The 52,701-nt window shown below is 45.3% G+C and overlaps 5 protein-coding genes across 7 annotated transcripts; 2 read left to right on the top strand and 3 right to left on the bottom strand.

Moving 5' to 3' along the window:
• The first annotated feature begins 2,183 nt into the window (after positions 1-2,183).
• Positions 2,184-8,913, top strand: BTBD18 (BTB domain containing 18). Its single transcript, XM_074336422.2, has 2 exons — positions 2,184-2,628; positions 6,375-8,913. The coding sequence occupies exons 1-2, from the start codon at positions 2,505-2,507 to the stop codon at positions 8,387-8,389; spliced, it is 2,139 nt and encodes a 712-aa protein (XP_074192523.2). The 5' UTR covers positions 2,184-2,504; the 3' UTR covers positions 8,390-8,913.
• Positions 8,914-9,112: 199 nt separating this feature from the next.
• SELENOH (selenoprotein H) lies at positions 9,113-11,175 on the bottom strand. The gene is made up of 4 exons (XM_019715387.3): positions 10,586-11,175; positions 10,355-10,500; positions 10,117-10,247; positions 9,113-9,289 (listed from the first exon to the last, which is right to left on the bottom strand). The coding sequence occupies exons 1-3, from the start codon at positions 10,705-10,707 to the stop codon at positions 10,147-10,149; spliced, it is 369 nt and encodes a 122-aa protein (XP_019570946.3). The 5' UTR covers positions 10,708-11,175; the 3' UTR covers positions 9,113-9,289; positions 10,117-10,146.
• A 138-nt stretch (positions 11,176-11,313) lies between these two features.
• TMX2 (thioredoxin related transmembrane protein 2) lies at positions 11,314-19,586 on the bottom strand. Of its 2 annotated transcripts, XM_019715384.3 has the most exons (8): positions 19,305-19,586; positions 14,196-14,256; positions 13,878-13,991; positions 13,532-13,608; positions 13,182-13,288; positions 12,935-13,000; positions 12,714-12,843; positions 11,314-12,180 (listed from the first exon to the last, which is right to left on the bottom strand). In XM_019715384.3, the coding sequence occupies exons 1-8, from the start codon at positions 19,569-19,571 to the stop codon at positions 12,034-12,036; spliced, it is 969 nt and encodes a 322-aa protein (XP_019570943.3). In that variant the 5' UTR covers positions 19,572-19,586; the 3' UTR covers positions 11,314-12,033. The 2 variants fall into 2 exon arrangements, with proteins under 2 accessions (XP_019570943.3, XP_019570944.2); XM_019715385.3 differs by lacking the exon at positions 11,314-12,180 and having other exon boundaries at positions 12,719-12,843; positions 12,946-13,000; positions 19,305-19,530.
• A 274-nt stretch (positions 19,587-19,860) lies between these two features.
• Positions 19,861-26,474, top strand: MED19 (mediator complex subunit 19). The gene is made up of 5 exons (XM_019715386.3): positions 19,861-20,158; positions 23,862-24,118; positions 24,285-24,381; positions 24,693-24,787; positions 24,963-26,474. The coding sequence occupies exons 1-5, from the start codon at positions 19,891-19,893 to the stop codon at positions 25,029-25,031; spliced, it is 786 nt and encodes a 261-aa protein (XP_019570945.3). The 5' UTR covers positions 19,861-19,890; the 3' UTR covers positions 25,032-26,474.
• A 150-nt stretch (positions 26,475-26,624) lies between these two features.
• On the bottom strand, positions 26,625-48,657 carry ZDHHC5 (zDHHC palmitoyltransferase 5). 2 transcript variants are annotated; one of them, XM_019715382.3, is made up of 12 exons: positions 48,351-48,657; positions 43,996-45,189; positions 36,787-36,908; positions 33,434-33,591; positions 32,330-32,502; positions 32,071-32,173; positions 31,365-31,456; positions 30,802-30,934; positions 30,218-30,338; positions 29,700-29,812; positions 28,381-29,240; positions 26,625-27,940 (listed from the first exon to the last, which is right to left on the bottom strand). In XM_019715382.3, the coding sequence occupies exons 2-12, from the start codon at positions 44,097-44,099 to the stop codon at positions 27,775-27,777; spliced, it is 2,145 nt and encodes a 714-aa protein (XP_019570941.1). In that variant the 5' UTR covers positions 44,100-45,189; positions 48,351-48,657; the 3' UTR covers positions 26,625-27,774. The 2 variants fall into 2 exon arrangements, with proteins under 2 accessions (XP_019570941.1, XP_019570942.1); XM_019715383.3 differs by lacking the exon at positions 48,351-48,657 and adding an exon at positions 48,130-48,239.
• Positions 48,658-52,701: the final 4,044 nt, after the last annotated feature.

The following is a 52,701-nucleotide window of genomic DNA, read 5'->3' as shown; positions in this document are numbered from 1 at the left end:
TGGATTCAGCCACTTTCATCCAGAGCTGGACATCAGGCAACATCTAACCGAAGCCAGGACCCGGGGCCTAACGCACACAGGGGAAAGACCCGCTGTCCAGATTGATAACGTGGGTTCGCATTCTTACTAAATGTTTAATCTTGAGATCGTTTAATTTTTAATATCATCCCTGAAAACAGCTGTTTCCAGTCAGGAAGTGCGCTAAATAAACCATCTCTGGAAGTATAAGAGAGACCACTCTAGACGGGAAGTCCTGCAACCCCACCTCCCACCCTCAGTCACCAATTCTCCGAGGTTTGGGACTGGAGAGGAAGCTGAGAAAAACCTGAATTCAAAAACTAGCCCAATGACCTTGTTCCAGAACATCCCTGGCCTTAGGAGACATCTGGATTAGAGCTATGGGGGACAAGGTGCGAGGAGAGCCATGCTGGGGCCTTTTTCTCCATTAAGCCGGGAGCCCTCTTAGCAGGACCGAGGCCATTTGCAGGCCTCTTCAAAGAGAAGCTGAAGGTGTCCTTCAGCAGCCTTGGAGCCTGTCTGATTGGAGGATCCTGACCCTCTTTTCACAGTGTTTTCATCGAGTGCTGAGCGAGCAGTCGGCGGCCATCAGAATCCCTCCCTAGGAGGCCCTTCCCCCTACCTCTCGTGACCAGACCAACTTTCCTCAGCTCTCCAGTCCCCCGATTGTCAGCCTCCCGCCCAAAGCGCTCCTCTTCCTGTGATTGGCTCTTCCAGGAGCCTTCGGCCAATGGGTGTGACGTATTCCGGGAGACGTAAGCCCGAGAGCTGGGGAGGAGGAAGGACGTCGGCCCTGCGACGCACCGTGCGGGAGGGCCGCAGCGCGAGGTTTGTGGCGAGGGCCGCGTGCCCTCAGGCGGCTCTTGCTGTCATCATCTCCGGGTGCATGAGGGTGCCGGGGCCCACAGTAGGACGAGGGCCCTAGTGGGTGACTGCAACGTCCCTGTGGCTGGAGCTGGTGGTGAGGGTGAACTCTGAATTCCGGCCTCCGGAATCCCCACGCTCCATTCCCAGAAACCTTCGCGCCGAGGGGGGGGGGCTCTCTCTTCAAAAGGGTTGGGCCAGGGCCCCCGGAGCTTTGAGCTTTGGGGTGCCCAGCTTTGCAGGGCCTTCCCTGAAGCCCTGCTTTCTCCGCCAACCCCGATTCCTTTCCTCCTGCCAGGGAGACGACTCCTCAGGCGATTCACCCACCTGTGCTGCTTTCTTCGACAGTCCTCCCCGCGCGAGGCTGGACATCGGGAGGAAGCAAGGCAGTCTGGACAGAGGACCCGGGCACAGAGAGGACGGCAGGAGCAATTCCTATGGAAGAGCCAATTCAGGTTGGGTCTGGGGGCAAGGCCAGGTGCTGGTGGGTTGGGAACCTTCCCCAGGGCCTCGGGTTAGGCCCTTGCAACAGCTGCCAGCCTCAACCCCCATCGCTCTGGCTGGGATCGGAGTTGAATCTCTGCTTTCTTAATTTACCTTTTCACTCTTTTCTTTGCTGGTAGTTTGACGTGAACGCTTCAGATCCTCAGTGCCACCTGACAGAAAACTGCATGCCAGGAAAGGAACACCAGTTGTGCAGTGAGTGGCGGTTTCAGTGCAAAAGCTGGAAAAGTAGTCTGCCCTAAGTCAGAATATCCAGTTTGTTTTGAGAACGGGTAGGATGCTTCATTATCCTTGCTCCATTGTTAGCCAGGTCATCAACCAGATTGACAAACCCAAAGGCCAAAGTCTTCACCAATTTCCAGGGGAATCAGGCTTGCTTTGGTCAAGAACATCTGAACCAAGGGTGCCAATATCCTTATTTCTGTGCGAGACCTTCACACCAAGTCCAGCAGCTTCTTTCCTTTATTGTGCACCCTCTGCTGGTTAGTGTGGTAGAGTAGGCTCAGAGAAAAGGAGTGTATACTTACTAGAGAATTGTATATCAGTGTTTTTGCTTAAGTGTTAAATTGAGGATTATACCCATGGAACTCAGCAGTGTGATGCTTGGGAAGAATATGAGCAGTCAGCACTGTAGGAGTTGAGTCTCAGTGGTAATGTGAATGAGGAAGTTTTAAGAGTAATAACAGCTACTATTGGTGTTACAGGTGTTGGGGGGTGATAGTTATTTTGTACCAGGCATACACAGAGCTAAGCAATTTTACCTGCATTGACACTTTTAATTTTTAAAAACAGCCCTATGAAGTAACTACTGTTATTCCCATTTCATAAATGAGAAAAGTGAGACTCAGAGAAGTTGGGTCATTTACCTGAGATTCAAATCTAGGTTTATCTCTGAGCTTCTACGTGTAACCACTATGATATTTTTTCTTGAGATACTATTGGCATCATTTCTGGGCTTATGGCCCCCCAACTCATGCTACAATCTCTCACTTTTTAAAATTTCCCTGCGATTTCAAAGGCAAAAAAAAAAACAAAATAACCATGGTTCTGAAATGTATTATCTCTCACCCACAGGAATCTGATCCATGAAAACCTAGGAAGTTTGTTAACAGACCAACATGTTTTCTCCTGCTAGTTCAAAAATCCTATATAGGAATCCCCGATTCCTCCGGTTAGCTTTTCTGCAGCTTCATCACCAGCAGCAGAGTGGAGTGTTCTGTGATGTCCTTCTGCAGGCAGAAGGTAAGAGACTACGGGGGCGGCCAGTTAGCTCAGTTGGTTAGAGCACGATGCTCGTAACACCAGGGTTATCGGTTTGATCACCGCATGGGCCAGTGGGAGCTGCGCCCTCCACAACTAGATTGAAATAACTACTTGACTTGGAGCTGATGGGTCCTGGAAAAACACACTTAAATAAATAAAAGTTTAAAAAAAAGAAGAAGGTAAGATCCTTTCGTTCAAAAAATTGATTCCGGCTGGGGCCACTGTCTTTGTGGATTTTGCACTTTTTCCCCATAGCTACGCAGGTTTTCTCCAGGTGCTCCAGTTTCCTTCCACATCCCAAAGATGTGCATGTTAGGTGAATTGGCGAGTCTGAATTGTGCTAGTCTGAGTGTGTGTGGGGTGTGTGTGTGCGCCCTGTGATAGAAGGGCGTCCTCTCCAGGTAGGGTTGGTTTGACTTGAGCCCTGAGCTGCCACGATAGGCTTTGGCCACCTGTGACCCTGAACTAGAATAAGCTTATTAGAAAACAATTATCTGACTTGTTTTATTAATCTTTCTTAAATATATGCATAGCTCACATTTATTTCAGTGTTTAATATTAAAAGTGTTTTGGTTCTTTATTTAGAATTTTGGTGACACTTTTGTGACCAGAAATATGCTGTAGAAATTTAACCCTTCTTTATATCAATTAGCCTATGATAAAATTGGTTTCTTTATAGTCATTTCGCTTAAGGTTGCAGTTTCTAAGTACCTATCAGTAACATTGAGGACTTGCTGTAGTGGGGACTCCATTGAAAACTCACCATAGAATAAGATAAAATGAGTTTAGGACCATTTGTCCTCCACAGGACAAAACCAGAAAAAAACGTGTTATTAACCCTTTTGAGCACCGTAAACTATTTGATAAGGAGCTGTTTGTTTCTAGGACAGTTACTATTTTCAAGTGTGAAAATGAGACTGCTTTTTCTCTTTAAAAAATGAAACTAATTGCAAAGTTTTTTTAAGGTATAAATTCTATAAAATACGAATATAATGGGATGGTCTTGAAGACTGAGTTAACACATGTAAAGCACTTTGAACAGTGCTTTTAATGTACTAAGCACAATATGAGTATGTGTTACTTGTTGATGACACCATTATATGTTTCTTCATTTTCTTTTTTTCCCCCTTCCCTTTTTCCGCCTCTGCCCCCCACTCCGGTTCAAGCGGTTGTTTCTCAGTCTAGTTGTGTAGGACACAGCTCCCTGGCCCATGCTGGTGTTATGAGCCTTGCGCTCCCCCCACTGAGGCAGTCAGTCGTCGGCCGCTCACAGCAGCTCTCCCCAGCTGCTGGCCTCTCACAATGGCTGCCGGCCACTCTCGCTGGCTGCTGGCCGCTCCTGGCAGCACACAGTAGCCCACGGCTGCCCACAGCAGCCCAGCTCCAGGGAGAGCTGTTGTTCACAATCTTAGCTGTAGAGGGCGCAGCTCACTGTCCCATGTGGGAATCAAACCAGTGACCTCGCCATTAGGAGCACAATGCTCTGACCATCTGAGCCACTGGCCCGACCCTTCATTTTCTTGCTAAGCTATTGCTTGTCTTTTTCTTGTCTTCAAATTGATGGTTTTTGTTGATTGCTGTTAGACCTAAAAATGTGTTATTTCCACCTGTTCCTTTTACACTTGAAATGTTAAATCAGCATGAGGTAGAGCCTGGTATGGTATAAAAGCCTAAGACTAGGAGTCAGAGTTTAAGTCCTAGTTTTGTTGCTTAGTAACTAAGTGATAAATGAGCAAGTGCTCATTTTCTTCCTTTATAAAGAAATGAAGAAAATGCTACATTATTGTGTAGCGCTCTACAGAGTACATATGCTGTAGGGTCTTAACAGCCTTCTGATATGTTATATGGTTCAAGTTCTACAGGTGAGTGAATTGAGGTCTAGAGAGTTAAGTGACTTGCTTGTTAGTTCTCTTTGTAAGTGCAGAGTTGGGATTCATTCCTTAATTCAAAATAAAGTATCAATTACTGTTATATGCTAGTACACTATATTGGCATGGGCATACAGTATATATGAAGATAAAAATGCCTTCCTCATAAGGAATCATGTAAGGGGAAGACATTCAAATAACCAGTGTATTCAAGTAACTGTACAGTATGATAAATAACATATTGGGTAAGTATAGGCTGATATACAGCATCCTTTACAGACTTGAGGAGGTTGGGAGATTTTCTTGGAGGAAGTAACCCATAGGTGAGGTCTGAATGACAAATAGAAGTAGGAGGAAGTGGGGAAAGATTTTCCCACTCGGAGAGAAAAGCACATACAGAGAATTAGAGACATGACCAGGGATTTGAGAGTGGCTCATTATGACTAGAGTGCAGACAACAGGAAGTGTATTGACCAGATATTGCTAGAGAAATTAGCAGCAGTCACGTAAGGTCTGAAGTGTTATGCAAAGGAAGTAGGTCTTGTTCTCAGACCTTTGGAAATTATATTTAAAGGTTTTAAGGTCATGATCAGATACCTGTTAGAAATAGCATTCAGGCTGCATGACAAGAATTACTGGATTATTCTTGAGCCCAGATAGGAGGCTGTTTTGTAACCCAAAAGAGAAGGAATGGTGGCCTGAACTAAGGCATTGAGAGAATTTTCTGGCTTTTGAGCTGTTAAATTTACACTTGTTGCAGTTAACAGCATAGACTCTATAGCTAGACCCCCTGGGTTTAAATCTTGTGCTACTTACCACAAAATTGTGGGCACATAACTATGCCCACAATATGGGGCATATGTGGGCACAATTGACTCATCTGTAATAATAGCTACTTCACAGGGTTCCAGTAAAGATTAAATGAATACTGATAAAACCCTTAGAGCACCTGGCACATAATAAGGAATCAAGAAGTGTTTGCTTTTTTAAAATTAATGTTTGATTAGATGCAGTGGGTAAGAGAGAAAAATCAAAGATGAATTCTAGTGCTCAAGCTTGGGTAACTTGGTGAATGTGATACCTTATTTTGAAGAAATGGAAGGTTTTGGGGGGTGGGGAATGAGTTCATTTTCTAGAAATGTTGCATTGGAGGTACTTGTGGGACATCACTGTAGACATGCAGACTGTGGCATGTCTCAGGAAAGATACCTGGGCATAGGTCGGACACAGGAGTCATCAGTAAGCCTTTGGTAATTGAAGCCCTGCGAGAAACTGCGATTGCCCGTAAAGTGAGAAGATGGCTCAGGACAGACCGCTGGCTCTTAGGCAGTGGCTACAGCTCAGGAGAGAATTGAGCCTTGATTGTCCATGTCCAAAGCTCATGACCTTTCTGTTGGACCACAAGCAGCTTCTATAAAACTTTTAAAATTCTCCTGTCACAAAAACTTATTCAGCAAGTATTTGATCCCCTAGTCAAGCGCTGGCTATACCTGAGTAAGCAAGACAGGAACGGTTTCTGTCGTCACAGAGCTCAGTTTAGTCAAGGAGATGGACAATACAGATAGCTAAGTGCTGTGATAGAGTACCTCTCTGTACCCAGGAGGACCTAACCCAGATGCGGGGTAAAGTAGGGGGAGGCTTTGAAAGAAGTGATGTCTAAACTAGATTTTGAAAGATAAAAACTGAGTTAGCTAGATAATGGCAGCAGGTTCCAGGAAAGCAAAAGCAACAAATTCCTCCTACTTAAACTTCCATCGAGAAAAATTGAGACAAGGGGCAGCCTTTTTGGGTAGTCGTATCTGCTCAGCTCATGAACGTCAGTCTGCGTGAGGTAACAGTGTTTGGGTTTCCCTCCAGGTGAGGCAGTCCCAGCGCATTGCTGCATCCTGTCTGCCTGCAGCCCCTTCTTCACAGAGCGCCTGGAACGGGAGAGGCCAGCTCAGGGTCGTAAGGTGGTGCTGGAGCTGGGGGGCCTGAAGATCAGGACCCTTAGGAAGCTGGTAGATTTCTTGTATACCTCAGAGATGGAAGTATCTCGAGAAGAAGCCCAGGATGTGCTTTCTGCCGCCCGTCAGCTCCGAGTATCTGAGCTAGAATCCCTTCAGCTAGAGGGTGGGAAGTTGGTGAAGGCCCCTCAGGGCAGAAGACTGAACCGGGAGTGCTTACAACCTCCAAGTGCTGCACCCATCTCTGCCAGGGTGGTGGCATCCAGCCGCCACCCTCGAACTCCACTGCCTGTTACCCAGACTCCCTGTCCTCTTGGGGCAGTGAGGTTGAAGTCGCCGGGGGAGGAGGCGTCCCAGGACAGGTGCAACCGACAGAACGCAGAGAACTTGTCTGACACGCTTGTGCTCAAGAGGAAGGCCAGAGCCTGCCCACCTCCACAAGAAAAAAGCTCTTCACCGTCAAGCCACAGTCAGGGACCTAAAGAGAATAAGAGTGACCCTGTCCTTGGTCCTACAGGGCTTTCCCCCACCAACTTGTACCCCTCTGTGGATGAGCGACTGTTGCCCAGAAAGATCAGACTGAGTCGTTCAAAGCCATCTCCTGATGTCTGTACATCCAAGCCTTCCTGCATTTTAAGTGTACCCAGCTCAGTGCCCACAGCCCCTGGCCGGCGTCTTTGGCGACAAAAAAGTATAAATAAAGAAGCACCAGAGGACAAGCAGAAAGCAGGGAGAGTTAATCTTCTACAGAGCACCCCAACTCCATCTGGTCTTGGAAAGACGGGTGGGAGTAAGAAGCGCAGCCCTGAAGTCAGGGCATCTAACTCGGACTCTGCAGAGGAGGGGCAGGTTGGGAGAGTGAAACTTCGTAAGACTGTCAATGGGACCTGCTGGGAGGTGGTGCAAGAGCCTCCCCTCAAAAACTCTCAAGATAGTCCTCAGATCCCAGAACCTGGAGACTCAGAAAAGCCTCCAGGGATTCAGCCATCCTCAGTTAACCAGCAGGAAATGTCATCTGCTACAACAGACCTGTGTCAGGACTCCCCAGTGTGCTCTACACTACAAGACATTCTTTCTGCTAGCAGCTCCCCAGGCCCCCCAGTGGTGAAGTCTGAGTTTGGGTCCAGTCCAGAGCTGGTAGGGAAGGAACCTGGGTTCGATATTGACTACAGAGAGCCATATGCATTTGACACAGACCTGCTCGGGCAGCCCTGTGAAGCTGAGGAGTACCGAATCACAAGTGCTGCTGCCACCAGTGAGCTGGAGGAGATCCTGGACTTTATGTTGTGTGGCTCAGACATTGAGCCACACACAGCATCTCTGGAGAGTGCCGGAGCTGAGGGATGCAGGACCCCTAGTTACCACCTGACAGAAACAGGAAAGAACTGGATTGAAGGGGAAGAATGGTATATACCAGACATGGAACTCTGGCCCGGGGAGCTCACAGGATTGGAAAAGGGACCTGTCGGTGAGAACAAAGAGCCGGTCGAACCCCTTGGCCCTCTTGTCATGCCCTCTGAGATGAGTGAAGGGGAAGTGCTTTCAGTAGAAGGCTCTTGGACTCGAGACCTAGAAATTAGCAGCTCCGAGCCACTGGATGATCCGAGAGACAAACTTCTACACACTGACTCCCCTGACCCTCCCCAAAAGTCCTATGGAGACCTCTCACCTCCCTGTTCACACTGGGTGGAGACTGGGCTGGAAGAGTCCCTAACTATGGATGAGGTATTGTACCCTGCTCCAGAGGCAGGCAAGGAGGTACTTAGCAACTCTGAGCTGTTGGACCCGCTTCCTGCCAGCCCTGAAGAGGAAGAGATTGATGTGGTAGACTGGACATCAGAGGGAGAGCTGATGCCCACCGCTATCCCCTCCGTATGGCCTGACCCTTCCTCAGAGTCAGAAACAGAAGTAGACATACTAACGTAGTGGAGTGGGGAAGGCAGTTGAAGGGCACTGGGAGGATGGGAAATGTTGGCTAGCAGAAGGGGTATTATTGGCAGAGAGGCTAGCACATGTCCTGTCCTCCCCTCCCCAGGCTTTGGGAGTCAGGCCTAAGTCAAGTAGTACCATGAGTAGAAAATTATGAATTTGAACCATCTTATTTCCTTGCAATCTATTTTACAGTTAGTGACGAACAAGTGAAATGATAAACTGTGGTCCCCAACTCTAGTGGGTCATAGGTAACAGCCAAGGCCAGATCTCCCAGGTTATGAGGCACTGCTAATTCAGGAAAGAATAACACTCTCCGTGATAGGAGTTTTATGTATGAGAAAACGTTCCAGAAGGTGTGAAGCAGTGCTGGAGTGGGACACTGAGTGGGTGGGAGTGACAGGACGTGTCCAGCACCATCCGTGTGAGGCTTACTCTTGCCAGTATGGGGAATTAGCCAGAACCTCCAAAGGGGTCAGGAACAGGTACTTCCATCATCACTTCCAAGAAGTGAGTTGAAAAAATATATTTGCTTTTAAAAAAAATAAATTATTTACTTTTCCCCATCGTTTTTACAAGTATTTCACATGCTCTACCAGAGAACCTAGGAATTCCAGGTTAACTTGGTGACCTCAGGCTATGAAAAAAACAAGGGACCAATCCCTTAAGGCTGGCTTTGTTCACCCCCTACCATAAGATTAAGTTTTATTACTCAAATACTTTATTTCAACTTTTTATTAAACAAACCAAATCCAAGAACTTTTCAATGCCTTACTAGAGGGTTGCCTCACGTCTGAGCCATCATTTCTGGAGGGGTAGAGACCACAGCTTCAGGCACATGGCTGAAGTTTGGCCATGTCCCGTCATAAATGCTCCAACACCACCAGGGACAGAATGCTGTGAAAATGAGGGGGGGAAAGGTTAGAGCAGGGATCCAGACAAGTATATAGCCTGAGGAAGACGTGTCCCGCCTCCCACCCTTGAACCCACAGACGCAGGAGAGCTCAAGGATTGCCTCCTCCAGCCACATCTCAATCAACATATCAAGTGCCTGACCACATGCCGAAGCACTGTATGAAGCACTATGGATAAGACAAGGTCAAATCCATGTGACCAGGAGTGAGAGTACCGTGATGCATGCAGTGCTACTACATGGAGCTATTAACAGGCCATACTAGAAATGAAAAAACATGGTAGGGGTAAGCATACCCGAAGCTACACAAAGATTTTGCCCATAAAGGGAAAATCACCACCCATATAGATAAGCATGTGTCAATGATTTTGTTTAACGCCTAAATGAGGGAACCAGTGGTACTTAACCACTTCAAACAATCAAAACACATGCCCTCAGGAATGTGGAAAACGAATATTTTAACAAAAATATAAAATTGGTCCATACCCCGAGGGTAGTAATTAACTGCACCTTCAAAGAACATAAATTGCATTTCTATAAATCATTACATTACCATCAGGTCTACGACAGCTCAAAGACGATTAAATGAAACATGGAGTTAGCAAAGGGCACACTAGATAGGAAACTGATTTTTTACGATTTCCGTTTTTCCTACCACTAAAAGGGAAGAGTCCCAATAGAGAAAATGTTGAGGACAGTTAACGAGTTATGAAAAAATGTAGCTCCTGTGTGAAAAGCGGGTAGCAGGGCTGTTTGCCAAATAGCCACGAGACCAACGCAATCCCTCCCAACCCCAGGCCCCACTTCAAACCTCAGCATGAGGACTTCTGCCCAAACCGCCCTACGAAAGGTACTTCTTCAGCTCCTCTACCACCTCTGGCGGGTCGGGGAACTTGAGTTTGCGTGGGGGCCCCTTCTTAATCCCAGTCCAAAGCTCCGCACCTGGGAAAAGAACGAAGTGAAGTTACTGTATCTCCGCGGTTTCTGAGACTAGCCCTTCCTCCCCTCGGAATCACGCCTTCTCCCCCCAGACCCGGACCCCCACTCACTGCTGCCGTCCGGGCGCAGCAGCGTCACCTCGAAGCTGCCCCTCCGGGGCTTGGCCGGATTCACCTCCACTGGAAGCTCGGGGGCCTCCAGGCGCAGCGCCTGCCTCAGGGCCGCGGCGTTGCGCCCGTAGACGCGTCAGCTCGTGCTACGGGGAGACGGGGAGGGTCAGAAGGGGGCCCTGGGTCTGCGACGCCCTTGCCCCCATCTCCGTGATCCTCCAGGTCCCTCACCAATGCTCGATAACCACGGTCGCCTCCTCCACTCCTTTCTGGCCGCCAGCCCGCTTCTCCCGCTTGTCGGCCGCCGCGACCACCGCCGCCTCGGCCTTCCGCTTCCTCCCGCGGGAAGCCATGGCGCCTGGAGCCCGGCCCAGAACCGAGCCGACCTGGGGCGGGAATAGGGTGCAGACGTGGCCACTGAGCAGCCACGGAACAGTGCACAGCCCCGCTCCGAGGTCCAAACCGCAGGCCAGAAAACCGCTCGCACAACAAAACCTGCCAAGCCGCGGGAAGCCCGGCGCCCGCGAACACGTGGTCGGGAGGCGGGACCTCCCGGCACAGCCACTCTGCACGCAGGGTGGGGGGAGATACGGGGAGTAAGACCGAACCACCAGCACCTGGGAGGGGGGTGGCGAGCACAGCAAGGGCGAGATTTAGGTATCTCTGAAAACAAGACTGGCTGCAGGTTTTTCTGTAACAGCGCATCGTGAACTCAACCCCTAGCCCTCAAAACCTACTCCCTGGGACCCGCGGACCAGTCCTGATCCAAGTTTACAATCTAACTCGGTGCGGTCCGTACTCTGGTTTATGGAAACTGGCCTTCACCAACTCTCCCCAGTCCTGGGGACCAATGCCTGGCGTTTGGTGAAACTATTCAGAATGGTCTTGGACGTGAAAGAGGAAGTAAGCAATTCCTCTGCAATTGCCTGGTTTTGTAACACGCAAGGATAAAGAAGCAATCAAAAGGAAATCCCAGTCTCTTTATTATGGAAAACCATCAACTAACTGGGTGTGGGAGAATAGCTAGGAGGGTAAGTGAAACCCCAATCCTGTCCAGGGGCTTTCTTCTCCAGCTCCATCACAACAAAGGAAGGTCTCAAACCTCTATTCCCCCTCCTCCCAATCTCCATAAATACATTATTCAATGCTATATTCATGAGAAAACTCTGTGGTTAAAGGTTTCTCCTTGGGGCCAGTTACAAGATTAGGTTTGTATTTTCTAATGAAGGCCACAGACCAAGACAAAGGCCTACAGCAGTAAGGGTCCTTGGAAAAATCGTAGCGTTGACTGGGTACCCTGGCATCTTATATTAGGGTGTAAGTAGTCTGTGTATGTCCACTAAGGAATAATGAAACCACCCGTGGTGGAGATGTGAGTGTTGGGCAGCACTTGACACACTGATGCAAGCTTGGAGGGAAAGCATTTCCTACTCCATCACGTGAGCTATCTCCCTCCAGTGGAATAGCTGGCCACGGCAGTGGAGGCCTTCCTGGAGGGTACCTGTCAATTCCCTGGATGCTTCTGTTAAATCAGAAGCAGCACCCTGCCCCACCCAGGCACAGCCAAACAGGGAAAACATAAATAAAAGGTGGAGGCCTCAGGCAAGGCTTGTGGTTCCCGAAGGAGCGGGGCCTCAAAGGTGCCAGGAATTGACCAAGGCACTGACAAGGCAGGGAACCTATTTGTCCTTCTTGCTTTCCCCATCTGGCACTGCCGTGGGGGTTAGGGCCACAGGCTGCTCCTCAGGTATATTATCTCCAGCTTTGGATAGCTTCTTGGCCCGTTGGTACAGCTCATTCAAGCTGAATTCTCGGATTACGTTCTCCTGCACAAAAGAGATACATACATCAGGGTTCAGGTTAGAAGGGAGACTTCAGACCTGGGAAGTAGGAAGTATTTAGACGCAGTTTAGGAAAGGAAGAAGCAAAAGACAGAAATCTACTCTAACTAAATCTCTTTTTTGGGTACCTGGAAAAGTCAACTAATATTTAAGTACCTATTATGTGCAAGTCACTGTGAGCACACAATCTTATGTAACGTGCAAACCAACCCTGTGAGCCCAGTGTTACTGTCTCCAATTTATTGCCAAGGAACCTAAGGCCTACAGACTGTACGTACAAGGGCCTTTGAGACAGAATCTTAACTTGTAATTGTTTCCCAGTACTCGCAGGTCTAGCACATGGTAGAAGCATAATATCAATTTGCTGAGTGACTTCATGAAAGAGGTCTAATAACTAGTCCACACTCTCAAAGCTTGTGAGCAAATGGCAGAGCTAGGAATCAAACCCAGGGTGGGCTCCAAAGCCCACCCACTGTTCCACACCCTTCTCCAAACCACTTGCCCACTCTTTCCTGTACCTCAGAGAAAGTCCAAGAGACAGCTCGTCCTTTCTTGTCAATCTGTGGCCGCCGCATGACCTCCTTGCCACCTTGGAACAGGATCAGGGTAGGAAGCTGCTTGGTGAGAGGTGATGTGCTCACTTTGTACCTACAGGACCCAGAAAGTACCTGTATATGCATCTATATACACCATTCCAAGTGATTCCCTGCTTAGACCCTCTGCCTAGGCTCTTACATACCGTGTACTAACATCAGTGTAGCGTCCAACATCCACCTTCCCAAAATTTAGCCCTGTACAGTTGTACCTGAGAATATATGATTTAACACAGTGAAAGAAGAGAGAATGGATCAATGGAAGAGGAAGTACAGATATTGGATGGGGTGGGGGGCTGCCTTTGGTTGCAGTGTGCAAAAATCAAGGCCAAAAAACCGTAAGGAAAGGTATGACATCTCAATTTCCACCCTCCCTCCCTTTGCACTACTCACTTGAGGGAGAGGTCCGCATAGATTGGAGCAAATGATTGGCAGTCATTAGACCAATTGGCAAAGAACTCCACAATCCAAGTGACCCTCTTGTCCCGCTCCAGCTCTTCCTGCCACACACAAAGAAGAAACAATGAACTTCTTGGATCACACAGGCTCCTGGAAAGGTCCAGCCCTTAGCGTCTAACTCCTCATCCTGGCTTCCCCTCTCCACCTCTCCTAGCTCCCACAATGAACCACAGTGCCCTTGACTTCCATTCTGAAGCACTGTTGCTCCTCCCAGTGAGTAGGGAGCATAACTGTAAAATGACCCACACGGGACCCGCGAAACAGCAGGGCGGACGAGCACTCACATCGATGGTTTTATCATTGAAGTACTTGATGTACTCAGGGCCCATGTACAGAGGAGGTTTGCACGTCATCAGAAACACTAAACAGAAAAAAGATGTTGAAGGAAACATACAAGGCCTCAGGGAGGGGATTTATTTTCAAACCAATTCAAAGATTTCAAGCACCAAAGAACATACTTTTTGGACCTACACAGACCACAGACACATTCCCTTCCTGTTAGTTTCCGTAGATTCTTATCGTCTGAGCCACACATATAATTACTTAGGTACAAGTTATGGAAGAAGGGGATGGAGAAACTGGCTGGGGGTTAGGGTCTGGTCCCCACAACCCAGTCTCGTAGCACCTTACCTATGCAGAGTGTGATGTACAGCAGGCCCATGCGAATATCCAGGCGGAAGAAAAGAATTGCATTGGCCACCTTACTGAACATGAAGATGTTGCCTATATGCTGCTCCACGGTGACTGAAACACAAAGATGTCACAGGTCAGGCGCGGCTGCATGCTCCTAGGACCCATTTTTTGTCCCTTTTCCTGGAGTGCTTTGAAATGGGAGGCGGGGAGGGGGATAAAAGCCTAGGATGGAATTCAGCCTTGGCATGGAATGAGGGACGAATTCCAACATGAAGGGAAGGGCCTCGGGGCCGCCGCGCGGCGGGCTGAACTCACTGGATCTGCGGTTCTTCATCATCACGATGGCGCTGAGAAACATCAGGATCTCCACTTCTCTCTGCAAAAAACCAAAGGGACAGGGATGCCATCAAAGAGACGATCTGGGTGGGAAAGGGAGCCAAGTACGGACGGAAAAAACACCAAGAGATGCAAACCGGGAATGGTGAAAATCAAGATGTACCTGGAGTCAGCTAAGGCACGGTGGGGAAAACAGCAGGCAGAAGACCTAGGTTCAGGCTCTACCCGTCACAAGCTGGCTGGTGCCTTTCAGCAAATCACTTAACCACTGAGCTTTGGTTTCCTTTACTGAAGAATATCCATTTCAAAATGCTATTGTGAAGATTAAGTGATAATGAGCATGAAAGAATTATGTCAAGTATGATATGGTATAAAAATGTGAGATATTACAACCAACTCAGTCTGACCTTGGTAAGCTAAAACTTTTCCAAAGAAACTTTCTCAGTAAGATTCCATTAATACAATATATGGTTATTCCATTTGCTTGGTTTTGTTTAAATCACTCTTCTCCACCAAATATTCAGTGATAATCCACACATCTTTAATTTGAGAGGTTAAGGAGGCCTTTTCATAGCTCTCAAAGGCCTTTTTCAGTACCCTTGGCTCATGTTCTTTCTCACATTCTAGAATGTAAGCTCCATTGGCGCAAAGTGAGACAGACAATCAACATGACAAATAAACAAGATAATTTTTAAGACTGCAATGAGGAATAATAAGGGCCGTGTGTGAGAAAGTGTGGGAGGAGGGCAACTATGGATGGGATGGTCTGAGGCCTTCCACAGCTGTTTATAATACAGTGGCCCAAAGCATTACTTCAGACAGAACCAATCAACTCGGATTTACAGCTAGGAGTCAGCGACGTAGGTTTTCAGCCTCAATCTCCAACAAAAAGTTGATGGAATTTACAAATTGACATGTAAAGTGAGGATTAGAGAAGATGCAGACCTTTCTAAACATTACACCTGAGCAGAAATCAGGAAGAGTTTTCACAAATGAAATTGGTTTAGAATTGAGACTTAACAATTGTGGAAAGATGAATTTAAAAGGGGAACTGGTTAATCAGGAGACCAAAGATAGGACTAAAAGGAGTGTTCTCTCAAGACACAGAATGGGTCTTTGGTGAATACTGGCTGTGTATACTCCAAACCTTATTTCCTTTTCTTCCTAGGCATACTGCAGCTACACTCTCTGTCTCTTTGCATCTAGGGCGGACTGTGATTAGCACGCCTGAATGGAATGTGAGTGGAAGTGATGACACTTCTGCATCCAGACAGTAAGAAAGGGTGTCTCTCTGCATTCCAGCTTTCTTCCTTCATATTCTGGCTGGATGATACAGGGATGACCTAAGGCCATAGGTTGAAGACAGTATGAGACTGGGTTCCAGAATAACTGTATGAAGCAGAGCCCCTTTGGTTGTTCTGCTTGTTTGTTCGTTGTTTTAAAACTTTTTAAAAAGAAATTTCCAAACATACACTAGAGAGGATGCTGAAGGGTAGCAGAATATGCCACCCCAAAATATGCCACTTTAATAAAAGGATTATTTTGAGCCTGAAGACAATCGAAAAGTAGATACAAGAAAAGCTCCCTGTTCTTCCCCCTTTTTGTCTAAAAGCAGGGCATAAATTTTCAAAGGTGTCCCTCCAACGCTCTCTAGCAGAAAAAAGTTAGTCAAGAGAGATAACTTTAAACCCTATCAGCCAGAGATAGCATCCGAGGAATCTGTATAACAAGCTAGGCTTTATCTACCATTAGTTTACCTTCCCAGAGCTTGCTGCCCTTGGAAGCTTAAAACTGCGTTCCTTTGTCCAATCATTTCTCCAAATTTATTTTCCTTTGCTGAAGATGCTATACAAGCCAGAATAGTAAGCCACCTCTTTGAGTCATTTATTTCTTCCTGGGTATCTCACATGTGTATGAGGTGTGACAATTAAGTTTGTGAACTTGTTGCAACGATGTTGCTAACCTTTTGTGATATCAGAGGGATTATTCATTATGAATTTGTACCAACTGGACAAACAGTTAACCAAGTTTACTATTTGGAAGTGCTGCAAAGGCTGAGTGAAAAAGTTGTATGACCTGAACTTTTCGCCAACAATTCATAGCTTTTGCATCGCGACAATGCACCAGCTCACAGAGCACTGTCTGTGAGGGAGTTTTTAGCCAGTAAACAAATAACTGTATTGGAACACCCTCCCTACTCACCTGATCTGGCCCCCAATGACTTCTTTCTTTACCCGAAGATAAAAGAAATATTGAAAGGAACACATTTGGATGACATTCAGGACATCAAGGGTAATACGACAACAGCTCTGATGGCCATTCCAGAAAAAGTTCCAAAATTGCTTTGAAGGGTTGACTAGGTGCTGGCGTCGGTGCACAGCTTCCCAGGGGGAGTAGTTCGAAGGTGACCGTAGTGATATTTAGCAATGAGGTGTGTAGCACTTTTTCTAGGATGAGTTTGCGAACTTAATTGCCTGACCTTGTACATAAGACTTCTGTGTCTGTCTTTATTTGTCTTTTATTACAGCAGTCTCAGCCAAGACCTCAGAAGGATAAAGGGAAATTATTTTTCCTCCTCTACAATACTTTAATGAACCTCTATGACTCAGCTTCAACCGTAACATTTTGCCAAAATGCTTCCATTTCGTCTATGCTAGCCACTTTTTATGCTGGAGAAACTAAAAGCAAATTCCAACTGTATCATTTCACCTGTAAATACTTCAGTGTGTATCTCACAGATATGGACCTTTTTTTTTAACAAACCAAAATACCATTATCATACCCAACACAATTAATAATTCCTTAATGTCATCTAATACTTGGTCCTTATTCAAATGATTCCAATTACCTCAAATTGTACAGTTGTTTGTTTAAATCAGGAACAAGCAAGCAAGAGGCACACATTACTTTTGGCTGATTAAGGTCTTCCTTAATCTCTAAAGGTAACTGCTTTTCCTTTTTACCCCAAGCTAGTTATTTGTTGAAGAAATTGAGTCAGTTGTACTGTCAGCTTTCCCACTTTCTGGATTTGGCTGCTTGCACACTTATGGTATTTGTTCTGATGATGATCTATCTCCCATATTTCATGTAAAGTGGCAGTGAAATCTAGAGGTTTGAATACAATAAAACCCAAATCTTTTGCCAAAAATACATCGTAGGTGGTGCTAGGTACTCTTTATTCCATCTCTTCAGAGGACATATCAACCCTCCGTATGATGGTGTCACCATCCACAGAAGATCATTGCCTAGATTATTTCATTAGAGTTTGCTAAATGATTTTTAAATCCGATCATTCCTTCTGTATTTATTAGCTCAAATTCTCCTGTTAAGATACCAACATTCCCTTATTAATTATATGGTTATGTTGAGACAGTATACAAGAAAAGTAAAATGCTTGATTCTTTCCTTTTAAGAAAATAGAAATAAACTTTTATTCTGTGAAGCCACTGAAAATTTGAGGTTTACCTGTTATTGCTAACATTATTTACTCTAATATCCTAACTTCCCAATCATCAAGGTGATTCAGTAAAGCACAGATTTTCCAGGAAAACACTGGGTATCAACCCTAAGTAGAGATGCTCCATGACTCACGATGAACCCGATAAACCCATCATTAAAGTTGAAAATATCATGTTGAGAACGTATTTAATACTACACAATAGAGTATCGGTTGTTCACCCTCTCGATGGCGTGGGTAACTGGGAGCTATGGCTCAATGCCACCGGCCAAAATCACGACAGAATATAACACATATTGCTAGCCTAGAAAAAGATCAAAATTCAAAACTCGAAGCATGGTTTCTACTGAATGTGTATCACTTTCACACCACTCTAAAGTTGAAAAATCGTAAGTCAGGGACCATCTGTAGTTAAAAAAAAATTGCACCAGAGTAACAACAAAATATAAAACCTTCCAGTATTTTGCATACTAGACAAGAGTACACAGAGAAATTAATTATATAAAATGTCCTTACACTTATTGAAATCTTTGTGTGTGTGTATACTTTTTTTTTCCTTGCTTTTTTTAGAGAATTTGTATCAGTTTATTTGAGCCCAAACTGTGACAACTGCTGGGAAGCCAGACCTTAAATGCGCCCTGCATTTATATTTTTGAGTCCCACTTTAGTTAGTGGTATATGATACCATATAAAAATAGGAATCTTTTGCAGTATCATGGCTACACTTGAGCTAATTAATAATACTGTCTGGGAAAGGGCAGAGGAAGTATGAAAGAGTAAACAAGGGATGGAGGATAAAAGTAAGGGAGTGAGTTCTGGTCAAGTTCAAGGCTCATTTTTGCGGGGAGGAATGGAAAAAAGACAAAAAACTCAGGGTGACCCTCCTTCCTCAGAACACAGCTGCTGCTATACAGCAGAGGGCGTAGAGCTTCAGTTCATTTGTCCAAGTGGGCCCTTCACTCCTACTCAGGAAGTACAGCAAGAGGCTTGAGACAGATTTCTTTAGGATGTTTTACAATTCCTTTTCGATAAGCCTAACAATCTTATTCATTTTGGCATCCTCGGGATGCACCACAGGGCCTAGCAGATGGCACTCATTCAGGAAATGGTAACTAAGCAACGGGTGATAGGAGTGTGCAGGTACTATGGCCAGAAGAGAGGGTCCCAATCCCAGTCACCCACCTGTTGTGTGACCTAGGGCAAGTCTCCTAATCAGGCAGAAATCATTTCTTCACCAATAAAACGGAAATACTACTACTTGCCTTGTTTATCTACCCGGCTCCTTAAGTGGCTTTACATATGAGCAGCACTGTAAAAGACTGTACACAGGTGTGTAGAGTTTGGGTAGTGCTGTTGACGAGTATGAACGGTAAGATGGAAAAAACCCTGGACTCAAGATTCAAAAGGCCCAGGCTGTTGTGCAGGCTAAGCTGTTGGTTTCCCATCTTAATCAGACATGAAGAGATTTAGACTCGATGACGGTCCAGGCCCCATGCTCTTAAAGGTAAGTCGGCTAGAGTTTCAAAACCTCAGGTGTGAGTTCTCAAAAACGGGAACTTCGGGGCCCCTGGATGCAATAGCGAGGGAAAGGTCAGTCAAGGTCGCGGGGTCCTAAGGTGGGGGTCGCTCACCCAGTCAAAGTCACACGGGTTGCCATCTTCGCGTTGCGTGGGGAGAGTGTGGCAGAGCGGGGGCAGCTTCCTCACGAGTAGGAAGGCAGCAGAGAGCAGGGCAGACAGAAGGTAGTAAGGTCGGGCCAGCCATCGTGAAAGGCGCGGCACAGAATACACCAGAGCAATTAAAGGTGCCAGGACCGCCATCTTCTTGGCCCCGGGGCCCTCGCCGCTCTTCAGGGTCGATAAGTCTGGCCCCGCCTCTCCCACCATTGAGACTTCCATTGGTCCTAGTCTCGGATGCACCGCCTCCGGACCCGGAAGTGTATCTATGATTGGCCACTACAGTAGGGAGGAACTGAAAAACGGATTTCATTCTTTATTGGCCAACCTAACTGTCGTTTTTTCCACCTAAGTCATTTTATTGGATATGTGACTGTGACGAGCGGAAACAACAGAGAAATTAATAGGGTTAGATAGCACTTCCTGAACGTGCTCAGAAAGCGACGGAAGTAGTTGCCGGAAAAAGTAGGCGGACCCCAAGACATCCAATGATAAACGGCTCACGGAGGAAGAGGGCGGTACACCGTGAAAAGATTGTCCAATGAAAATCACTAGCGCCAGACACCCGGACAGCGCCGGAGTAGAGGGGAAGATGGAGAATTTCACGGCGCTGTTCGGAGCTCAGGCTGACCCACCCCCGCCTCCAACCGCACTCGGCTTCGGACCAGGAAAACCTCCACCTCCACCTCCCCCTCCTCCAGGCGGGGGACCCGGCACGGCTGCGCCCCCCACCGCGGTCACGGCCCCTCCCGGCGCCGACAAGTCCGCAGCTGGTTGTGGTCCCTTCTACCTAATGAGGGAACTGCCAGGTGAGTACTAGGCCTGGCCGTAGCCAGCCAATCAGATCCTAAGGAGGGGGTGATGGGCGTGGGTCTTAGGCTGCCGGCGGAGGTGCAAGGTAACCTAGGCAACGCGTGTTAGGACCTTGGAGCTCTAAGTCGAAAGGCCTCTGAGAATTCACAACCAAAGGGATGACGTGAGTCTTGGGGTGGATGAAAGGTGGGAAGAGAATGCATCTCCGTAACCATTTTTCACGCTGTATCTGTTCGTTGTCCCTGACACTGGTTTTTTATGGTTCCCTAAAAATTATCCGGAGTTTGAGTTTGGAACTCGAGAGTCCCGATTCAACATCACTGTGGTCCTGAGGTTTTCGTTTCAAATCTGTCACAAACTTGCTGTTGATCTGGAGCATGTTACCCTCAGGGTCTCAGCGTTTCTTCGTCTGTTTGAAGAAGTGACAGAATTAAATCAGATTCTTTCAGAAAGTTATTTTGTTGAGCATTTGCTGTGTACCACTGTTCTAAATGCTGAAGATACTGCTGTGAACAAGAGTGACAGGATCCTTGCCTTTTTTGGAGTTTACATTTCAGTGGGGGAATGCAGAGTAAACCAGATTAATAGAAGATAGTGCTTAGTGCTACAAGGGAAAAAAAAAAAAACATGATAAAGAATTGAGGGGATACAACTACTTTAGCTAGAGTGATCAGAGAAGCCCTCGCTGAGTAGGTATCATTTGAGCTAAAATGTAAGCATAGAAAAAGAGCCAGCTATGTAGGAGTGGGAGGGATAATTCTAAATACAAGAAATGAAATCAGAAGCCCTGATATGAGAAAAGGCTTGGAAGGGATAGAAAACCAGTTGGACTCCAGTGACATGAACAGGGAAAGAGTGATAGAAGATACAGGTGGGAGAGGCAGGCAGAGGCCTTTATAAAGCATTGAGATTTTAAGTTCAGGGGGAATCCATTTTAACACAGGATGGTGACATAATCTAACTTATTTTTAATCATTCGAGCAGCTACATAAAGAATGGAATGGGAGGAAATCAGTCAGAAGTTACTGCTTAGTAGTCCGGAAAGAGATCATGGTTTGGACTAAATGATAGCAGTAGAGGACACAAATGAATGGATACAAGGTAAGTTAGAGCTGACAGGAATGAAGGACTGAATATAAAAATAAGGAAGAGAGGAGTTAAGAATGACTTGTGAATTCTTGGCCTGAATAATTGAGCAGATGGTAGTGTGCAGACCAGGAAGGAACAAGTTTGAAGAGGTGGAAGTCAAGAGTCACTCTGAACAAGTTAAGGCTCCAAAATGCCTTTCAGTTAATCCCAAGTCCTACTGCTACATCATGAGTTAAGGGAAATAATAATGAATATAATACGTAGAATAGCCCCTTGAAGTAGGCATTGTTGTCTTCACTTTATAGTTTAAAAAACAAGTATAAAGAGGTTGACTTTCCTTTGGTTGGTTGGTGGTTGATGTCTACCAGCAGTTTCTTTATCCTTACCAGTTCTGATTGTTTCTCAGTTAATTGACAGATGTTGAATATTCTGGGCAAACGCTGGGTGTGTAGAAAGGTGGGGGCATGTGGTGAGAAGGGAAGAGAGATTAAAAGCTTATTTTACTTTTAATAAATAAGCAATTATGTGGTTTAAGGACAGTGACCATATTTCTTGTCAAGGCCAGTCTCATTACTTTGTGGTCATGCCTCATGTAGGGCAACTATTAAGAACTACATGATGGTTTTCAAAATGTGTTCTTTGTTATCCAAAATGACAGCAACAAGGGTGGCCAGTTAGCTCAGTTGTTTAGAGGGTGGTGCTGGTAGCACCAAGGTTGCCAGTTCGATGGCCACATGGGCCACTGTGAGCTGTGCCCTCCTTTAAAAAAAAAAAAGATGACAGCAAGAATAAGTTGTCACTTGACTGGACTTTGAAGAATTCATATATTGGTGAGGAATATTAGGAAGAATTTTCCTATAATTAGGTCCTAACAGAAATTTTTCTAATAGAAATTTCTTAAAAGGAAACACTATGAGGGTGTTTTTTTTCCCCAGGAGATAATGGAGACCCATTTTGGATAGATCAAAAAGTTTGCATAGGGGACTGATGGTTGAGTGGACCCCAAAGCTAAGTTACAGTAAGATGTGTTTAACCATGAGTGCCAGTCAAAGGAATTGAGCTTTTTCCTGAGAGTGATAGGAAACCACTGATTTTTGAACTGAGGAGTACTGCTTCTAAAAATATCTCGAAAATGAGTGTGCCATGTGCTGAAATAGAGAAACCATGAATGAAGTGAGGAAGATTCGGAGTTTAAAAAAAAATAGAATCTGCATGGAATTGACTAAGTGGAAGTTGGAAATACAAGATTAGTTTTCAGGAGAGGAGTCAGGGCTGGAGAGATTTATAAATCATTTTCATAGAACTGATAGAAAGTTGGACTCAGAAATAGCAAAGTGCCGTTTCACCTGAGGCTTGAGCATAACCACCTGGAAGGAGGAGAGCTGACAGAGGGGGGGAAACTCAGGACACTGTAATGGCAGAAGGTAGTGCCAAGTTATAAGGAAAGGTAGTGTGGCACTGAGCCTCTCATAGTAAGATCACCTTTCTGAGATGTTTGATATGAAAATACAGAAACAGAATAGGGTAAGGCCTAGAGGTATGAAGGGGAAAAAATACCTTGTTCATTTAATAGTTATTGAGCACCGAGTGTGGCTGGCTTGGGCATCAGCCATACATGAGTGAACAAGGCATTGTCTGCCCTCAGGGCTCACAGTTCAGAACCTGAGTTTTCCCAAGTGAAGGATTATAAACAAGCAACTTTTGTCATTTTACCCTTTGTGTTCATAACTCTAGATGAACTTGTAGGCTAGATATTCCCACCCTTGCCACTGGGATCCTTATTAAATTACTAATGAGTTTATATTCTTTGGCAAAAGTCAGATATACAATATTTATACTGAGACTGCCTTACATTTATATATTTTATATTTTCCAGTATGCTTTCATTTGAACCTTGCAAAAAAATTTAGCGCACTTAAGATAGTTATTACTGCATTTCATAGATAAGAAACAAACATAGAGGACATCTAGGATTGGAATTCTAGTTGCCCAGCTTCTAATCAAACATTTCTTTTTTCTAGTCAAAGCATTATACTCACTATTATGAGGAGGAATAACGATGGTGATAATAAGTTAGACAACAGTAGCTAGAAAAATCTCCTGGCTGTTTTTTCTGTGTAAAGGTGATCAGTGTTTGGAGAAAAAAAAAAGGAAGCCATTGGGTCATATTTGGCCCTTAGCTTGGTTGTAGCTGGGCTGTGAGGTACTACTGTCCCAGTCGTGTTAGGGAGTATAATTTCACACTATCCCTTTCTATGAAAAGCACTCAGATCAGTGTTTAGCACAGAGTAAGCATCATGCAAGTTATTGTGCTTAGTCCAAGGAGTGAAGTGTCTTCTCCTTTGGGTGAGAGTTTCCATCTCTGCCCTATTTGGATTTTTGCCTATTTTTTCCTCATTCCCATTCCGACCTACCCTTCTATAGTATTATATTTTTAGTTCACGTTATTTACTTTTGCTATTATTTAAAAATAAATTTAAATTTTTTAGTAATTCTCACTTGAAGAATTCCTTACTTAGACTAAAATATAGTCCTTTACTTTCCCTCTGGGTGACTTAACAATTTTCTCCTCTTGGACTAATATTTTATCATCCTCCCTGTGTCCTCTAGGTAGCACCGAGTTGACGGGCAGCACCAACCTGATCACACACTACAACCTGGAACATGACTATAATAAATTTTGTGGCAAGAAAGTGAAGGAGAAGCTGAGTAACTTCCTGCCTGACCTGCCAGGGATGATTGATCTGCCTGGTTCCCATGATAACAGCAGCCTCCGCTCCCTCATCGAGAAGCCCCCTATTCTCGGTGGCTCTTTCAATCCTATCACAGGGACCATGCTGGCTGGTTTCCGCCTCCACACTGGCCCGGTGAGTCCCCTCTTGGGGAGGAAGAAGGCAAATGGGGAGGCCTGAAAGGCATGGAGGTAGTTTTTCTGTCCAGGTCTGTTCCTTCCTAACTCACTGAGCAGACCAGGTGATGGGAGCAAGGGATTTCCTCACTCCACTCACCTGGACCTCCCTTTGGTTCCTTCAGTTGCCGGAGCAGTGTCGTCTGATGCACATTCAGCCTCCCAAGAAGAAGAACAAGCACAAGCACAAACAGAGCCGTACCCAGGATCCTGTCCCCCCAGGTAAGAAGCAGTTCTGTTACAAACCAGAAAACCTAACGTTCTGAATCTGGTTCAGCCTTCCTCAGTTAAAAACCCAGTTAAGTTCCTCATGGAGCCCTGGACTCCCAAATTCTCCTGAAAGAAGAAACTGATGTCCTGGGGTCTCCTGGGCAAGTAGGAGCTTGGGGCGGGGCCTTAGCCGTGCCTTGGTAGCCTCTGGCCATTTGAAGAGAAGCGTTTGCCCCTAACTAGGGCTTTTCTGTAGTCTGCGGAGTCCTAGTAGGAGGGAATTTTGAGCTCTACAGGTGATAGGCGCCTAATGTCTCCTACAGAAACACCATCTGATTCGGATCACAAGAAGAAGAAAAAGAAAAAAGAAGAGGATCCTGAACGGAAAAGAAAGAAGAAAGAGAAGAAGAAAAAGAAGGTAGGGTAGAGGCCTGTAGCTGCAGCCCAGTGGGTCTCCCAATGTCTCACCCCGGTCCCACAGAGTCCACGGCCTCAGGTTGGACCCAGGGCAGGTTACAGTGCTTTCCTGTACAGCCCTGATCCAGGCCAAGGCTACGTCCTAGTTGTTCTTACCCCTCCTTTGTTTTCCCCAGAACCGACACAGTCCAGACCACCCAAGTATGGGCAGCTCTCAGGCCAGCAGCAGCAGCAGCCTGCGCTAACAGGACCACTGGACTCTGCCAGGATGACTTTTCCTACTGAACTAAACCTGCTGACAGAAGCTGCCTCTGGGCTCTTGGACACAGCCTTAGTAGCTTCCCCTGCAGCTGGAACAGAAGGCAGCTCCTGCTGTGCTCGGTTAAGAGTAATGCATTATGAAAGAAGGGCCATGCTTTTCTAAGGCTCAGCCCAACTTTCTCATGGACAGCTCTTCCTCTCCCAGGAAGCTTTCATCTCTTTTGTGCAGTTTGTCTGATTTAGGACTTTTATCTGATTTGTTAGGGTTTTTCTTTTTTTGGAAAAAAAAAAAAAATTGCATTTATCAAACTGGCTGAAGTGTGGCTGCCTTTTTAAGAGGTAAGTACCCTTCTATGAGAGTCAGGGTTTAAGGCAAGGCATGCTAAGATCTGGGGGGATCTGGGTCTTGTATTACATTACCTCATCAGCAGGCAAATAGCCAAAATGAGACTGGGGAATGTGGTCCAGAAGGTAGGCAGAGCTTGCTCATACCTTTCCACAGCAGCTGTGTATCACCCTGCTCAAAATGTTGAGAGCCAAGCAGCTGCATGAGCTTCAGGCTACATCTGAAGGGCTGATCCAGTTAGAGCCCAACTGTATTCTAGGTCAATTGTGTGGTGAAACAATAACCAACTGAAAAACTACCCACAACCACCAGTGTATTTCAGCAGGTTGATTCTTGGTCAAGTCTATGATTTCTTTTCGAAGTAAACATCAGGCAAGCAAAGGTAATGCTTATCTTTATAAGAACTTTTGACCTGCCTCATTCCTTAGCTAAGACAATGCAAGTATTTGGCTGATGTGAAAACATTTCTAACCTTCTAAGACAGCAACAAAGAGGCACCTTAAACTAGAAAATGTAAATCCCTTCAGTCTTTGCAGCAGGACAGGTAACTGAAAACATCCATGAGAAAAACCTAAGCTAATGCAATCTGACTTAAGCTAAATTTGACACAGGACAGTTAAAATCTGTTCTGAGCCCAGGCTGTTCCTAGATCAGTAGGCAGAAAACCACTCATTTAGCTCGTTTTAATCTAGGATTTCAGAGCAAGAGTTTATATACTTAAGTTATGAACAGTGAAAATAAAGGGTTCTGGACAGTTTTCTGAGATTGTGTCTGAAGATGCCCATTAAAATTAGGGCCCAGCCTCTGGCTTTCACAAATAGAAAATATGAGATATCGAATTGAACTGTGCCCCCATTATATCCAGTACGCCTTTAATAGGGTTTTCATACTCTGCCCATCTACTCTCTCCCCTTTGGCTACATCCAAAATGAACTCTACTTTCCAGAGACAAAATTCTGCATTAAGAAACAACTATGGCACAAGGCAAGAATTCTCTAAGCTTCAAAATGATAAGCTTTAGTGGTTGCAAAACAGTTTTTTCCAGTAATTTTTTAATTAAATCACCAAAATAAAAACAGGACCTGTTGTTTTAAGTGATTACTTTCACTATAATCCTGCCTACAGATGGGTCAGGACCAGAGAAACTTCTGAGGTTTTCTTTGTAACTTCTCACCAGGGATCACTTACCCTGTCTTAACCAGATAAAATAACGCAAGTCAGGGGGAGCTGGTTAGATCAGGATATCTTTTTATTCCTTGTTGGTTTAAAATGGCTAATCAGAATAAAAAATAAAAGGGCCTCTATCAAGAGGCTGGGGTCTCCCCTATTTAGAGGTTAGAACCCAGGTATCCCCTCTACCCAGCACCATATTGAGGTGGGCTGAGGGGAACCCCCAAGGGACACTCAGAGGGGCCTAGGCCTGCCACTCCTCTCTATCCCCGTTTTTGGCATGTGATGAAAAATATTGCTTTTTGGATTCTTCTCTCCCAGCCTTGGATTTAAAAATGTTAACTGTGTGAGATGGGGGAAGGTTTTGAGGGGCTAGTTGAAGAAGCCCACCCTAATCCTAATCCCTCTCCCCCAAGAAGGGGGGATTATCTAATATTGTTTCTGGAGCTTGGCCAAGCTCTTTTCCTGATCTCCCCACCGCCACCAAAGTCATGGGGCTGTGACCCCTTTCCTGGGGAAACTAAGTGCCAGTGAGCCTAGAAAACTAACTCTCCTCTCCAGGTTCTCGCTCTTCTGACCAAGACCCCAGACTCGCCTCTCCCCAGTTTCTTTCCTGATCACTTAGCACCAGCAACAGGGGGTGCTATTTCCTTAGTTGGTAACTGGGACGAGAGAGGGAACTCTAGGGAAAAGGAAGACTTGTATCCCCTCTTTTCCTGCTGGTCTGAGGAATGGGAAGAGTAAGATTCCCCTCCTTAAACATATCCCTCCCTCATTTTCCCATCCCAGGATAGATATATAATTTCTTTGATATTTATAATATATATATATATGTACACACACACCTGGTAACGCAGAAGAGGAAAAAAATAGAATCCGTAACAATAATAAAAAAAATTATTTCTGGTTTAAAAATGATCTGGTTCCCTCCAGGGCGAGCAATTGCACAAATGTCCACTGAGTCTGGTCCAGGGGTCAAGGAAGGGAAGGTCTTATACGGTAAAGGTAAAGATTGCTACCCCAGTCTCAGGGCCCCAACTCTCCAACTCCCCAACCCCGTTGCATTTTATAAAACGCTCCTCATCCTCTTGGAATCGGTGGTTTAAAAAATGTCCATGCAGGGGAGGGGAGCCCCTTAAGGAAAGGAAGGTGGCCACCTGGGGCCCTTTGGTGTAGGCGCAGAGGTGCAGGGGAGGGGAGGTGCCAAGGGCTCACACCGAAATCTCATAGGTGGTGCCACCCACCCCTGACACCTTCTTGACTCCTCCCCTTGTGGGGCTACTCAGAGGTGGCTGGCCTGGGCCAGGGGATGCTGAGCCTAGACTCTTGGGCTGCCCGTTGGATTTGCTGTAGGCGGTCTTGAGCTGTACTTCATCTCTGGGAAGAAAAGAAGAGAATGTCAGGAAATGGGACATAAAACAGAAATGGGAGATAGTTTTAAATGTTCAGAGAATAAAATGATATACTTTTCTACACATACACTTTTTCACCCAAACATTCCCTTTTGCTTTATTGCCCTGCTTAAAACAACCCTGATTCCCTAGCTCCCCTATTTATTCCTTCTCTCCAATAGCAGATACCTTGCATACTTACTCTCAGACAAATGAATCACTTTTTAAGAAGACAGGACTAAGAAAAAAGTATTTAAAGTATCCCTTAACAGGCAGCTGGAGTGAGAATGAAAATGAAGAGCTCCCTACACGCAGGATAACCCTGGGTCCCTCTACACTAGAATGAACAAGTGTAGCCCTAACGCCTTCTGCAGGGCGGTCTGCTAATTTCAAGTCTGCTGAGGGCCAGGATGGACTAATACTTACTTGGGTGTCAGTAACGGCTGCAAGGCCACTTCCTCCGTCTCAGAGACACCAGCTGGGGCTTTTTGGCTGCTGTAAGACATAGATCTGCCCAGATATGGGGCAGTTGGGCCTGCTTCAGGGGAACCTAGTCCCCGGCCCCTTAGCCCATCTGGCTTGCCAAAACGGGGGGCAGCTGGGCGTCCCAGTGGAGTCTTGCCCAAGGGTGATCTCTTCGAATCATCTGAAGAGGAACTAGTACGAGGGGCATGGCCTGAGCCTGGTGTTGACTGAATGCCTGAGTCCCCCAAGCCTGGTTCTTCCTCACGGCCTGGGAGTGGGGGTGACTGGCGGAGCAGCTTCTCTCGTTCCTGGAGGGAGGCCACAATATGGCGCGACAGATTGTCGTACCGGACCGGTGAGGGCTCTCGGTGTGTTGGGCCGGTTGGCACCAAATGTGGGTGCCTGTCGGCTTCCCGTTGCTGGGCCAGCCGGGCTGATAGGAAGGGAGAGGTGTAGCCTAAAGGCGGGTCTGGCTCAGGCCCTGCCTGCACTGACTCGAAATCAGGGCTGTCTGAAGGAGTGAGCAGGCTGTCATAAGATAGACTTCCATTGCGTGTCTGGTTGGCCAGGCTCTTATAGGAGGTGGAGGTTGTACCCTCTGAACGAATGGACTGCAGTTGGCCCAGCTCAAAGCCTGTGCCCTGGGCTGACTTGAGACTGGAGGAGCGTGAGCCACTGGACAGTGGATCAAAGTGAAAGCTTTTGCCAAAGGTGGGAGAACGGAAGCTCTCTGGTTCCAAGCTGGGCTCTGAGCGGTAGCTGGGATGGCGGCTGCTCTCTGCAATTGAGGTTGGTTCCTTCAAGCTGTCACCACGACTCAACTGGGGAAGAAAGTAAAGCAGGTTCTTAGTGCTCCTCCTTGTGTACAGACGCCAGGTCCCAGAGCCCAAGGCGTCAGTGAAAAACTGTCTGCTCTGTGCCACAGTATGTCTACAACATTACGTGTGTTATCTTACTTAGCCCCTAAAGCAAATCTGAGTTGGAACAAATGATCTCATTTTAAGATGCACAAAATAAGGCTTAGAGAGGTTAAGTAACTTGCCCGCGATGGGTTTTTAAGTCAGGTATGACACTGCCATCAGTGCTTTTTTCTATTATGCCACATCACCCCCTTTGATGAAGTAACTCTATCAAGGAAGTTTAGTCCCACTAACACGAACACTTAGTAACATGCGTCTGGTTTTCTTTTCTTCCCTCTGCCTCTTCCTTCCCTTCTCCCAATCTCCTTTCCCCACAGCAGTTGGCATACATTACGACCTACTTCTTAGAGAACGCAGTACCTTGGCGCTGGAAGAATGAGGCATGGCGGCTGATGTGCTGCTGCTACTGTAGCCTGGCCGATACTTGTACATGGTAGGTGTGGGCGGGCTGTCCTTGCCCAAGAGGCTGCTATCTGCAGGAAAAAGGCCCAGGGGCCACCACTTTACAAGCTGCTCTCTCAGCCTGGCTACAGTTCCCTAGAGTACATGGGAGAACAAGGTAGGAGTCCACATAGCCAGCACAGGGAACGTCCTGGGAACATGATTTTGCTGAAATCAATACTGAAGACTCATACTAGCCCAGAACTCACAGTGAGAGAAGGCACCAAACAGGTCTCTCTGCTCTGTCCAGAGCTGGCAGTCCCCCAACAAACGTCCAATAGCTAAGTGCATCCCCCTTCTCCAGTTGACCAAAGAAGTGTTGCTCAAGGAGCACCTGTTGGGTGTTCTCAGCCACAACACAAGTATTATCTCCCAGCCCTGGCCTGCCTGTCCACTCCACGGTTTAGTCACCTTCTCACTCCTGCCGCTGCACTTACCCTCATTAGCTAGGCTGAGGTGTGTTCTTAGCCCCGTGTAACGGCTCAGGTCCGGCTTGGGAGGAGGTGGAGGTTCAGCATCTGCAGACTGGCTCTCTGTGATCTCCAAGCTTCCCTTAGACTGGATAAAGGAGGGAGAATCAGATTTGGAGAACTGGGCATTAGGGCAACTCAAAGTATTAAACTGGTATACGTGGGTGTTGGGGAGTCAATTATCATGTATTTCTAAACTGGGGCTGGAAGACAAAGGACAAGAGTCAGTTTGGGGATGGTACTGGATAAAGAAAACTTTTCAACAAGGGTTACTCCTGTCATTTTGTTCATTTTCACCGCAATTATTTGTTGAGCTCCTACCATCTGCAAGCTGCTATGTTAAGTCCTATGAAGACATGGAAATGAATGGACCCAATGTCTAATGTCAATAAATTTACAATCTAATGGAGAAAAGATATGTATTTAGTAATTTTAACACAAATTAGAAAGTGGTAAGTACTAAAAGAGATGAAACTAAAAGCAAGTTTCCATCTCTTTGCCATGAGTGAGGGTCCCCAAGTTACCTAGCTTTCCTCCCCTAAATTTCTCACCTTACTTCTCCTCAGCTCTCCCTGGATGCCATTGTCCATGATTTTCACAGTTATCTGCCCATCTGACACTTCTGGTCGAAGGAAGGGAGGTCTAATTACAATTGTCTTCTCTTTCTTTGGTCTCCCCAAATACCTGAGTGTCAAGAATAAGAGGGCTTTCATTGATTCATTCCTCTGTATTTATCGGTTGCCTACCTTGTGTAAAGCATTTTACACAAGAAACAGTCCTACAAGGCCAGTGAAAAGGTTAGCACTGAACTGATTTCTTTGATTCCATGAAGAACTGCAGCAAAGCAAGGCCTCTGGGCAGATGCCTAGCTCAAGGCACTCGGGAGTAAATCTCACCCTCAACTCTCAGAGGATAGAACCATAATACCTGGCACATCAACTGAACTCACGGGGTCCACTGAAGGATGGCATGTCTCTCTCTTGCAGGTACTTCCCATTCTAAGAGAATCCTTCCTAAAGGCCGTCTCCCACCAGACCTCCCCATACCAGAAAAAGCCCAAAGATGACAAAAGTTTTGACCAAGGGTGAACCCTAGACCGAAAGGGTAGATGTACCTGGGTGCTGGGGAACTGCAGAGTACACGGCTGACATTGTTACAGCAGCCATTGGTGAAGGGGTTCACACCTCCCCGGAATTTACCCGTAACCTGGAGGGAAAGAAAAGGTCCAATCAGTGAGACGATGGGATCCTGACCTCCAAAGGCCAAAACATCAATGAGAAATTACTGTGCACCCACTACCTTAGAGAAACAAAAATGAGTGAAACACAATCCTGACACCAAGCAGCTTATCCTACAGAGGCTAAGAATGGGAATTCTAGAGTCAGGGTCCTCAGTTCAAGTCCTAGGTCTAACTCATGGTAGCTGTCTCACCCTAGACACGAGTTTCCTCATGTAAAATGGGATAAAGAGCTCTTGAAAGCTAATACTCATAAGAGCAAACAAGTAAGGTTATCTATTATTTTATGTATAAAAATAACTGTTTTCCTTTAAGCAGCACTATAAGCTGACCCAGGTCTTTTATTAAATGTTTTACAAGCCCAGAGCCCAAACTGTGCAGTATATAGAAGGGATTCTGTAAATGTTTGTTAACTAAGAAATGGCCTCTGCTCTCATGCTTACAGGAGGAACTTGGGCTTTCCTCATAAAAAGTATTCATGAAGCATCCATTCATGGAAGCACTATGCCACACACTACTCAGAGGGCTACCTGACACATGCCCTGCCTATTCCACATGGGTCTCCCGTCACTTCTTCCCGTACCTGTTCATTGGTTGTGCGTCCCCTAGCCACCAGCACCACGTGAAATCCCGTGAGGCCAGCTACAGGGATGAAGAATAAGCCAGCCACACACATCACTGCCATTCTGAAGCCAAACAGTCAAGGAGAACAGAGCAGCACGATCTCACCTTCCCCAGCCCATGCTGTGGCCATCTTCCTTGAGCCTCACTACCACCACAGCATTCAAACTTCCTCACTCTTCCCCCTCCCAATCATGCAACCCACGGGCCTTGAAGGATACGTGACAGCCGTGCGGACCCCTGAGAGTTCCTCCATGTGACAGAGAACGTAAAGGAGGCCAAAGCCAAACACACCCATAATGTGCGCTGTCAGGGAAAGGAGGAAGAGGAAGAAATAACGGTAGTTTCGGCGACCAATACAGTTGTTCACCCAGGGGCAGTGATGATCAAATTCCTAGGGGCAAAAAGAGACAGACTTAGAGGCATCCTTGGACCATAGCACTAGATCACTTCGGTCAAGAAGAGGAACAAAGAGCAGAACTTAAATGTTATGTTCAGTAATCTGTGATCACGTTCATCATTTAGTTGCAAAATTAAAAAGCAGTTCATCTTGGGGTGGCCGGTTGGCTCAGTTGGGTAGAGCGTGGTGCTGGTAGCACCCAAGTTGCCGGTTCGATCCTCGCATGGGCCACTGTGAGCTGCGCCCTTCAGAAGGTAGATAAGGAAGAAAGAAAAAGTAGTTGATCTTGCTCTATCAATCTGTAAGGAAGACCTTCCAGAGATTGATGATCAAAGGCCAAGGCCGCTTCTCAAAGTTTATCCCATGTGACCAAGAAACCCTGAAAGGGACGAATGTCAGAGACTTTGTAAAAACATCAAGATTCACAAGAAAAGAGGCTTCAAAGGAAAATCTGACAGGCAACTGCTTATAGCTAAGTAAAAGTTGTGGGGGAAAAGAGTTACAAATAAAATCAAGAGATGCAAAAGGACAGGCAGGAAAAGAAATACAGGTGTAAAATTTGAATGCAACAGCATGATGCAGTGGAAGCAAGAGGTAACACAAAGCCAGGACAAATAAGCAGAAGATGAGCCAAGGGAAGGAAGGCTGGAACTATGAATCTTGGTGTTGAGCAAGCCTATGGCCACATGAGGTCCCTCCTGTAACAGCAGAATATTTATGCTCTACCTCTCATGTGTATGTCACCGCTAACACTTTTGGACATAGCCAGAGCACACAGCCCAGGTAGTTAGCCAAGACTGTTTCACCCAAGGCCAGGAATCCACTGGATTCAATTCTTACTCTATGGGATTCAATCCTTACTCTGTGGGAATGAAGAAGATCACCTGGGTTAAGCATCAAGTCTCACCTCTCTCAGGGTTCTTACCTCCACACAATTGTCGCAGACGCTGCAGTGGGAACACCGAGGAGGACGATAGAAGCGGCAGGTGGCACACCATTTCATGCGCACCTGGATGCCCTTGATCTCCACTGTTTTGTAAAGGGGAGCTCGGAAGTCATCTTCCTTATCTTCATCCTCCTCAGCTGCAGAGAGGAAAAGTCAATTAAAAAACAACTGTGCCAGAATGTACTTAGCACTTGGAATGCAGTGCTATTTAAGATATGGCCTCTGCCTTCGAGGAATTCAGACTAATGGGGGAGAGAGGCTAGGAACTAGTAACTCTAATACTGTGAGATCAGCTCTCTATACGACTATGGCAGCACAGATGAGGAAGCAGTTTATTTTGCATTGGGAAATGAGGTTCACAAGAACACAACTCAGAGGTGGCTCTGCTATGGGTACGCTGATATTCTTGCTGTACATATATTATGATTGTTTTAAAAGAAATAATTTACAGACCAAAGCACACATTTACAATGAGTTTGCATAATAGTTCAATATCTACAAATTCATGACTGAACTACAGTAATCCCAGAGAGGACCAAATGTCAACCTTTTTAGCTATGGCCAAGGCCTTTGCCCAAAAGACTTTCCCCCACTCTATTAATTCCCTATATGTGTATAGTTTGGTATTGTTTCTTGGCTCGAGACATTTCTCTGTATCTGAATGCCCTTTCAATTCTTAGCTATCCAAACCCACCAGCCCACTTCAAAACTTAAAGGATTTTATTTTCCTTCTCATCTACTGTGTGCAATTGTTATTTTTTATTATTAATCTAGAAAAAAATACACGTGGGAAGGAAAACTAATTAGGTAAGTTATGGTGTAGGGGTTGAAAATTGAGTTCTCCAATTTTACTAACTTGAGGAAATGCTTATAATATAAATAAGTGAAAAAATGCAAGGTAAAGAACTATACAAACAAAAAAGATCCCATCTTGAGAATAGAGATAAAATACACACATCTATATATTATATTGTATGTATGTCTTCAAAATACTAGAAGAAAATATAAACAGTAGTTATCTTTGGAATGTGACATTACAGGTGATATTTATTTATAGTTTCTACATAATAAACATTCACTATTTATTAAAATCTTTACTTTTCTTAAAAAAAATTTTCTTTTAAAGGAAAAAAAATTAAATGCTACTTATTTTGAAATTTCTGATCCTTCCACACCATCATCTACCAGAAATGAGCTCTTTTTCTTCTTAAAGTATTACATAGTTCTTTGATTACTCTCTTATCACACAGTGTACTTATTCATATATAAATGCTTTCCCCATCTTCCCTTCTAGACCAAGCTATTTGAAAGCAAGGACCTTTTAAAAACAAATCATCCCAGATTACCATAATGCCTTCCACATAGATAAATATTTGCTAAAAGAACACTAAAGGCTCATTAAAACAGCCCTTGTCTTCAGAGACTCAAAGTTCCCTTTCATTCACCTAATCTTTGAAAGACAAGTCACAAATGAAGTGCAGTGACACAGGCTTTTGAGCACAATGAATTTCAGAAAAACCTCATCTCACCAAAGTTGCTATCCCAATTCCACCTGTCTCATTCTTACAAGACAGCTTCACATTTGAGAGAAAAATCAGATGTCATCAGCAACAACCTCCATCCATTTCTCTTTCTACCTCTTATTCCACCAGTGACGGTTTTCACTCTCACCTCCTATCCCAGAAACAGCCTCCTCTGTAAGCATCGCCCTTCCCACATGCACGGGGAAGCAGCTCCTTCCTCTAGGTCACTCTTCAATGACCCCCTTCTCCCATTTCAGCTTCTCTCTCTTCTCTGGTACCATCTCCTCAGGCTACCAGCATGACTTCTATGTCATTAAAAAAAAATCCTCCCTCTCCTGTGAGATATTCCATCTTCTGTCTTCTCTGCTTCACTCCTTGAAAGAATAATCTTAAGACTCATTAACTCTTCTTCCCCATTTCCCATTCATTGTCTTCCAAATCATTACAATTTTGGTAATTTAACTATCTCTCCCACATACACACATATATACACACTATTAAAACTGTTCTTGTTCAGATCACTAATTTCTTAATTAACAATGGGCAATTTTGAGATTCCATATTATTGGATCTAATTTCTCATACTGCCAACCATCAGCTACTTCATGAACTTTCCTTAGTTTCTACTTTGTCCAGTTTCTCCTCCTACTAGCCTTTCTTGCTCAACCAGTCTTCGATGGCTCCTCCTTCTCCTCTGTTCCGTATTATAAAATGTCAGGTCAGGTCTGACCTTGGTCGTTTCCTAATCTCATTCTACTTTCTCTAGATAATCGTATTGCTGTTGCTTCCAATACCACATGGCTGAGGACTACAAGTGTGTCAATTGCTCACTGGGTAACTCGAGCTAACTGACCCATAAGTATCTCAAATTCAACATGTCTAAGATGCTCTGTCTTCCCTCCAAACCTGTTCAACATTCCTATAACTCGTATCCTGGTTTATAAAAATTAGCATCCAACTTATCTACCAAGTTAGGAACCTTGGAACTACCCCAGACAACTTCTTTACCCTCTCACTATCCCCTAATAAGCAACTGGTGATGAAAAATCCTGTGGAGTCTACTTCTGAAGAATCTGTAAATCCAGCCTTGAATTCAAGTCCTCATCCGGTTTGCATTATTCCAACAGCCTCAGAAACAGTATCTGTACATTCGTACAAGAATCATTTTTTGTGAAATAAAATCTGATCCTGTGATTCCTAATTAAAGACCTCTTGCTGCCCAAAGGAAGAAATATAATCTATTTAATTTGGCATATAAAGTCCCCCACAATTGAGCTCTGGGTTTATCTTTTGCCCCTTCTCGCCCCAGCATGCATGCTATTTCCATCCCAGTGAGTCCAGCATTTCATGGCTACAAGCTTCTGCATATGCTCCTTCCTCTGCACAGAATGCCCTTCCCCTCCATCCTCTACTTGGTTGCATTTCCTCAATTTATCTGGACAAATGTAAGTGCACTCCTTTCAGTGGTCTCAAAGAACCCTGTTCATGCCTCCCTTTCAGGTTGCATCACACTGTGATAACTGTCTAATTCTTCGTGGATGTTACTGTGCCTACCAATAATGTCCAATCCTTTTATGCTCAAAATATATTTCTGCTGAACAGGTAACTGAAAATCAAATAGTTGACTCAAAGTCAAATCACATGACTAGAAGTTATGACATATATTCCTGAAGACCCTGACCTGCTTTTCACCATTAGACTATAAAAGTATCCCAAAACCACAAGACTCCCAAGACCAAATGTGTATGTCTAAAAATCATTGTTTTTCAAAGGCACTAAGGAGCTTCCAAGAGGGAAGGGAAATCTTACCTCGAGGGAAAATCCCTGGGTCCATGAAGGTGGCCATGCTGAAGTTGGCCAGCACAAAGAGAAAAACAATCGCATTGTAGATGGGCACTGCAGGTGACACAGAGATGCTTAGTCCTGGACAGCTGCACAGATAAGAAAGAAAATGAGGGGCTACCTCGCACACTTTGGACACCAACCGTAGAAAGATCTTTCAAGATTCAGCCCCCAAAGCTATATATAAATCTTGTGAGTTTCACCGTTGCTGGCTCAAAGTATCTTTGTCCTTTCCAACAAATGGGTCTAGTTTCCCATGGAAATGCTCCTTTTAGATAAAAGCGCAATACTCAGGATTTCTTGAGTCTACTTCTGAAAAATCCGGAAACCCCTTGCACTAAGGTCTGTGTTCTTCAGAGTCTTTCCTCCCTGGTGGTCCTGCCACGTTCTGGAATCTGTTCTTGTCTCCTTTTTACCAGGCACAGGAGCTAGGGGCTGAGTGTGTAACAGACACCAGCTACGCTCCCTTCTCTGGAGCAGCCCAAGGCTTCTGGATCCCAGCCACGCCCCACTGACCTGCACACTGGCCCGAAGCCTGGGATACCACCAGCCTCTGGCTCCTGCTCCCTCTGGCTCTGAACCACTCTCAACTGCCTAAAGTTTCATCACTGCGTCAGATAGTCCCGAGAGTTTTATTCAACTAGAGGCTAGTTCTCAAGGTGGGGAAGAGAAAAACACAACACCCAGATAAGGATCAGTATCAAGACACAGAACTATATCCCTTGGGGTCTACAAATGAAGCAGAAGAGCAGGGAAGAAAAAAAGAGAAACTATCAGAGCAATGCAGTCCTACGTCCTTAGGAAGAAGAAACTGGCCAAACAATCCAGTATTCCATAGCATGCAAATCAGAGGTACGCTTTAGGTAACTTTTCTTTGGCCAAAAGAAAGTGCCCTGCTCCCGGATTATGCTCAGCTTTTGTCAGGATGTGAGTCTAGTAGGAATGCTGCAAGTGCTCTTCCTTCTCTGATGATGTCCTGCGAGCTGGACGTTTCAGAATATAGATGTGCGGCTTGCTTTGTCTGTAGTATCAATTGCCCTCTCTCTCCCGTCTCAGCTCAGAAAGAATGTCCCATTACAAGACAGTGGCTAAATACCCTAATCTGCTTTGTGGCTCAGAATTTAATCTCCAGAATTAGGACAGCATCTGTCTTTGTCCCCTTTATCTAGTCCAGTCAGAAGGAAGGAAGAGTTCATTGAAAGGAAGGAGGGGCCAGGAGACCAACACAGCATATGAGTCTGGAAAATTCACCCACAGCAGTCCTGGATTCTGTTGAGAGGTGACTTCTCAAAACAAAAAGCACAGCCCTGAACAGTGATTCAGGACAGTTCACAGGAATTGAGCTCCCTAATGAGATATAAACAAACTAATGATAAGAGACAAAACTGATTGCCACAAAGCATTTCACAGGTCTTGACCACCACCATCTATTTATTCAAATTCCATTTAGTCATTCATTTAAAAAAAAATTAAGTAAATATTCATTATATGCTAGGGTTTTTAGATAGTAAATATCAATTAACTCTTTGCTTCTCCTGATGGGTCAGTACATAACTGGGAGATAAAATAATGAAGCTAGAGTGAGTGAAGGCACCGATTTCAAAGGCAAACAGACCTTCTGTCACAGTTCTAGGTTTATTCTATCAGTCTCCCATGGAAGCCTCTTCCTCTGGGGGTTCTTTGTTTCAGAAAAGATGTCCCCCTAGCTTGGCAGATTTGGGGATGAACTACAAATAAGGAAGAGTCCTTCAACAGCCCCACCTAAAGCTTGCTGCTGGTTCCTGAGGAGGGAGGGAAAGAAACTGAAAACCAGTCATCCAGGTCAGAGCCCCTCCCTAGTAGTTAGCTGTCGCTTCAATTTCCGCCTGGGGAAGAAGAGAAAGGGTGACTCACTTGACTCCTACAGCCTGGGAAGATAATTAGAAGGGAAAAAGAAATTAAATCCTTAGAACACTGAGGTGCCATGATTTAAAAGTCTCATTCCTAGAATTGGCCCCTGTGGTTACTGTGGCCTCTTGAGCATCTGAAAAAAATAAGGGTACCTCTGTCCCTGAGGGACACTAAGGTGAATGAGAATGAGACATCAGCCCCCTTGCAGGCTCAGCTGTCCGTCTTTCTGACCCCATTCTTTCTTCATTTTCTGTATTTCCAAACAAAGCAAATCACACAATTTCTTGGGTATCCTGCCAAACACCTTCCCCTGGATAATGAACTTTACCCCTGCAACCTTCTTGCTATCAATCCATCCCAGTTAAAGTATGAAATTCTAGAATCGAGTTCAGCATGTTGCCAAAATAAAGCCTGCCCCCAGTGTGGCAGTATCTAGAAATGATGCAAGTAACTCAATTTCACAGGCTGCTAGATTCAAACCAGAGACCGGCTGCTTCCGACCTGAACACTCTAGCTGCAGGAACACCTCACCAAGGAGGCGTGTATGAGCAAGGCCTGTTCCTGCCATATCCCACATTCTGCTTGGCCCGGGGAGAGACCTGCTGTTGCTATAGTATTTTGCCAGATTCCTAGGTGACCACCCCAAGTCCAAGTAGCCTGTCTGAATCTGTTGCCTTTGATGGAAGGAGATGAGGCCTGAAATGAGGAGAGGAGTTGTTGGGGCTCGTCCTCAGCCTATAGCAATAATCACAGAGCTCCAAAGCATAGGGAGTGGCCGTAGCCCAGAAAGCTGGCTGACTCACTGATGAAACTCCCAGACCCATACCATCCCAGAAACAGGTTCTTCTGCCCACCCATTCAGCACTCCTATTTTCAAGGCCAAATAAAACGGGAAGAGTAGGTTTCAATACCCACAGTCCTGAAAATGTGTTTCCGAGCTCTCTCTAACACTTCCCATTATAAAAAATGGTTCAATTACTGGTAAGAAACACAAGTAGGAGTCAAGCGTTTTGGATTTTAATCCTAGCTCAATCAAGGCTTTGCTCCTAGCCTTAGGTAATCCACAGGAAACTGGCCAAGCTCGTTACTTCAGCTACACAATACAGATATGAGAATGAAGGAGACAATGTCTGAAAAGATCCTGGAATTCTTTTTAAACCAGCTGGCTTAATGCTGGGCATTCATTGGCTAGAATACACATGAAAAAACATTACTAACTGTTACCATCATCATCAATTATCATTCCAGCTCCACCTTCATCTTTTCCACTTCCCCTATCTGAAGTACTGGAGATTCAAGAACACTCAGAACATAGGCTGCGCTCCTGAAGAACAGGTCTGTGCATTCCACCCATGCCTCGCACATAGCTGGAGTGCATACGCCTAGTGTTCCTGGTGGACAGGCACGGCTGAAATGAATATCCGACTTCCTGCCTGTGGGGATCCTCAAGACTCCACGGGAACACAACTTCTCCCGTATAGGTGGGTAAGTTTCTCTTAAAGCACTTCATTTGTGGTGTATCTGTTACCCAGACTTTCAAGGAGCTCAGTGCAAGACATAGGACACATATTCCTGGATGAGAAAACAACGTGGGAAGACAAAGGAACAATCACTGCTCAATTAATGCCCTAAATCACAAGGCTGCTCCCACTCAAATCAGGTGCTGGCACCTCCGCAGTCATGAAAAAGGACCAGAGGGAGAGTCACTCAGGTTGCCCAACTCTCTGGAGCACGGGGCTGGGAGGGGCCAGAGGCAGAAACTGAAAGGAAGAAAGCAATCTCCTGCATGGGACACTCAGGACAACCCTGGCTTTTATCCTTCCCGCAGAGGATCACCTGCGGCAGGTTACCCTCCCCTCATGCCCTCCCTACTGACTTTAGAAATAAACAAAATGAGACACTGGCTGACTTCACTCGCAGCTCCAGGAGACTTTAGAGGATAAAATTCAATGATTTATTTCAAATGGTACTGCCAGGAGTCCTAAAAAGGTCTCAAGGGTCCCTAGGAAGGCAGAGGAGCTGCCAAGTGCACCAGCCTCTGCACAGCAGCCTCACTCGAAGCACACAGTCCTACTCTTCTGTTTTACACACTGGGGTTCCACAGCAGATCTCATTTGAAAAAAGGGTCATGTTGCTTAAATAAACTGCTCTAGGTCAACTTCTTCATCATCTGAGGAAGAAACAGGTCCACAAAGGTTACCAGGCTTCACCAAAATCAGTCTCCTGACCCCCAGAGAGAGCTTGTTCCTTTTACCTCGTCCTGCTCCCCTGCCAATCAAAACAGGAGACTAAGCAGCGATGAGGATCCAGGCACGTTACCTTAAACACAGAGTCTAGAACCTAACTGGGGGGTGGCCTGGTAGATCATCTGGTTAGAGCACGGTGCTGATAACACCGAGGTTGCGGGTTCGATCCCCACATGGGCCACTGTGAGCTGTGCCCCTCCTTAAAAAGAAAAAAACCTAATTGGGAGGGGGAGGGTTACTTTAGCAAACACTCTCCTTCCCAAATAATGAAAAGGGAAAAGAATTAAGACACGATCCCCGATAACTCACCTGCTTAGTTTTGGTACTAGACAAATTCAGTGAATGAGGGGGATTAGGCTTTTAGGAGGAAGACCTCAACTGTTTTATTCAAGCTTTTCTGCAGCAGCAGACCATTTTTTGATGACCAAGCCCAACTGAGAATTTCTGCTCATAGCTTTCCCTATTTGACAAAGAAACATGTTGGGTAAATTGTTTCTAATTGGTTGAAGCCTCCATGTCTCTACTAATTATATTTGCCAGCTGAAAGAGACTCTTCCTCCTTCTCCCAGTCCTCTAGGTCCCAAAGTAATTCTCACCTGAGGCTTATACTAATATAATGACAGACAGTCGTAGCCTAGTGAATAGGGTGACAGAGTAGTTACTTATTTAGGGCCCCAAATAGGACCTGGTTCAAAGACAGCCTTCCTCTTGTCTCTCTATCTGAAATCATAAATTCGTTTTTAGGTTGTACATGATTTTAAACTGGGGGTTCTCCAAGGAACTGAACCTCAAAAGGCATAGAACATGGTGGTGGGGAACAGTTCTGGAGAAGAGTGGCACCTCAGCTCAGATACATGCTTGGAGAGGAACTATTATGGTCAGATCGAGAGGAAGAGATGAGAATTTCAGAAGTACCAAGAGCTGAGTGATAAAGATAAATTGGGTGTTTATGTCTCCACAGGTGGGCAAGGGAGACCCTAGGGAGGTAAAAAGAGCCCAGAAACTGGTCCTGAAAAAACTGCCAAAGGAAACTATGATTTAAGGATTCTAACTCTGGATGAAAGGCAATAATTCCAAACAGAGTCAATACTGTGCTCCAGAATTCTTCTTCCTACTTTTCTGGCACCAGGGAATGGGAAAGTAGGTTAAATGGCTTCAACTATCAGTTGAGAAAATGCCTATGTCAGAACAACTCTTTATGGTGAAACTGGTATAACCAGCCAAGCACTTCAATGGTTCCAGATTAGCAACTTAGGAACAAACGTTTTGCTTGCCCTATCTCAAGAACAGATGAGTTGAGCCAGTCAGTCCCCTGAATTTCCTAGCTTCCTAAAGGCTTTACCACGTGAGGGAAAAAGAGACCCTTGCCAATTAAGCAGGACTAAGGGTGTCAGCATGGTCTTGTACATATCCCTCCACAACTGCCACAAGGACACTGAGATCCCATACAAATGTCCCATGGTTAAAATGTTGATTCTACTGACTAGCCAGCCTCCCAGCAGAAGTCTGAAGCTGAAGACTCCTCCTTATCAGTAGTCAATGCATGAAGGACAAACACTGAACACGTTGGATTTAAGCAAGATACCATGATTATGAAGAACAGAGAAGACAGAGAAGAGCGGCTGCTCTAGGTCTGAGGGAGCAGCAGGTATGCTCGGGCGGGAGAGCTGGGGGCCACGGGATCTACACCTTCTACTCATCAGAGGGAGACATGAGGGGTAGGATGGTGCATACCTTAGGGAACAGACTTTTTCCTTTTAAAAAACTAAATGGAAAACATCGGTATTATTTTGCTGACTCTTTTAGCCAAACGACCCACATTTTTTTTGGAATTTCTTTCTGCATCTGAAGTTCAATTTGGGGGGTTTTACCTTCCTATCTCAGATTTAATTTCTGTTCTGTTTCTCCGCATAATAGTAACTACCCCCACCGCCCAGCCCAGCAATTCCTGCTTCGTTCATCCTCCGGTGAGTCCAAACTGCTTTCATTCCCTACCACTTCATTTTCTTCCTCTTCCCAGCAACCTCCCATTCCTCTAAACAGCACCTCACAATTAGGTCTGAGCCTGAACCACACACAGCAAAGTGAACTTCCCAGAAAGTCTACCATGCTCTGACTGTTCCAAGAGCTACACCTAGAACACCAACTCAATGACTCGACAGTTTCAAGCTCAGAAGCCTCAGACATGTTAATTTATAAACAGGTAAACAGCAAAGATGCTTGCCAGGTGATCAATGGCTAAAATACTGAAGAAAGGGGTAAGGATAAACCACCCTCCTCCAATAACAAGCAGACGAACAAAGACTGAATATCCTAAGTGGGAAACCTTTCAATATCAACTGTTTTTCCTAACAGGACCAGGGAATGGGAGAATTACTGCCATTCCCTTCATCAGGAAGGAATATAAAGGAAGTCTTCTAGGACTCCCTTCCTAAATAAAACTTGCCTTTTCCCAGTGGCCTTCACTTCTCCAGGCTTCAGCTCTTAAGAATACATTGAAAACCACCTGGGTAATACTAAAAGCCAAAACTGTCTCTCTGGTATGTCTTCTAAATCAATTCTGAAATTCTCCAGTACCGTCCATTTCCACAATGTAAAATCCAGCCTTCAGCTATCCAGGGGAAAAGCCATTAATGACTATCTGAAAAACCTTTCATCTAGTCTAGTTCTTTTCTCTCAGAGAACTGATTGCTTGAGCTGCTTCAAGCCTCTCTGGTGGTTCCCTCCCACTTCCTTCCTAGTTCAGGATCATCTAATGATGGAGCTGGGTAGGAAAATATGAGGACATCTGTGATTCCAAAGGAAGGGAGGCAGGGGAGGATAAAAGATTCAATGGAGTAAAATCTGTAACAAGGCTGAAAAGACAGGCTTTTCTTCACTCTTTCTACCACGTCTCTTAGATCTGGATTTACCTCTATCAGACATCAAGCACACCCAGTCGCTTGGCTTTGAAAGCAAAACTCAAGAGAAAAAAATACCCGCTCACCTCCCATGGAATGCCCCCCCCCCCCCCAAATGCCACCACTGGGAGAAAACTCACGTAAAGGCAAAGAAGAGGGTCGTAGCTCCCACTAAGAAGATGGCGGCTGCTGAGACCGGAACATACTTGCTGGGTTTGAATCTCTTTCCAGACTCTGCGGGCATGTTGGAGCTCTGATGGGAGATCTGCCCTGCCGCATAGCCCAGGCCCACACAGCGGCAGAACAGACAAGAAAATGGGATGAGGGCAACAATGGAGATTCAAGAGCACGGAAGGACACCAGGGAAACAGAAAATTTTAAATTATCACCCTTCCCCCTCCCAAATAAAACCAAAAGTCAAAAGGTCTCAAATGAAGGAAAGCACATGGGAGGGGGAAAGGTGACTCCAAATAATGAATAACCACCTCCCCAGAACAAGGCAGAAGGAGAGATTAAGAAACAATTTGTACAGTTGTAAAACTGGAGACAAACAGTAGGCTGTACACATGCAAATGGCTGCAGGTAGAGAACATAGGCAGTCAGACAGATCAAGGAATAGTTCATGGATGGAGATAAGCCTTCAAAAGGAAAGAAGGGGAGACCATCAGGAGAGGGCAGACCACTTCGGGCAAGGAAAAATTCTTCTGAGGAGATACTATAGTACCTCCACGACTACCACACTTCCAAAATGTGAGCTGCACCAAGAGAGGTGTGCCCTGTGTTTCTATTTTAATCCAAGAAGGAACCTGGGGCCCCTTTCCAGCTTTAAAGAGAAGCGGTTTTTACTACAGTCCTTGTCCCTTTTAGGCAGTTTTTTCAATGCCACCACTCCCACACCTTGACTTCAGGCCTTGTAGTCTGGCAGTGGTGATTTAATTTATTTATTTTCTCTTGACGGCTAAAGCTGGACAGCAGCTGTTACAAGGCTGAGTTGTAAATCCTTTTCCTTGAAGGGGGACGGAAAACAGAGAGAGACAGCAAGCTTCTATGTCTTCAAATCTCTTCTTGTTAGTCCCAAACCCTTTAACGGCTCCGTTTCCTAGAGAGTTCATGCAAAACTAAAGGGAAACATAAAATCCCGGAAGCCATGTTCTTCCCAATAAGCAAAATAAGATGAAGAAACCAATTCCACTCTATGGTACTTTTTAAAGGTTACTGTGGATGAAAGCAAATCCAAAGAGGTCCCTGTGTCCAAGTTAGTCAATGTCTCTGATCTTTCTTCTTCAATCTTGGGCTGTCGGGATGCAGAGTTCAACTGGGTTACAGTGCCTCACCTGGAAAAAAACAAAACAAATATCTTTATCAAAGAAATTCTTTCACGGCATTTCTTAACAATATCAAGGCTAAAACTGTACAGGCCACTCTGTTACAAAATGCCTTTTGAAATAAAGATTATTTTCCACTTCACGTGTGTGTATGTGGAGCTCTGAACTGGGAGGACAATGGATCCAGAATCCTTCACTCTTCTAAGTGCTGTTCATATAAGACAGAGAAGAACATGGTTTTACCTGGCGTAAGGTCATCAAAGAATTAGTTCTTGAAAGGGGCCCATCTCACCTGACACAGAGAGTCAGTGACAAATATCAAAATCTAAAAACAAACAAGGGCAAAGCAGTGAAGGGCAGCCCTAGAAAAGAGATTTCTCTTTGGACGAAGAGTATTTATTGCTACAATGAAAAGAGAAAAAATAACCTCAAAATTAGGACAGTGAGTCTCATTTCCTTTCTGCGTATGTCTCTCTTTCTCTTATCCTTCTATGCTTTTCAGTTATAACCCTGAAGACACAGAAGCTGAATTTTTGGTCTTCTGGAATAACATATGAAAGGACATTGAGAAATGTTCTTGGACTGAAAGGTGAGATACCTTCTATGAGAAACTGAGTCAACCATAAGGGCTGGTCCTTTTCTACCCAATTCGACAATTTTTTATTCCTATATTGGCCTATTAGAAAGTCAAATGAGCCCCACCTTCCCTGATATGATGAAGAGTTAACAATTATTTCTGTTGTTGGTAGTAGCAAAATAACATCAGCACCTTGGATTTTATAGGATGCTTTTCATCTAGTAATCTCAAAGTACTTAACTGACATTATCGGTGACACAGTCCCTTATCCTACTCTGTAAAATTGAAGACTAGAGAACGCCTGAGGCCATTCTACTGAATCACTTGAGCAGTCAAGTTCAGAACCCAAGAGTTCACATGTCTCTTTGCCAACACAAACCCTTTCTACCTCTTTCTCATCCACACTACCTGCCCAGTGATGACAACTTGAAATCTGCAGACCAAACATTTTACTTGTTAAAATTTAAAACTTGTTAAAATTTAAAAATAAAAGTTTTGTCACACCCAAGTGATCTAATATTTCCCCTTAATACCAAAGCCAGAAAGTCTGGATCCAAAATATGAGAAAGTTTGGATAATGAAACACAAATGTGCCCTGTAATTTATCACTTCCTCTCCCCTACCTGTGGCATGGAAGGCAAAGGCACCTTCTTTCAAAATGCATCATGTCCCTCTTTGAAAAACAGTGTTTTAGAGGGCCAAACAGCAATATTACAACAAAGTGAACACCCAGAGATTATGAGAAATTGTTTAAGTCCTAAAAAAGACGAATCCTCTCTAGCCCCTAATTTTATGACTATTTAACTCTCAGTTTCCTATAGGAATCAAATTCCAACCTTCTAAATGTAGGCCTAAGTAACTTTGTTAACAATGAGAAGCAAATTTCTGGTTTGTAGACGGTACTATTAAACTTTCCCCTCAAAATCCCAAAGATTAGAGAAGATGGAAAATTGCACTGCTTATACTTTAGCTAGCATAGGAAATCGTTTAGACACCATATATTATTTCAGAACAGATTTTCTGACAGGAAAAAAGTCACATGGGTTAATACCGCCATAGTAATGCAGGAGTATAAAAGGCCATGCAATTTTGGGAGTATAGTACTGAGAAACAAGAGATCAGCCTCTGAGATGTTTGGAAAGTATACATTAGAAGGGACAAGACATAGCTTAAGAATTTATTGGGTATAATAAAGACGCACCAAGTCTTAGCAGAGGGATGTGCTATGGGTAGTAGAGCTAAGACCGCAGGGTGAGCACGGTTCATCAGAGCCAGCAGTCTGGATCCATACCAGTATGAGAAAGGTGTACAAGCATGTATATGACGTAGTCGGGCACAGAGTAATCTATGGAATGGAAATGTGTATCTGTAAAACAAACCAGAGAGTATGTGGTTTGAAGGCTTTAACAAAGGTTTATTACACTTATCTCCTTAAAGGAGTGAATGGATATGGACAGTACCACTGACAGCACAAGTACTGTTTGTTGAAATAAAGTGGTGTAATAAACAATATAGTAAATCTGAATACAAAGTAATCAAGGTATCATGGAATAATCCACATGTCAATATATTATTGGTTGAAAAGTCAAGCAGAAGTTATCCTTATATACCGAGGTAGCAAAGTTCACGATATCTACTTCTTGTAATCATTAGTGGCGTTTTAACGAATGGGTGATAATGAGCATTCTGAAGAGATTTGATACAGTACAGAGGGATATACTTGGATAAAAGAATAGGGCTGAGAATACAAGATCAACCTAGATAAGATGGCACTGAGCAGGAAGTGAAAAATCCAGGGCAGAAAAATGGTCTAGAATATAACATATCTGATCGTACACTTCCTTTCATAACTTTAAGTCACTTTCTTACTTCTCATTTCAGTGTTTTAAGTCGGCCAAGTGGGTAAAACATCTTGCACCTCCCTGTCCCACAAAGAGATTCCTATTGGTAAAATATTGGCAAATATATCCGAGCTCCACTTGTTAAAAAGTATAAAGTACTAAAAGCATGGAGCACCCGGCTGGTGGGGGTGAGGAAGTGGACGGATAGGAGAGAACAGGTAACAGGATAAGGCTTGAGCCAAAACAAGTATCAACAGAGTGGGGCGAGGGACCTGAAATGCAGGGAGCTAAAAGGCGAACAGCACCCAGTCCCCACCCCGGAGCTGGGGCAAGGAGAATCACTGCATGGGGTTGAGCTGAGACCGATAAGACGGAATCCGCGGCGGCAGGGCCCACTGGGGCTGCGGGAAGAACTGCGGGAGACAGCAGAGCCGGGCGGCGCAGGGCCGGGGGCGGAAGGGGCGGCGGCTGGGCGCCAGGTGCCCGAAGAGACCGGGATCCCGAGCGAGGACCGGGCGGCCGGACACTAACCCGTTTTGAGCACGGGTGGCCGTGGATCCCAGGCCTCTACTCGTCGTCAGTTTTCGGGGCCCACGGGTCCCGCCGCAGTTGGATGACCCGGCCCGGAGAAGGAATGGGGCCTCAAACCACCTCCCCCTCATCGGTCCCCCTTCCCTAGAGGTCACTCTCCCCTCCCACATCACTGGCCCCGCACTTCCGGTTCCGCAGGGGCCGGTGTCCCCGGTACTCACCCCCGGCGCGGTTCCCGTCACCGCCGCCGTCGTTGTCGCTGCTGCCTCCCAGCAGTGCCGTCCGGCCTCTGAGGAGAAGCGCGCGGCCCCCGCACGCTCCACGCCCGCCCTGCTCCGCGCGCTCCCGCTCGGCGACGCTTGTCTTCGAGCCGGCGCGCGACCGTTGCCCTCAGTGCCGGGTATCTAGCCCTCCCAGCATTCCCATTGGCTCCCTGTCCCGGGTACGCGCGACGTCTCGCGCGGGGCACGTTTCTCTCATTCATGCGACTCGCGCCGCCGCGCCCGCCCCCGCTCACTCGTCCATTCACCCATAGCCCCCACCCCCACTCCGCTCTAGGACGTGCGCGCGAACCCCGACGACCGCGGCGACCTCGCGATTTGATTGGCTGCAGGAGCACAGCGCCGTACGCACGCGAGAAAACGAGAACGCGCGCGCAAGGCCGTCGGGTTCCGCAGGTGACTGGGAGTGGGGGATTGGCGTACTGCGCAGGAGTCAGAAATGGGGAAATGGCCCGCGAGTCTTCCCTTTTCCTGTGACCTATTTTCTATTCCTGCTGTATCCAAGCAGAAACCTTTGAAGTAAAAAGTAGTAATATGTGTGCGCTGGAAGAAATCAAAGCAAGCAGCTACCCCTTCGAATTCGCCAGACCACCTCCAAGTAAGTGTGGTACAGTCCAGACAGGCTTCTAGTAGAACCAATCACCGATATAGGCCCCGCCGTCTTCCTGCTTCTCCCCCTTCAGGCATTGGCCAAACCTTTCCGACTAAATATCCCTCCCCTCCCCCACTTTTTTCCTCTTTTTTTGATGGAGAAAACTTTATTTAAGACACTCTTGATGAAACAGTTCTCGGTCCAGCGAGTTGCCTGGTACCAGCAGAATCCCACAGGGAAAGGAATGGTCTTGGCTGTGGCTCCCGCATGAAGGGGCTGCCGGTACTAGAAGAGTCAGTGTGGGGCGAAGCTCCTCCCAAAAGCCGGGGACGAAGAGGAAAGCGAGCGCGAGCCTTGGAACCGTAGTGCCAGCGACGGAAGGCACAGGGAGTGCGCGCCCTCTGGGGCGGGGGAGGCCCCCCGGGGTGCGAGCCAGCTTTTGGTTCCGCTTCATTCCCTTAGTTTCTGACTGCAATCCAAGGAATGGGCGCCGCATCCCTAATCTAGCTGGAAGGAAAAGGTTCTCTAGAAGCTCCAGTCCCTGGCGAGGTTCTGGCCAACTCTAGGCAGAGCACAGCGCCACACTTTGCCCTAATTAGCTCTACACAGCTGTGAACCCAAGAACAAGGCCAGGTGTTCTCTCATTTAGCCCCAGGCCATTTCTCTTTTGAAAACAGCCCTGGCTATTACATAATTGTCTTTCAAAAAAAGTATACAGCCAGCCACTTCTCTGAAGCCAAGTGTCTTCATCTGTAAAATGTAATTCTAAATCCTGCGATCTGTCTTGGGGTTTGGTGTCAAATGTTGCTGGTTTAACTGGTCTGACACTTCAGCACTAGGCAGTAGGTGAAGGAGAAAGGTTTACCTTCTGTTTTCTGGGGTCTAGCCTACTTCCTTCTCTGACGTGGCATTTACATCAGGGTCTAGTTCATTCTTGCTAAGGGCTTCAATCTCCGTTTACTGCAACACACATGAGGGTTCTCTTTTTTTAATGACAGTGTGTATTTAAAAAATGAAATCTTTAAAATACTTTAGACCTTACAAAAGTTAAGGTATTAACTGGAGATAAAAATATTTATTTATAGAGGCTTTTCTTTTAGGTTGTTTTCTTAGGAAGAAATCAAATTTCATTTTTTTGACTGTATTTTTCTTGGATTTTTAAAACTTCTTCATTTCCCCAACTTCACAAATTGGGCATCTTTCTTTTCCTAAGAACCTGTAAATTGTTGTGTCTCTGCTAGACAGTGCTAAATAGGAATAAAAAATTTGACCTACCACCATCCAACCACATATTCTAAACTCCCCTAGGACACGGATCTACTGGATGCTAATCTCTTAGCTGGATATGCACAAACAGTGGCATAATCACTATTCCAAGGTTTAGAGAGAGATTCCAGTTTTCCTTAGGATCATGCAAGATATTTCCTGGAAAGAATGTTTAATGGAACATACGGTTTAAACTACCAGCCACTTCTGAAAAGTATTGCACAGTAAAATCGAGGCTAACAAAATGGGATAGTCAGACCATCAAACTTCAAATAAATTACTTGCTATGTATATCAAGAAATACCTTATAATTTTCTAGTGTAGTTTATACTTTTCCAAATTCTCTTCACTTGCATTTACTCATGCCTCTAGATGGCAAACCACCCGATCATTTTTAGTTCAAGTCATTGGTAAATAAAAAGAACAAAATGTTACCCTTGGGTTTAGATGCAGAGAGGAACGACCTCTCTTTATGTATAAATACTGCTGCCTTCCCTCCGATCCCTATGAAATGTCTCTGCTTGTGTTAAAGGACAGTTTCTCCCCTTGTGTTCTGGATCTCATCCTTCACTCCTGCATTTTCTTCTGAAATTGTTGACATTTTATTTGAAACACAAAACACATACAGAAAAAAAACTAGAATACTGTCAGGAACACACCAGGCCCACCTTTAAATTATCTCCCTCTAGAGTGTTGCTATGCTGAGGCATCCTGTCTAAAAGGCTAATAAACTCTCCCTTAACCCCATATCCCCCTCCTACACTATTTCTTAGCAAAGCATCTTGAGAGAGTTGTCCATAATTGTTATCTCTACTTCTTCATTTTATGTTATCTCACTATATTTCAATAGGATTTTTATCCCCACCATTCCAAGACTACACTCTTCAAGGTCAATAATGACATCCATGGTTCCAGATCCATAGTCAAGTCTTCTTTGCTAGCTCCCATTATACTTCACCGCTTCTGTTCGTAGTGCTCTGAAAGTCCATCTGCCGCCTCCTGATTTACACTTAGAATACCACTGCTTTAAATGCCCTCTATAGCCAATAGCTCCTATGAACCTTCAGCCCTAACTTTCCCTGACCCTCCATACTTGTTTCCAACTGTCTATGTGGCATCTCCATATGGACGACTAATAGACAGCTCAAACTTAACAATGTCAAAGTAGAATTGATATTCCCTTATTCCTTCCCTGAGTTTCCCCAATCTCATAGCCAGTCTAGTTCAAGTAAACGATGTAGGGGTCATCTTTGATTCCACTTGTTTTCCTCACCATTTCCATCACCAAGTCCTATCAACTTTGCCTCCAAAATGTCCCAGGGCAATGTCCTCACCAACTCCACCTCTGCTGCCCTACTTTAATCCATCAGTTCTCACATTGAAACTACCTTGTGTCCCTGCTTCTACTCTGGCCTCTATTACCCATTTTCCACACAGCAGTGATCTTTTCAAAGTGTAAATTAGACTGTATCATTCTAACTGCTATGTCCTGAAATGGTCTGAATGTGTGTCCCCCAAAATTCATATGTATTCAAATCCTAACCCCCAAAGATGATGCTATTAGGAGGTGGGGTCTTTAAGAGGTGCTTAGGTCATGAACACGGAGCCTTCATGAATGGGATTAGTGCCTACACCTAAGAGGCTCCGTGGAGCTCCTCTGCCCCTTCCACTACTTGAGGACACAGCTGGAAGTTGGCAGTTTGCAAACGGGAAGAAGAGCCTTCATCAGAACACAACCATGCGGGTGCCTTGATCCTGGACTTTCCAGCCTCCATAACTGTGAGGCTTCCAGTGTTTATAAGCTACCCAGTCGACGGTATTTTGTTAAAGCCAGAAAAGACTAAGACACATCCCCTCTCTCATTGTTTCCCGCTGCTCTTGGATTACAAAATCCCTACATTATCTTCGCTGCCCTTTCTAGCCTCCAATTTTACCACTCTTCGCCTTGATTCACTCCACTCCAGTCACACCGCCATTCCCTTCACCAACCACATCAAGCCTTTTCTTAAGTTTTCACACTGTTTCCTCCACCAGGAATATTTTGCCCAAATTTTACACAGCTATTTAGGTCTTAACTTGAAGTGTATACTTAGGAGAGGCCTTTCCTGACCACCCAATCTAAAGTAGCCTCTCAGTCACTGTCCCATATCACCCAATTTTAAGTGTATATAGCACTTATCTTTTTTATGTTTGTTCTGTAAATTCCATAAGACTTTTAGTCTATCCTGTTCCCTATCTAGGATGGTTCCTAGCAAATAGCAGGTGCTCGATAACTACTTGTGGAAAGAAGGAATGAAGGGCATCAGATACTTATTCAATAATCCAGGTCCAAACTAGGAACCCAATCATTTGCAAGAGATCAGAGCATGGGCTTTTCCTTGAAAGCTCAATTTACACTTTGATTTAGGGCCTGATTCCAATCCAATAGACGAT

Source organism: Rhinolophus sinicus, chromosome 14 (genome assembly GCF_057876585.1).
Source record: "Rhinolophus sinicus isolate RSI-liver-muscle chromosome 14, RSI-T2T, whole genome shotgun sequence".
Classification (NCBI taxonomy): domain Eukaryota; kingdom Metazoa; phylum Chordata; class Mammalia; order Chiroptera; family Rhinolophidae; genus Rhinolophus; species Rhinolophus sinicus.
The sequence above is the reverse complement of the archived record's forward strand: the minus strand, read 5'-3'. Positions and strand labels throughout refer to the sequence as shown.

What these genes read in the sequence shown, in the direction of transcription:
- TMX2 (XM_019715384.3), bottom strand. Translation starts at nt 19,571, where the DNA reads ATGGAAGTCTCAATGGTGGGAGAGGCGGGGCCAGACTTATCGACCCTG. An exon ending in ACCCGTGTGACTTTGACTGG is followed by an intron (nt 14,257 to 19,304) that starts GTGAGCGACCCC and finishes GGTTTTTTGCAG; the next exon opens with AGAGAAGTGGAGATCCTGAT. An exon ending in GTACATCACACTCTGCATAG is followed by an intron (nt 13,609 to 13,877) that starts GTAAGGTGCTAC and finishes TTTTCTGTTTAG; the next exon opens with TGTTTCTGATGACGTGCAAA.
- MED19 (XM_019715386.3), top strand. Translation starts at nt 19,891, where the DNA reads ATGAAAATCACTAGCGCCAGACACCCGGACAGCGCCGGAGTAGAGGGG. An exon ending in CCTAATGAGGGAACTGCCAG is followed by an intron (nt 20,159 to 23,861) that starts GTGAGTACTAGG and finishes TGTGTCCTCTAG; the next exon opens with GTAGCACCGAGTTGACGGGC. An exon ending in AAGAGAAGAAGAAAAAGAAG is followed by an intron (nt 24,788 to 24,962) that starts GTAGGGTAGAGG and finishes TGTTTTCCCCAG; the next exon opens with AACCGACACAGTCCAGACCA.
- BTBD18 (XM_074336422.2), top strand. Translation starts at nt 2,505, where the DNA reads ATGTTTTCTCCTGCTAGTTCAAAAATCCTATATAGGAATCCCCGATTC. An exon ending in TGTCCTTCTGCAGGCAGAAG is followed by an intron (nt 2,629 to 6,374) that starts GTAAGAGACTAC and finishes GTTTCCCTCCAG; the next exon opens with GTGAGGCAGTCCCAGCGCAT.
- ZDHHC5 (XM_019715382.3), bottom strand. Translation starts at nt 44,099, where the DNA reads ATGCCCGCAGAGTCTGGAAAGAGATTCAAACCCAGCAAGTATGTTCCG. An exon ending in GGGGTCCGCACGGCTGTCAC is followed by an intron (nt 32,174 to 32,329) that starts GTATCCTTCAAG and finishes GTTTGGCTTCAG; the next exon opens with AATGGCAGTGATGTGTGTGG. An exon ending in CTCATTCTTCCAGCGCCAAG is followed by an intron (nt 29,241 to 29,699) that starts GTACTGCGTTCT and finishes TTTCTTCCCCAG; the next exon opens with TTGAGTCGTGGTGACAGCTT.